Raw genomic sequence first — 69,645 nt, forward strand, 5'->3', positions numbered from 1 at the left:
GCACTTCTTCAGAAAAATCAATTAAATTTAACGATACAATGGAGGAGGTGGAGTATATGCTTCAAAAGGGAATGGAATACATGGCTGCTAAAGATAATATACCGAACACCGAAATTAAAAAGGAGCCATTAAAATCAACGAATTTGCCTAAAACGCAACCAAATTCGCCTGCAGTTAATGAAAGTAAACGCATCATTACAGCTCAATCAGAAACAAAAGGTAATATATAATTCCATTGCACTCAACATGTTTTATTCATACGTTTCTTTTATCAGCGAAAGTTCCCAAATCATCGACATTCATAAAAACGTCGAATAAAAATTCACAGCAATCTTCAAATCGATTCGCTCTCGATATGAGACCCTTTCCGAAATTGGAAATATTCGGGAAACATCAACAATCCGCAGCTAGTCACCCACGTCAGAAAGAATTGAGTAATAAACAACATTTCTCCCACATTGTAAGTCCTGTAGGGACCTACATGAAGAGTCTCGTTTATGTCAAGCAAAAATTGCATCAAACACAGTCACGAACCATAAGAACGGTGGACTCTCCTTTACCCGGGTCTTTGGGCACAAAATCAACACTACCTAAAAAGGCATATATTTCATCGGAACTCAAACATGTAAGTAGATACATATTAAAAAGAGCAAAATTTATTTTCTTGACTATTTTTTCATTATATAAGATATATCGTAATAAACCGTGTCGTTCTAATATATATATATATATACAATATTGTCATTTTTATCTGTCGTTGTAAATTTACGTGGATGTTGTGTCTACTTTAATGTGTAAAAACAAGGATTTTTATGTTTTTTGATTTGTGATTAAGCTACTCATTTCGCAGCCTTCGTGCTAAAGTAAAAATCTACAAAATGCATATACCTTAAAATGATGCTGACATTTTGAAGCTCGAATTTGAGTGTTTTTGAATTTTAATTATATTTTCAATTCGCAATCACGAATTTCCAAAAATTAATTTTTAATTTTTCCAAAAAATAATGTGTGCGATCAAATTTCTTAAAACCTTTTTCCGTCGGAATTTTTATATCTGTCATTTGATTCATATGGTTACCCGCGATCAGAAAGCTCTTTTACCTTCCGGATAAAATAAAATCTTTTTCGGGAAAATGCATCTACTGTAACGGCAGGACTTGGCCTGCCAAAACATGAAATTTTTAAAAAACTGTTTTTGAAAATAACGCGAATGCAAAAAATGAGAAGTATATCATTGAATGTACACGCGATCATTGTGTGCACAGGTTTTCCATAAAATGCACATTCAGAATAGAGTTCTGATTCTAAGATATATGCCCTACATTATTTTTCCTGAAAATAATAATAATAGTTCCATAGGATCATTGAAAAACGGGGGTAAGATCTTCAACATACCGAAAATGAAACGGGAAATATATATGACGCCTTTTTAATACATTATGTCAATTCCATGAGAAAATTCGGTCAAAATCTTTATAATACCAAAAATGGGGCGTGACCTGTATGTTCAAGCATTATCAAAACTTGGTCCTAAATAGAAATGTTTCCGCAAAAATGTATTTTACCCTTCAATATCTCGGAATGATATTGGTACTATGGCAATGGATATATTCTAATTTTTGGTAGGAAGATTTTACACCACATGACAATAGGGGATACCACTACATGGGGGCTACCCGGAAACTTGGACCAATATTTATAATTTTTGTAAAGAGGTTTTGATCATCTAAAATAAAACATTACAGCCACTTTGGTTGAAATACTGGACCAAACTGCCCAAAATATGAATATTGTGTGTACCGTTATATGGAAGCTACCTCAAAGAGTCGACCAATATTGACAATTTTAGTAGGATTCATTCTACCAAATAAAACAACCAAATACCAAATTAGAGACGGTTACATTTAAAAACGTTCTCAAATCCCCCACATCATCCGAAATGGTTAAGTACTATTATTTGGGGGATATTTGGAAGCTTGGGCGAATATGAAATTACAGCTAAATACCGAATATTGAGGGATACCTTTATATGGGGACATACGAATACTTAAATCAATATTGAAAATTTTAATTAGGGAGATTTTCTTTTCAATAAGTATCCCTAATATCAAATTAAAAACATTTGTGTTGAATATTGGGGGTATCGTTATATGGGGGATACCAAGGTATTATAAAAATCTGTACACTCCTTTTGGTGGAGGTTATAAAAACAAACCTAAAATGCCTAAAATTATATATTATATTGCTAGGCAAGGCAACGTCTGCCCGCGTCGTTCTAGTATAATATATAATTTTCGGCATTTTAGGTTTGTTTTTATAACCTCCACCATAAGGCGTGTACAGATTTTTATAATATAGATAATATATAGATATGAATGGAATTTTGAAATATTATTAAATCCTGCTCAATTTATTTACCTGTAACTTGATTTAGAATTTTGATATTAATAAAATGGTATCCATCTACCCCCGGCCGCCAGAAGATCAAAGGATATTGAAATCATCAAAGCTTCGGTGTGTTTCAGGTACACGTTTAGGTGAATTAAACCTACGTATATGCTCACCTGCAGGTGAATTATCAGCTCGAATGATAATATTATGGCTATCAGATGGCATCCTATCCTACGCTATTTTGGTCATGTTTACTAAATTTTAAATTTTAACGCCTTACAATATTTACATTTTATTTTCATTTTCCCAATTGTTACTGATTTGTCGGCACAAGTTTATATATCTATATATATAAAAGAGTTGTGTTATAAGTGACTGACTGATCATCAACGCCCAGCCGAAACGGCTAAAGCTAGAAAGTTGAAATTTGGCATGTAGGTGGGGTTTGGTGCGTAGGCGTGGGGCGGGGTTTTTGCGAAATTCGTACTAAAATGTACTAAAAACTGTATTACGCGGGAACGATGAGATGTAGAATTCTGAAATTTGGTGTGCAGCATTGCCTACGATAAGCGAAGTGGTATGTGTGAAAAAATTTGAAATTTAGTAGAGATAAATATCTCAAACTTTGTATGTAGCTTAAGCTATAAAAACAAGAACGACGTACACAAATATTTGTTGGAAATTAGTACTAAAATGGTACTAAAACTGTATTACGCCGGAACGGTTGGAAGTAGAACTCTAAAATTTGGTATACAGCTTTGTAAATAACAATCCAAAGAGCATGTATGATAAAATTGGAATTTAGTACTAAGAGGTACCACAAAGTACTAAATAATATATTTGAATGGAACAAGTAGAGATACTTATCTAAAAATTGATATGTAGCTTAAGATATTAAAAATAGAATATTGTGAAAAAATATCTTTTGGAAATTTGTACTAAAAAGTACTAAAACTATATTACACCGAAACGTTTGGAAGTAGAACTCTGAAATTTGGTATGCAGCTTTGTCAATGATAGGCGAAGGGGGATGTGTCAACAAATTTTGTGTCAACAAATGTGTCTGAAACGTGGCACGTTGATTTAACTATTACAAATACTTCAATATGCTTCATTTTTTTAATTAGTACTAAAATGGTACTAAATCTATTTTATATATCTATTTTCTTTCGTCCCTACTGTTAAAAAACGTATAGTGTCTTGCATGGAACCATGGTTAAACAGTAGACCTATAATATTTTCAAATTCATTGCAAGATATGGCCTACTGTGTATCGCACTCTTAGGAACAAAGCTAAGAGTGTTCTTAGAAATGAACGTAAGAAATATTACGTCAAATATTTTAATGGTTTAAACGCGACACAGATTTGGAGACAGTTTCGTTCCGGCGGTATCGTTGGTAGTGACACTAACTTTACAACTGATGTAGATGTTTTAAATGCATATTTTACTGAGAACAACAGTATTAGCAATGCGTATGTAGATTTACCCGATATTAATAGACAAGAATATACTTTATCATTTAATTGTGTCTTTGAAATTGATATTTTTAAAGCTTTTCAGCGGGTTAAGTCCCAGTCTGTGTGTATAGATGGTATACCTATTAAATTTTTAAAACTGATTTACCCATACATATCTAGGCATTTGACCTACTTTTTTAACACTATGTTTACTACATCGGTCTTTCCGCAAGCGTGGAAAGTCGCTAGAGTAGTCCCCATTCCCAAAGTTAAAGAAACACCTACTATAGAAAATATGAGACCAATAAGCACTTTACCCGCACTTTTAAAAGTTGCCGAGCACCTCATATTGGAGCAAATTCAAGAATTTATTGATGAGCGAAAATATATAAATGAATACCAATATGGTTTCAGACGTGGGCTCAGTACTACATCTCTCTTAGTAGACATAACTGATCTTATCAGAGAGACAATTGATGGGGGTGAAAGTGGTGTTATCGTGGCCCTGGACTTATCCAAAGCATTTGATTGTGTAGATTATTCAAGACTAATTCAAAAACTACGATCAAATTATTCTTTTGATAATACAGCATGTAATTTAATTTCTCCTATTTGTCTGGGCGTTCCCAGTATGTTTCATTAAATGGCAAGACTTCTAACAAACTTAATATGTACAGTGGTATACCCCAAGGTTCAATTTTAGGTCCCCTTCTTTTTATTTTATACGTGAATGACATTGGTAACTTTTTACATAATAGCGTATGTCGACCGTTTTTATATGCTGATGATATTCACTTATTTTTTGTCCGCAGTATCGCGTTGGTTATGTAATAATAACCTAGTAATAAATGTTACAAAGACAAAAGCAATGGGATATGGGATATATGTCGCCTCAATAGTATAGATATACGTGTTAATGGATTAATTATTGACTTCGTTGATCGCATAAAATGCTTAGGAGTTATTGTTGATAGCAAACTTGATTTTTCTTCTCATATAGATGCTCTACACCCTAGAGTAATGAATATTGTTCGAAAATTATACTCAACTGAATTATATATGCCACTATTTGTAAAGAGAAATCTTGCTTATTCAATGTTAATATCACTTATTTTTTATGGTATAGAAGTTGTATCTGGCACCACACATGAGCATTTTAACAAAATAGAAAAATTGTTCAATATGGTTGTAAGGTACGTTTATAATTTACGTCGATCAGACCACATTTCAGCTTATGCGGCTGATTTTCTAGAAGTACCGTTCTCAGTTTTCGTAAAGAAAATAGTTATTTTATTTCTATATAAATCTGTCACTTTAGATCTTCCCAGTGTCCTGCGTGATCGACTTGTTTTCTCTAGATCTACCAGGAACACTCAGTTAATTTTCCCGCGCTATTCCACTTGTTTATATGAAAGATCTTTTATTATTCGTTCGTCACGTTGAACTACGGCATAAAATACAAATAAATAAATATTAAATGGCAACTGAAACGGTATAAATTAAAATCTGAAACATAGTATGTTGTTTAATTATTTCACATATAATTAATTAATTAATATATTAATAATTAATTAATTAATTTGCCTGAGTAGTTCTCAGTATGGTTTTCAGCGTGGCTGCAGTACTACGGTACACTTATTATCCCTTACTGATGTTATTCGTGATGTTTTTGATGGTTCTGATGTAGGTCTTCTTGTTGGTCTTGATTTGTCTAAGGCCTTTGATTCAATTGACCACGCGCTGCTTATTCGCAAGCTTAGAGTCAAATTTGGATTTTCCGTTTCGGCCTGTAGACTAATTTCGTCGTATCTGGAGTGTAGATCCCAGTTTGTTGTGCACAAGGGTGTCCAATCTGATGTTGGTCTAATCCGGTGTGGAGTCCCGCAGGGTTCTGTACTGGGCCCATTACTTTTTATTATGTTCATTAATGACATCATGGATTCTGTTACTGCTAGTGATTGTAGTCTCTTCTTGTATGCGAATGACATACATGTATTCTTTAGGAGTGCTGATCTCGCCAGGTTGGAGAATCTTGCTAACACAACGTTGCAATCTCTCTCTATGTGGATCTCTTCCAATGGTCTTGATATAAACTGGGATAAGACTGAAGCTGTTTTGTTCAATTGTTGTTATGACGGTTCTATGCCTAATATTTGCGTTAGTTCCTTTACTATTAATATTGTTGGTGAAATGAAGTGCCTGGGTGTAATTATTGATGCCAAACTTAGTTTTTCGACCCACATTGATCTTCTGTTGTCCCGTGTGCGATTCCAGCTTAGGAGGCTTTATAGTGTCCAAGCATATTTGCCTCTTGGTGTTAGGGTGAAGGTAGCTATGTCGTTGTTGATGTCTCAGGTTAACTATTGTTTGGAGGTTATTTCGGGCTCTAATTCTGGTCATTTGCATCGGCTCCAAAAGGTTGTTAACTCCATTGTTCGTTATGTATATGGTTTGGGTCGTAGTCATCATGTTTCCCAATTTGTTGTTAAATTTCTTGGCCTATCCTTTTATACTTATGTTGAATATCGTATCCTTTTGTGTTATTATAGAATTATGAGAAATGTTGATTTACCACTGTGTAGTAGGTTTGTGATGTGTAGATCCTCTCGGAACCCTCAGTTGTTGTATCCGAGGTTTTCGTCTGCAATTTGTGAAAGATCATTTGTAGTTAGAGTCGTAAGATCGTGGAATCAGCTCCCTTTGAGCCTTCGTAAGTTTACCTCTTCCACTTTTGCGTATAGGAGGGAATTGTTTGGGCATTTGTCTCGTATTTGATGAAGCTGGCTTTGAAGAAATCGCTGATTACAGGTTGCATAATGGTACTTTGTCTTTTTTTTAATTTTTGGCTGGGGAGCCATTTTTATTTAAGTTCGTTAGCATTTATGTTATAGATTTATACATATGGAATTTAATGTCTGTGGTTCTGATATTGCTCTTGGGCTCGAGAGGAATATATAGTATATTTATATGTATGGTTCCTTAAGCTTCCTTTCCCCTCCACTTTTCTTAGCAACAGTTAAGTAGAGTGCAGTGGATTGGGGTTCTTGTTTGGAATCTGTTATGTTAGCGGTTTGCATTAAATTTCATTATGTAGAATTTTGTTTTTTGCTGTTATGTATTTTTAATTTATTTAGTTTATTCTTTGTTTGGGTTTTTATTTTTTTTTATATATAAGTTAATATAAGTTATTGGCCATGCTGGCTTTTTTATATTACATTGTATGAAATAAATGAAATGAAATGAAATAATGATATGCATATATCTTTTTGGAAATAAGTACTAAATTCTGTAATATAAATATACTAAATATTAGTACTAAGAGTGGGAAAAGTTTGTACGCAGAGAAAATAGTGTAGTGGTGAATTTTCTTATTAAATGAGTTCTAAAAGATCTTAAAACTACTAAAAATTTTAAAATAAAAGTATAATTACTCCCAGCGCCATCAACAAGTTAACATGATCGAAATTGGCAAAAGAAACTTAACAGTTTGCAGAATACGTCAAAATTTTGGTAAATTGTGTACTTAAAGGTACCAACAAGTTCCAAATGTTTGATAGAATGGATGAAGATAGCAACCTGTTATTAAATACTTATCTGGAACTATACGATAAACATTTATACATAAATATTGTATACGGTGGTACGGGTGGATATAGAATTTGGTACACGGCTTTTTGTATGAAAAACAATGTCGCAGTTTTGTTTGACATTAGTACTTACGATTCTAAATATTGTGTACGGCAGAACGGGTAGAGATAAAGTGCTGAGATTTTGTATGTATAACAGCTATAACAAATTAAATATAATAGGTATAGTTAACATCGGAAAAAGTAGAGACAGATATCCGATTTTAATTATTTATCTGTAACTATGACAAATAAAATGTTTTATGGAAATATTCGTGATTTTGTGAATTGTACAAATAAGTGAACACAAGGCACTGAACAACAAAAGTACTAAATTGTTGACACTTAAACGCAAATGTTTCTGAGATTTCTACCATAACAGTACTGTTATTTTTTTTCTAATAATGTTTTATACTCCACTGCCACGAATTCCGAAGTAATGAATAATGGGCGGGATCTTTATGTAGAGGTATACCAACATTTTCTCCAATAAGGATTTTGTACAAAATTTCTGCAATCTTCCCTATAAAGGCAGGACTATAATAAATGATGTAGTGTACAAAACGTTATATTACAAATTCGTCAATAATGGTACACAAATTGTAAAACGTAATACATTAATTTTAAATTACCGAAAGGAACAAAAAAGTTAAAAAATATAAAAATAAAATAAGAAGAAAAATCTGCTTTGAAACGGGATATTATGGTGTCATGGGAAATGTCGAACTTTAATACCGTTGCATTTGAGAAATAAATAGTTTGGCAACCCTGTCGTGAATTTTCACTAATTTTGTGGTGCTCTGTGCTCGTTTAAAAAATATTTAATTTCTAACAATATAATCTGTGTTTTTGTGGTAACGGTGTTTAAAAGTGTTGTGAAATAATTTTTGTGCATTTTGATATAATTGGAAGTGTGAAATATAACATATTTTTCCTAATATTAATTAATCTTTTTAATTCTTATTGGCATTTTGATTCCATTCCCAATTTGTTCCTTTGTTGCATTAGCTTATATTGTTGTTGTAACATTTCTTTTAATTTTATTTTGTTTTGTTATTTTGACATCTCAAAACAGAGTTGCCAAATTGCGTGTTTCATAAGAAATTAAAGGGATAGAAATTCCAGTAAATTCATAAATTATTTAAAAAAAAATAATAATAATAATTTATAAAAATGGTTTGTCCTTACGAGTTATGTAATATTTCCGTAGATGATGAGTTGTGTGTCACATGCTGGTTTTGCCTTAATCAATGGCACGTTAAATGTGCTCGAATTAATGCAAAAGTAGTGGACACAATTAGGGATAATGTTGGTGTCCGTTGGTGCTGTGTCCATTGTCGAAAACTTTCAGCTGACTTTTATAACTTTGTAAAAGACTTGCAGTCGGAGCTTGGTTCGATGAAAAAGGAATTTACATCGTTATCAAAACGATTTGAGAATTTTTCGAATTTGTTCGACAAGTACCAAGAGCTTGATGAATTTGTATCATCACCGTCTGTGTCTGGGCAGAAACGTAAAAGGTCTGCGAAAAAGGCTCCCAATAAAGTCGTGCCTAGTCGCAAACCCACAGTTTCTGTTGGGAATACAGTGCCACAATCACCTTCCGTCAATGTCACAGATACAACGGAAACTGATTGTGTCCAGACATATGCTAGTGTTGCGTCACATTCGGCCTCGGAAATCGTTAAGGATGTAAATGAAGTGATAAATCCAAAATCTGTGAGTATAAGTAGTGCTAGTCTGGAAAAGACTTCAAAACCTACTCACGGAAATCGGGAATCATCAGTTCAATCATCTAATGCGTCTTCCGTAGCTGGCACTAGCAATTCCCTCCAACCTGGTCAAAGACCATTATCTATGGCTCCCACCAGGAAAATGGTATTTGTATCTAGGTTTGCACCAGATACCTCGGCTGAGGATATAAATTATTATATAAAATCAAAAATCGATGGAAATTTCTTACTACGTTGTTATAAGCTCCGGTCTGCTTTCTCAGAAAGTAGATCATCTTTTAAAATCGTAGTAGAAGAAAGTATGTTTCATCGACTAATTTCGAGAGAATTTTGGCCTGCTAATGCATTTGTAAAGGAATTTCTGGAAAGATCTGAAAATTTAGCTCATTTGCCTCAGAGGGCTGAAATATTGCCAAAAAACTAAATATGTTTCTCAATGTTTGCTATCAGAATGTAAGAGGGTTAAACACAAAATTAACTCGATTATTCTCTGATAGCCTTGGGTTTAATTATGATGTTATAGTATTTTCTGAAACTTGGTTAAAACCATCCGTGTTAAATAGTGAAATTTTGTGTTCTAGATATCAAATATTTAGAAAAGATAGAGTTCTTAAAAAAGGTGGTGGCGTCCTTATTGCAGTTGATGCCAAATATTCCACTAATTTAATTGAATTAAATCCAATCCTAAATCTTTTTATGACTTTGTTAATATAAAAAGAAAAGCTACGTCAAAGCCCACCATCTTGAAATTCAATAATCAGACATTTGAGAAAAACTCTGAAATTTCAGAGTGCTTTGCAAATTTTTTCGCTACAACATATTCATATTCACCCTGTCCAAATAAAGATACATATAGTTATAAATTATCGACGATAGATCAAATATCTATGCCTTTTTTACAAAGTCAATATGTTTCTAAAAATCTACGTAATTTAAGATCAATTAAAAGTCCAGGTCCGGATGGCATTCCTAGCATAATTCTAAAGTACTGTTCAGATACATTAGCTATCCCTTTAACGCTATTGTTTAATTATTCCCTGAAATATAGTCATTTTCCGACCTTCTGGAAGAAATCCTATATAGTTCCTTTACACAAATCTGGTAGCTTAACTAATGTCTCGAATTATAGAGGAATTGCTAAATTAAGTGCAATTCCAAAATTATTCGAAAAACTGATTACTGATATAATTTCTCATAAAGTTCAGCCAATCTTAAGCCCATATCAACATGGTTTTCGTAGTGGCCTCTCAACCATTACCAATCTTATTCAATTTTCCTCAAGCGTCATAAAAGGTTTTATTCAGCGTAATCAAACCGACACGATTTACACTGACTTCAGAAAAGCTTTTGACAGGGTTAACCATGAACTTTTAATATATAAATTAAATCAAATTGGTTTCAGTATAAATTTAGTTAAATGGATATCATCTTATTTGAGAAATAGATCACAGGTAGTTTTGTTTGATGATTGTCTCTCCAAATCCATTAATGTTCCTTCCGGCGTTCCCCAAGGAAGTCATTTAGGTCCACTCCTCTTTCTTCTATTTATAAATGATTTACCAAATGCAATAATCCACTCCAAATTGCTAATGTATGCTGACGATGTCAAGTTGTTTATCACCCATAACTCCATGAAGCAAGCTGATTTACTTCAAAATGATTTAAATAACCTTTTTCAATGGTGCGAATTAAACTGTATGGATTTAAACCTAAACAAATGTAAGCATATGTGTTTTTCCAGATCTTCTACTTTAACAAGGCAATACAATATTAATAGTACTGTTTTATCAACTGTTGATTCATTTGTTGATCTTGGTATTTTAATGGATCCAAAATTAAATTTTAATAATCATGTTATTTCTATGGTAAACAAAGCCCACGGTGTCTTAGGATTTATAAAACGATGGGCTAAAGAATTCTCTGATCCCTACATTACAAAACAACTTTTTACATCTCTTGTGCGACCCATATTAGAATATGGTTCTGTTGTATGGGATCCCCAATATACAATTTATTCCGATAAAATTGAATCAGTGCAGAAACAATTTCTAATTTTTGCGCTGAGAGGTTTACATTGGAATAGTGACTTTGTGTTGCCTTCTTACACTAGCAGGTTAAAATTAATTCGATTGCCAACATTAAAAAGTAGACGTATTATGTTGAACACTATGATAGTAATTAAAATACTAAGCGGTAATATACCCTCAGACTTCCTAATTTCATCCATTAGAATAAATGTTCCTTTTCGATCAAGTAGATATTATCAACCATTATACGTAGATTTTCATCGCACAAATTATTCTATGGGAGATCCACTTAGTAAAATGTGTATTGATTTCAATTCTGTGTATTCTAACGTAGACTTTTGCATGAATATAGACCTAATAAAATCTAATATAATCATATTTTTAAATGAATAATACAACTTAATAACAAACTGGCTGTTGAAGTAGATTTCTGTAGCTGGTTTTCTATCCCTTCTCATATTCCATCATAATGCGGATTATGATGCGTACGCGATCCCTACGAAAGGGGAGGTCGCCCCCTCGGTCGGCAGGGGTGGGAAAGTGAGGGGTGGGAACGTACGATAAAAAAAAAATAAGTAAATTGTTCCCGATATAGTAGGATTCGAGCACCAACGCTTCTCAAGCCTATATTCGAAAGAAATGCGGACTAAGATCTAAGATTTTCGTTAAAAAAATAATTTATAGAACTGAGCTATCATTATTCGACGTTTTCTGATTTATACTCAATCCAAAAGTACCCAGATTGTTAAATAATTTTTAAGTGTGATATGGATGATTGTTAGCATATACTTAGAAATGCATAAATCTATATTAAGTTATATTGTGTATTGGAAAGACCCGCTAACGACGTAGCGGGCATATGCTAGTTTGCTATTTTACGAAGGAAGTCATATATCAACGTTTTTGGTCTATATAATAAACGGAGTAATTTTAAGATTTTTTCTTGTGCCCAAAATTAAAATCTCTATAATTTTTGCGCGCATCAATAAAATATTATCGCGAACGACTTCGGAGGCAGGACATTTTCCATTTTTCTCCATATGAAAATGGAATATTAAAAAATTGTCAATATTGCCCATATGTATACATATATATGGGCAATATTGCCAATTTTTTAACATAGCTGAAGCGGAGGTTCACCACTTTATAACTCGGGAACTACTTAAGTATATGAAAAAAAAGTTCATAGTTTTGGGTTAATTGATCTGTCGTTTCAAACTGTTCATGATATTGACCTCCAAACTTTATTTTGGTGGAAGCTGTGTCTACTTTAATGTAAAAAAATGTGTAAAAACAGGTTGAGGCGAACCAGTTTTTTATTGCACGGTCTTCGTGTCAAAATAGAACTAGAAGCCAACAAAATGTGGACTACGTACGCCCCTTATGTATCATTTTTCAAAATTTTAACTGCATCTACCTTTAAATGATGCTGACATTTTGAAGCTCGATTTTGAGTGTTTTTTTTTTAATTTTACTTCTAGCTTTAATACGCAAACAGGAATTTATAAAAATCGATTATAAGATTATTGTAGTCGCGAATCTGCGTAATTTGATATGTATTTTGTGTATGTAGTATGCACAGCTTCAGAGTAATATTCATAATTTCTAAAAAACCTATTTTTCGGGCCAAATTTTTAGATCTGTCAACTGAATGATATGGGTACCCGTGATCAATAAGGTTTTTTACGTTTCGGATGATATAAAATCTTCTTCGTGAAAATCCAACTACTAGAACGGCGGGAACTGGCCTTCCAAAAACACGAAATTTGGCAAAAAATGTTTTTGAAAATATCGCGGATTTATTTGCTTTTTCTGTGTATCATATCCGCTTCAATAAATGACCTCATACGGATTTTGATCTTTTTCGAAAAGAGAACTTTAAAAACATCAGCCGAAAGAGAGATATACGCAATTTATCTCAAAAATAGATTGTGCTTGCACATCCATGGTTCTTAATGGACCACATTGAAATGGTATAGATCGATGTATTTTTTTAGGGTGCACACCGAAATCGGATGCCCGTTAGTGTCATATGGAGTTTTCGGAAATTATTCGCGTTTTAAGATTTTTTGGGTACTTCAATGTAACGTGCGGCACATCTTAGCCGTCAAATGAAATTTCGCAAAATATATATGGATTGGAAGATAAACTTCAGTACTTCCTGGGAACCGCATGCGCATCAAATGATTTTGAGAATTACGCGATTTACACGCAATTTAAAATGTATATTTCATAATATTATTTTATTTTAAGATTTATTAATATTTATAGAATTCTAAGATTTATCGGAAGGGTCCTGATATAATCCGCAAGGCGTATACTTATACACAAAAAGTGATTATTATTATATATGTCAATTTTTCGGCGAAATTCGGGTAAAATAGCAGAATAACCCCAACATTTTTTTCTGAAATTTCTTGTAGACAATTAAAAAAATAAATATGATGACATTATTTTTTCGAACCAAAAACAAATATTTTTCCTCAATATCTTGTTTTGTTGTCACTTTGATTTAGAAACCGCTACACGGACTTGTGTGATTTTGATATCATTTGTTTCACCATGGTGTTTAGATTATGTAGATATTTTTATATTAATTTTTAGGTGTGTTGTATGTCATTAATATAATGAAAATATTGATGTAATCTGCAATATTTTTCTCATATTTCGCGAATATGTGCAACTTTATTGGAAGATAAACTTCAGTACTTCCTGGGAACCGCATGCGCATCAAATGATTTTGAGAATTACGCGACTTACACGCAATTTAAAATGTATATTTCATAATATTATTTTATTTTAAGATTTATTAATATTTATAGAATTCTAAGATTTATCGGAAGGGTCTTGATATAATCCGCAAGGCGTATACTTATACACAAAAAGTGATTATTATTATATATGTCAATTTTTCGGCGAAATTCGGGTAAAATAGCAGAATAACCCCAACATTTTTTCTGAAATTTCTTGTAGACAATTAAAAAAATAAATATGATGACATTATTTTTTCGAACCAAAAACAAATATTTTTCCTCAATATCTTGTTTTGTTGTCACTTTGATTTAGAAACCGCTACACGGACTTGTGTGATTTTGATATCATTTGTTTCACCATGGTGTTTAGATTATGTAGATATTTTTAAATTAATTTTTAGGTGTGTTGTATGTCATTAATATAATGAAAATATTGATGTAATCTGCTATATTTTTCTCATATTTCGCGAATATGTGCAACTTTATCGTGATTATAATATATTCATATTCTTATTTTACAGAGGAAGATATATATCAACGTTTTTGCTCAATATAATAAACGGCGTAATTTTAAGATCTTTTTCTTATGCCCAAAATTAAAACCTCGATAACTTTTGCGCGCATCAACCAAAAATTTGATCGCGAACGGTTTCGGAGTCAGAACATTTTTCCTCTATATGTGTACCAAAAATCATTGATGTGCCACAAAAACAAAAAAGGTGATTTTTTGAAAATGGAATATTAAAAAATTGGCAATATTGCCCATATATTTAAGTGCATAATTTAATTTGTGTGCCTTTACTTTGCTAGTAAACTACATTTTATTGTTTATGATTGAATTGAAGTTGAATCTGGGAGTTTGTCCCAAAAAACGAATTTCCTCATTTTTGTTAAATATCTATAAAGCATTAAGATTAATTTAAATTATCCATTTCTTTTGCATTTATTCTAGATTGTTGATGAACGAACACCTGTTACTATACCTGGCGGTAAAAAGATTCAAAAGTACCTGGAAAATGCGATGATGCCAGCGGTTCTGAGACATGACGGAAAAATAAAGATTAAAGACGGTGTGGGCAGTAAAACAAATATGCCTCCACCAATGCCAAAAAATTCGGCCACTAAATCATCAGTGTCTGAAAGTAGAATATCATCCTCTCAACAGAATAATGCAAGTTTGGCAGATCTCTCTGTAATGTCAGGCGACGTCTCACTATATACTATTATGGATGCACAGAAATTTTAAAAATGCATCTGTTATGTTAGCCATTATTTTTAAGTTTTTTATTTTGCATTTATTTTATGTAATATTTTATATGTCTTACTTTTATTAAATGGTTCTCGGAGAAATAAAAGGAATCTTGATCGGCGGTTTGGTCTTAATATTAATCATGAAGAAATGCATCGTTTTCATTTTAATCACACTTTTGGTTTGAAATGTTTTCGTAATGTAATCAGTTAGAAGATCCCTTCCAAGCACGGTTAACTTTAGATTCGGAAACTCGGCCCAGCTTTTGGCATATAAATCGACCAACAGAAATTAATTTTTCTAAATCAACTCCGGTCTGTACGCCCATTCCATGCAACATATATACAACATCTTCAGTGGCAGCGTTGCCGGAGGCACCGCGAGCATAGGGACAGCCACCCAGACCAGACACCGAGGTATCAACCACAGATATCCCATAATCTAGAGCTGTGAAAATGTTAACCAGTGCCTGGCCATAGGTATCGTGGCAGTGTACAGCTAATTTTTCAGAAGGCACAACTCGCACAACTTCATCCAACATTTTTCGCATGGTACCGGGAGTACCAACTCCAATTGTATCACCCAACGAAATCTCATAACAACCCATATCATACAGGGCCTCAACAACTTTCACAACATCTTTCGGTTTAATTGGGCCTTGGTACGGACACCCGACTACCGTTGAAACATAACCGCGGACCTTTATATCGTGCTTTTTGGCAGCTTCCAATACGGGTCTAAAACGTTCAATACTTTCAGATGCAGTACAATTAACATTTTTTTTGGAAAAGGCATCCGAGGCAGCGCCAAAAACTGCAACTTCTTGTGCTCCAGCCTTTAGTGCACTTTCGAACCCTTTCAAATTTGGAGTAAGCACCGGATATGCAATACCCGGCACTTTACGTATACCCTGTAGCACTTGCGCATTGTCGCCCATCTGCGGCACCCACTTTGGACTGACGAAACTTGTAGCTTCAATAGTTTGCAATCCCGTTTCGGAAAGTTGATCAATAAGAGATATTTTTACATCGGTGGGCAATATTTTTGGTTCATTTTGTAAGCCATCTCGGGGTCCTACTTCAACAATACGCACTTTGTTGGCTACTGAAGATTTCTTCAATGAAAATAAAAATTATTCGTAATTGAAATGGATTGGCAAGCTAATTGAGTTTACCGTGGCAAAGGACCTTAGCAATGCCTTCCTGGCGATTTGGCTATTCATACACACTGATCTTATCATGCTGCCTCTTTACTAATTCTAGTATTGCACAACACCTACAGTTGATTTATTGTTGCGAACGAACCCAAATATTGTACCGGGCATGGCACGAAAAGTATACGAATGTACAGATAATGGTACATTATCGTGTTACTTTTTCAGGTACATATGTTGTAGATTTTATTAAATCACTGTATCGATTTAACATTTTGGCTGCCAAGATTTAAAGACGGTACAGAAAACTACAAAGTATAAAGTTATTAAATAAACGTTTACAAAATAATTCAGAACATTAATTAATTTTTAGTCGGTACGATCAAACCTGACAGATATACGGATTCTGCAAAATGAACGATCGGAACCAAGTTCTATTATTAAGGTCGCCCAGAAATTTGGACTTTGTTTACGTTTTCATAATGCGAAACAATTCACAATAAGGAATTGTGACAGTAAATATGAAAATATGTGATCTGGTTACGATATAAATAGGCCTTAACCAATATCGAATCTGTCAAAAATGAAAAAATTGAAGTAAAATTATGAAAAAATTGAAGTCATATGTCTGCATGAGACTACCTTGAGTAATTATGCCATGATTTATTGGTTTAAAAAATTACTTAAAATAAGTCACTATAACATAATATATTTTAACAATATTGTTTTGAAAATGCATTTGTGTCAATGGTTATTGCATTTTGAATTACTCCTTGATCTGTTCTTTGATTTTCGATCCTTAAGTTTTCATTGAGATATTTAATTCTAAAATGCATTCGGAATTTATAATTTTTTCAGGTAAATTAATTTGTTGGCTCAGTTTTAAATGTTTAATTTGGAGATTTCGATTATGATCAATGGTTGAACCGTTAACTGCACGAAAAACTTGTTCAAGGCATCGAATCGCTAAGAATTTTTGGGACGTTTTTTTTTTTTTTTGAAGATCTACTTATGATCCAGTTTTTTAGGTCTGCTCGCATTTAATTTTTTATCACCCCTCCTTTTCAATATATTCCTGTATGACTTTCCTCACCAATCAAATGAGTCGACAGCAATTTTATATGCAGATGATTGCTTAATTTATAGTCATCATAATTCACCGAATCGAGCGCTTTGTCTTGCAGCTCTTCATCTCGAAAAGATAAGTTCATATTACAAAACCTGGGGAATAAAAATAAATCCAGCGAAATCGGAAGCAATCTGCATTAGAAACGCCTCTGGTAAGTGCCATAGGAGTGTGGTCCCAGAATCCAAATCCCTTCGCCTTTTGCTCGACGGAACAGAAATTCCGATTAAGGTTGTTGGCTCAGTTTTAAATGTTTAATTTGGAGATTTCGATTATGATCAATGGTTGAACCGTTAACTGCATGAAAAACTTGTTCAAGGCATCGAATAGCTAAGAATTTTTGGGACGTTTCTTTTTTGAAGATCTACTTATGATCCAGTTTTTTAGGTCTGCTCGCATTCAATTAAACTCATTTTTCAGATTACATATCCTGCCACATATTCAAGTGCATCTTTCTAAAGTTGTCCAAAATCATCAAATAACACTTGTTCTTGATCATCACCATAAAATTGTTTTTCATGCTCTTCAGTACACTATGGAACTTTCATTTGAATTGAACTGAAAATTGGATTCCAAATGCAGCCATTCAGTTGGTCATTGGGGGGTCATTTTCAGCGTTTTTGTTTTTTTTTCAATTGTCTGTTTTTAGTACTAAAATGTAAGCAAATATTTACAGTTGCATCGGAGGGTGTTCACGAAAACCACCTTTACTACGTTTCAACTATATCATTGGGGGCAGAACATTCACTATTCACATTTGCAGAAACATTTAATCCGCTATTAAAAAAGGCATAAATTTGTTTAACCCTACGATCAATAACCGTGGTACATTTGTACCGTCTAAATATTACACTGTAAATCATTTGTTTATAGACTAATTTAAAACAAAAAACCGCACGATATTCTCATTTTTAAATGAATTACAATGCGAAAAATGAATGAAAGGTTTTGATTTCTTTCCAATATCCAGTAGGGAATACCATGAAATATTTGTTTCATCCATAACAAAGTAATTATTGTTTAGACAATAACAGTACTGATATTTCTTTCCAATGATGTACTGATATTTGCCTCCAATGATATTATACTGAATCGACTTCCGATATAATGAAGAATGGAGCTGGATCTTTATGTCGAGGATATACATAAAATATATAATTGAGTTGTATTCGATTTAATAGGATTGAAGCATCAACGTTTCTGTTCGGAAGAAAGGCAGAGTAAGATCTGAGATTTTTTAAAAAATTAAGATATAGGACCTATAATTAAAATATTTCATTTAATCCAATTAATTAATTTTAACTATAAAAAGATCTGCTAACAACGTAGCTGGTCTATGCAAGTATTGTTATAAGGTTTAAATAATAATAAAAAGTAATAATAAAAAAAAACAATAAATAAAATATTGAATAATGGGGCAACACACATTACAATATAAATTACAATATGACAACTCGAATATTTTTTGCTTCTCCCTATTCATTCAGAATAAGGCGAGAATGTGAAAGCGAAAAATCTTTCACAAGCAAGATCTCTCCCTGGCGAATATCCAGAATAAGGTTGAATGTCTCCTTTTTAAAATCCTTTTTTGGTAATGAAACATTTAGAGATATAAAATTCAGCGATAATAATCAGTCGGACGAAAAGATACTAAACATGGGATCCTAAACATATTATGGGGTACAATAATACGAATATCTTGCTTATCAATGAAAAGTTAAACACTTTTAAACAAAATAAACTAACGAAACTACAAAAAAATATGAACATCTTCTTTACAAATTGAACGTTATCAATCAAATACCAATTTCTACTGGCATAATACAACGTATTTTCAATAGTTATATTGTCATATATACTGGATCAGTAATTTCGTGAAGCATAGATTACCAGCTTTATTCTGAATATTCGCTGGGAGATATCTCGCATGTAAAAAAAATTTCGCTTTCACATTCTCGCCTTATTCTGAATGAATAGGGAGACGCAAAAAATGGGATATGCGGATTCGAGTTTTCGAAAATGGTGGTTGAAAAAAAGTTTCGTATTGCCATATTGTAATTTAAGTTGTAATGTGTGTTGCCATATTGTAATTTAAGTTGCAATGTGTGTTGCCCCATTGTAATTTAATTGTGTAATATTTTTCAATATTTTATGGGATTCGATCTGTAGACCCCTAGTCGTCTGGTTCAATTTTTCAACGCGCTTTTAATTGTTTCTGAATTTTAATAATTTTATTGGTTTAGCAGGTATTCTATCAGATGCTAACAACTCTGATGATACCTGCAATGCATCACTCATCGATAATGGAATTAGAAAGGCAATTGCCAAATAATCAATTTACACCAATAGCCAACAGTGTCAACAACAACAACAGTAAACGCTTTAGGCAGGAAGATGGTATCCCGCCTACGGATATAGATATTTCCAGGCTAAATTACGATCCCAACAACCAAAACAGGTTTGCAATGTTCGCTGAACTAGAGATCGAAAATACGCAACATCACAACAATCCGGAAAATAACAATGAGGAACCAAAAAAGAGCCACGCTTTTTGCCCACCAATATTTATGTACAATATTAACGTAGGACGTCTAGTTGAACAGCTGGAAGCAAAGTCTCCAAAAATAAATTTTAAAATTAAAAATATTGGCCCAAATAAATGCAAATTGTATTTGACTGATCCCATTGCACATGCAGCTATGTTGGAAACCTTGCGTGAAAAATCTGTACATGCATATTCTTTCACACCGAGAGAATTAAAAAAGGTATCACTTATTTTAAGGGGTTTGTTCTATGGCATTGATATTGAAAGTGTTCAAAATGCTCTAGAAGAAGAAGCACCTGATGTAATATCCAAAGTGAGCAAATTTACAACCCCAAGATCAATAAAAAGTAAAACGGACACAGGACTGCTACTTGTGACATTACGTTCAGGCAAAACGCTAAGTGATATATCACACGTTAAATTTTTACTTAAGGGGACCCCCCCCCAAAATTTCAAGTGAAAATCTCAAGAACTCTTAAAGATATAGCCGATTTATTGTGTTAGCATCAAGTGACGGCTAAAGGGCTTCTCAAACTTTAAACGCGTTTTTCTCAAAACGAATGGCGGGCACGATAACTCAAAAACTAATAATCCAATCGGTTTCAAATTTTGACACGTTTCTCTGGGAGTGTGTAGCTCTCGTATGAACTAGGATAAAGCTAATCGGTGAAGATCTTCCTTATTTTTTAACTTAGTTTGTGGTAAAAATAGGCGATTTTCCATAAAATTTTTTTCAAAGTTCCGCCATTTTGTTAATTGTTGTGCGAAGTCAATAATCCTAGTTCATACGAGAGCCAGACATGTCCTCTTTCTAAAACAGTTGGAAATTTCGGATTCCGATGTTCCAGTGAGGAGTTATCATGCCCGCCATCGAAAATATGGACTTTTCTTTGAACCCAAAAAACAACAACAACAAATTTTGGTAAATTATTTTTCTTCCTTTTTAAATCTTCAAATACATATGTGCCAAGTTACAAACCTTAACAAGCATTGGTATTCATTTACCAGCCCATTTAAAATCTTAAAAATAAAAAATCGAGAATGGGGGGGGGGGGGGGGTTCCCTTAAGCAGACAATTTTCTGGGAAACGCCTAAAAGGAAAACATTAGAAATTCAATGCCATAGGTGTCAACGCTGGGGCCATGTAGCAAAGAATTGTGGATCACAATACAAATGTGTAAAATGTGATAAGCAACATCTTCCTGGTGAATGTCAAAGGTTAAAGACTGATACATCTGACCCATTGTGTGTTAACTGCAATTGTCTTGGACACACTGCTAACTGGAAAGGTTGCCCCGCTTATAAGAAATACGCTGCGAAACGAAAGGAACGTATTCAAAACGCAATTGAAATTAAAGCGGCTGCAAAACAAAATGTCAATCGTGTAATGGCTCCTTCCTTTATCTCTGCTAATAAAACATTTGCCAGTCTTCTCCAACCCACGACCAATTATACTACCAAACCATCAATTATCAACGAATTCTTGAAACTATCCAGGATATTCTTGCAGCCCGAGGAGCTCACTCTTGAGCAATAAATCAAACATTTTTCTCAATGAATTCAATAAGATGTCAAAAAGTGACGCTAAAAATGAATTTATGCGTCTATTAAAAAAAGTAAAAACAACATATGGACCATAAGCTATTAAAGTTCCTAACTTTCAACCTACGATCATTAATAGATCGAAGTAGACAAATTGAGCTACACAAACATCTTGTTCATAATAATATTGACGTTGCTTTTATCCAGGAGTGTCATCTACGAAGATATAAAAGGGTGAGCATAAAGGATTATACATTCATTTATGACTACTCACATATTGGTGTTGCTATTTTATTGAAAAACACAATAAGTTACAAGCGCATATCTGCAGAAAATGTAAATTTTAATAATGTCTTTATTGAAATTGAAACACACAGAAATAACATCTCGCATAAATTCCTGTTGGGATCACTATACATACCATGTAACTGTAATACTCAACAGCTAGTTGCAGGTCTAAATGGTTGTCTTTTGAATGCTGCAGAATACGACGGATTTATTTATGGAGGCGATCTTAATGCCAGAAGTACGTCGTGGGGAGATGTCATGGATAATACAAATGGGGGAACTTTAAATACCTGGCTTTTAGATAACTCGACTGATGTTTTACGGATTTGTGGAACAACCCCATCATACCCGAATGGGCCATCTTTTTTGGACCACTTTCTAGTTAGTCCTGGTTTAATAAACATGCATGATAGAAATTATAAAATATCAAGTCTTCCCACATTTTCTGATAATTTCCCATTAAAAATGGAAATAAACTTCAACGCTGGTAGCATAATCCAGAAATCTCCCCGAATGGTCACATCATATAAAGGCACAGACTGGAACGCTTGTCAGGATTTTGAGTTTGCTGTTCGTCGAATTTTGCCACCTATAACAAGAAATTTAGGAAACAATGAAATAGATGATCACATAAAAGAATTTGAAAATACTTTCCACAACTTACACAACCAACACTGCCAAAAAATTGAAATCAAGGATAACAAATTTGCACTGCCTGAAAATATTCGAAAATTTTACAAAATTAAACATCAATGGCAAAAGGAGTTGAAAAAGATTTTCCATAGGAATGGAAATAGAATGAGCAGTGAGTACAATATCTTGTCGAAACAAATAAAACTATTGAAAGTAATTATTAGAGACTTTGTTAAAAAGGAAGAGGCTGCAATTTTTAACAATAAATTGAAAGCTATAAAACCTGGACCATCTGCTTTTCAACAAATATACCAAGTTGTGGGTAAAACCAAAAACCCATTTTGTCATAAATTGCAAAAAGATAATGCAACATTTACCATTGGTCCAGAGATAGCCAACATTTTCCATGATCATTTCCTGAATATTTTTCGTGAAAATATACCTGAGCAACCTTCTCCTAATATTGAAAGTCACATCAGTAGTCATCTATCTCCCGTTCCACACCACATTTATTCCTTCAATGAAGAATTCAACTCTTTGAACAATCAAGATAATTATCATTTCACCAGCTCTTCAATTGTCAAACACCATATTGCGTGTGTGAACAACAAGAAATCTTTTGGCCTGGATGGCATATCCAACTTTGTATTGAAAAATTTTCCTGAAACGGCTGTAAATTTCCTCACCATTATTTTCAATAATTGCCTGAATAACGGCTACTTTCCAGATTTGTGGAAAGTCGCAAAAATCATTCCAGTCAAGAAAAAACCCAACAGTTTAACACCCGAAGAATTTCGACCGATCTCTCTAATATCAAATGTCGGGAAAATTTTCGAGCGAATCCTACGTGAAAAATTGGAAAATGAATTCATAATACAGCCAATTTCTCCATATCAATTTTGCTTTAAAGCAGCGCATTCAACGAATCATGCCTTACTTAAGCTACATAATGACGTAACAGTAAACTTGAGGGAGAAAAAGTGCACAGTAGCAATTTCACTGGACATTCAAAAGGCATTTGATTCCGTATATCACAAAGGGATGGTATACAAATTAATAGAGCTTGGTATTGATCCATTTTTAACTAAAATCCTGTTGAGCTTTCTGACGAACAGAAAATTTGCTGTGCTTATAAATGAGAGTCTTTCTAGATTTGGTGCTATTGGCAGCGGTGTCCCACAGGGAAGTGTTTTATCACCCCTCCTTTTCAATATATTCCTGTATGACTTTCCTCACCAATCAAATGAGTCGACAGCAATTTTATATGCAGATGATTGCTTATTTTATAGTCATCATAATTCACCGAATCGAGCGCTTGGTCTTGCAGCTCTTCATCTCGAAAAGATAAGTTCATATTACAAAACCTGGGGAATAAAAATAAATCCAGCGAAATCGGAAGCAATCTGCATTAGAAACGCCTCTGGTAAGTGTCATAGGAGTGTGGTCCCAGAATCCAAATCCCTTCGCCTTTTGCTCGACGGAACAGAAATTCCGATTAAGGACACCCTGAATTATTGAGGTATAAATATTTGTAAACTTTTTAAATTCAATAATCACGCCAGGCTTCACTGAAGAAAGCCACAAAAAAACCTGCGGGGCGCTTTTCTTATATTATGAACAACACCTATCTGTCTCAAAGCACCAACCTGTTGTTGTACAAGGTCGCCATCAGGCCAATTATTGCCTACGGATTTCCAATGTGGTTTACTGTTTCTCCAACAGTCGCCAAAGAAATTGAGATTTTCGAGAGGAACATTCTGAGAAAATGTGTTGGGAAGAATTTCCAAAATCCGACCAAACGATACTCAAATTAAAATATTTATCACAGCGCCAACGTGGTACCATTCTGCAAGCATGCATTTAATCTCCTGAAAAAATTTACAGAAAATTTGGCTGTACGTGAAAACAGCCTATTAAACGACATTTATAATGCTGAAAGTAACACCGGCTGGACAGGATCTACATACCTTTCTCCTTTAGGCATAGTAAACGAAACACTTGACAACGGTCCTGATATTTGTTCATTACCGGAATTCTACACCAAGACGACACCTGGAACACACAGGGGATAATTGAATCTAGAAACAAAATCTGTGATATATATATATACCTTACATAACAATTTTAAAACGTACCTGATTTTTAAATTATATTGTAAATTATTATACCCTTACCAAATTTATTTTTTGTAAAACTATTATTAAACTTTCCGATCGGGTTAGTTCAATTTAATCAATTTATATGTAATACTGCAACCTCATTGATTGCATTCGGAATTCTGTTTGTATATTCGTACATCAGCCACTAATTTATTAACTTCACACTTAATCTATCGTTTAAACACATCTTGTTTTTTATTTTTTATTTATTTTAGATATTAAGTGTTAATTAATTTTAAGTATTATGCAGACTATCGCTCTGTACGTTATAAAAAGGCCGCGAGCAAGCCTTCATATTCACTTTATAATTTTGTTTACATTTGAATGTTTACATATTCACACAGTAGCATGTTGAAAATTACGAATGTCATATAGCAGCAGAACAAAACGATTATAGTTCTGTGAAAACTATTGTTATCGATAAGTACAACATTGTGTAATCGAAAGAAATGAGTCTCAATAAAAGGCTTTACTTACTTACTTTCAATATTTTATTTATTGATTTTTTTATTAAAAATGTTTACTTTTTATTGCTATTTAAACATTATAAAGATATAATACAAATGTGAAATATCAATAATCCGCTGTATAAATGCTTTCTAATTAAAAGAAAATAAATTAAAGTTTGAAAATATGGCAACCTACAATATGGCATGTGAAACAGCTGTTCATTGTTTTGATGCAATTTGGTGCAACAACTACAATAGAATACATATAAAAGAACATTTTTTATGATGGCAAAACACAACGAATAATGAGAAGAAATCTGCGATTGAATTAATTAATTCATAGTTTGTTATTTCACTACGTAATTGTGTGTGTTTAAGCAAGAATCGCTGTTTAAAATAGTTAAATAGTTAGCCTTTAATTTAAAAGGCCGTAGCCGTTGAAATCTGTGTGCTGACAGATTTCAACGGACTTTTGTTAACATTTTGAGTTTGCGCCACCTTTAGGCATCTTTGTGTCAACAACATTGTTATTATTATTACTTGGTTAACTCTCGTTGTAACCTTTCAACTGGCCACACATATTGTTGTGATCGATCACCAGCGCTTAAATTGTAAGCCATCGTACATATTGTTGTACATTACAGGTAATATCGTTACCAATCAATAAATATCGGCATTGGTCGAACCCTATTACTAATAAAACTATCGTGTTTTATTTTCTATTTCTATTTCTTTTTTGCTCACGAGTACGCATTGGGCGTACGGACTCTATTGGGAGAACCACAATTGCACTGTACCTGCCAACTACCCAAGTCCCTATAGTGCGGACTTAACATTTGGTCCTTCGAGCCGGATACGGATTGGCTTCTTTTGGATAAGACCATTGGCTTGCTGCAATTACAGTCCACAGCATAAATATTATATTAATTATTGGTACGTATAGTGCAGTGAGCAAAAATAATAACAACAAAGTGTTTTGTTTGTTTGTGTGGCCGTCATTACAACGCGTCACGGATTCCCTCCTTTTGTTGACGATCGGTCAAAGTCCATTCGCGGACAGGCATACGGGAATATTAGTACCAAAACAAAAAGTAATAATTCGTCTTCATATTTGGTTACTTTTGTTTTTCTTTAAATTCGTAGAGAAAATATCGTTTACGATCTTCTATTTGTTGTTGTAAAATTAGTTGAAGATCTTGGTTATTATTTCAAATCTATTGATAGTTTTGGTTTGCATATCATCCCCTGCAAAAATACACAAAAATATATTCATACATATTCCTGTGACATACGTACGTTTACAGCCTATTCGTGGCTACCTAAAATGTCGTTTACATATAACCGGATTTGGTTAACCCAGTGGGTTTAAATTTTCAATTCCTTTGAATATATGTCAAATAAATCCTCATAAAGTAGGTTAACCCGGTAAAAAGTTCTAATGTAAATGCCGTATAATTGTTGATTTACATACGTACGTATAGTTACATACTTCAGCATCGTCGCTTTGTTGTTCTGGCTAGTTGGTCAGTCAGCCACTTACATGCGAATAGATATACACACGCATGTATTGTAATTCCCTTTTCTGTTGTGTCCATTTTATTGCACGGTCTCCGGCCAGTGTATTATTACACAGTCCCCGGCTGGTATATTAGGACAGTGACACATATTATTATATTTTATGGTAAATATAATATTTGTGTCAGGGGAATTTTGGACATTTTAAAATCCATTGCACCCTACAATCGGTCAATTGGACTATTGTATTGTGTAGGGTGCTCATTAGCATATCGTTGCTAATTTTCAATTTTAAAAATTTATTGGATTTAAATACATTTTATTGTGCATATAGTTGCATATTATTTATTTATTTGATATTTAATATTTGTTGTAGCAGTGAGTACAATATCTTGTCGAAACATATACAACTATTGAAAGTAATTATTAGAGACTTAGTTAAAAAGGAAGAGGCTGCAATTTTTAACAATAAATTGAAAGCTATAAAACCTGGACCATCTGCTTTTCAACAAATATACCAAGTTGTGGGTAAAACCAAAAACCCATTTTGTCATAAATTGCAAAAAGATAATGCAACATTTACCATTGGTCCAGAGATAGCCAACATTTTCCATGATCATTTCCTGAATATTTTTCGTGAAAATATACCTGAGCAACCTTCTCCTAATATTGAAAGTCACATCAGTAGTCATCTATCTCCCGTTCCACACCACATTTATTCCTTCAATGAAGAATTCAACTCTTTGAACAATCAAGATAATTATCATTTCACCAGCTCTTCAACTGTCAAACACCATATTGCGTGTGTGAACAACAAGAAATCTTTTGGCCTGGATGGCATATCCAACTTTGTATTGAAAAATTTTCCTGAAACGGCTGTAAATTTCCTCACCATTATTTTTAATAATTGCCTGAATAACGGCTACTTTCCAGATTTGTGGAAAGTCGCAAAAATCATTCCAGTCAAGAAAAAACCCAACAGTTTAACACCCGAAGAATTTCGACCGATCTCTCTAATATCAAATGTCGGGAAATTTTTCGAGCGAATCCTACGTGAAAAATTGGAAAATGAATTCATAATACAGCCAATTTCTCCATATCAATTTTGCTTTAAAGCAGCGCATTCAACGAATCATGCCTTACTTAAGCTACATAATGACGTAACAGTAAACTTGAGGGAGAAAAAGTGCACAGTAGCAATTTCACTGGACATTCAAAAGGCATTTGATTCCGTATATCACAAAGGGATGGTATACAAATTAATAGAGCTTGGTATTGATCCATTTTTAACTAAAATCCTGTTGAGCTTTCTGACGAACAGAAAATTTGCTGTGCTTATAAATGAGAGTCTGTCTAGATTTGGTGCTATTGGCAGCGGTGTCCCACAGGGAAGTGTTTTATCACCCCTCCTTTTCAATATATTCCTGTATGACTTTCCTCACCAATCAAATGAGTCGACAGCAATTTTATATGCAGATGATTGCTTATTTTATAGTCATCATAATTCACCGAATCGAGCGCTTGGTCTTGCAGCTCTTCATCTCGAAAAGATAAGTTCATATTACAAAACCTGGGGAATAAAAATAAATCCAGCGAAATCGGAAGCAATCTGCATTAGAAACGCCTCTGGTAAGTGTCATAGGAGTGTGGTCCCAGAATCCAAATCCCTTCGCCTTTTGCTCGACGGAACAGAAATTCCGATTAAGGACACCCTGAATTATTTAGGTATAAATATTTGTAAACTTTTTAAATTCAATAATCACGCCAGGCTTCACTGAAGAAAGCCAAAAAAAAAAACTGCGGGGCGCTTTTCTTATATTATGAACAACACCTATCTGTCTCAAAGCACCAAGCTGTTGTTGTACAAGGTCGCCATCAGGCCAATTATTGCCTACGGATTTCCAATGTGGTTTACTGTTTCTCCAACAGTCGCCAAAGAAATTGAGATTTTCGAGAGGAACATTCTGAGAAAATGTGTTGGGAAGAATTTCCAAAATCCGACCAAACGATACTCAAATCAAAATATTTAATCAGCGCCAACGTGGTACCATTCTGCAAGCATGCATTTAATCTCCTGAAAAAATTTACAGAAAATTTGGCTGTACATGAAAACAGCCTATTAAACGACATTTATAATGCTGAAAGTAACACCGGCTGGACAGGATCTACATACCTTTCTCCTTTAGGCATAGTAAACGAAACACTTGACAACGGTCCTGATATTTGTTCATTACCGGAATTCTGCACCAAGACGACACCTGGAACACACAGGGGATAATTGAATCTAGAAACAAAATCTGTGATATATATATATATATACTGTTACGTTCTTGGATTTTACTGAATCCCCAAATAAAACGCGGGTTCTTTCGGATTACGATTATTACAATGATTTTATTCACACAACTTTACTTTGCACTTTACTTTACTCGACGGTTTCAATTCGCGACCTGATTCACAACTGACTCACTGCCTTTCCATTTCCCCTATTTATATGAGCCTCGCTTGTCGCTCCAGAAGTTTCTAGACGATCTGGTAACGCCTAGATTACGAACAATCTACCAATGCAACAAAAACACATACAAACTTACATTGAGTAAACAATAACAACAACACATACAAACTTACATTGAGTAAACAATAACAACAACACATATACAGGCGAGGGGGTAACAAAGAAAGAGGAATTAAGCGATCATCAATGATGACGTTTAACAAGAATTGTACGACAATAACAAAAATAGAAAATGAAAGAGGAAATGGAAGGATGTAGAAAAATCTATACAGTAGTTGTTGTTGTGAAGTTATTCAAATAAACTGCGTAGTACAATTTTACGTTACAATTCAAATTCTTAAATTAACGGACTTCATCTAAATTTATATTCGTAACATTGCCCCCCGCTTAAGCCTGTTCGTCCCGAATAGGCACAGTTCCCGTTCCGTAGGGGGTCAGCCGCTCCAAATGTACAACTTTCATCTTCGACCTGGGACTGTCGCTCCTCTGGATGCGATAAACGACGTCATTTATTATTGTGACAATCTTGTAGGGTCCTTCCCAGTGCGTTTGCAATTTGGGGCATAGTCCTTTCTTTCGTTGTGGGTTGAACAATAGTACCAGTTGCCCTTCTCGGAACCCATCGGTATTTGCCGCTCGATCGTACCTTGCCTTCATGCGGTTGCTGAAGTAATCCATGACCAATAAGACATACCGGTTCCCAGAGTCGCTTGTTGGGAACGGTCCAGCTACATCCATTGCGATTCTTTCAAAAGGGGCTCCTGAATTATACTGCTGCATGTAGCCTCGACTCTTCCGTGTTGGACCTTTAGCTCTTATGCACCTTTCACAATTGGCGATCCAGTCGGCAATGGATTTTTGACAGCCGACCCAGTAGAATCTCTGCTTTACCTTTTCAGCGGTCTTTGCTATGCCAAGATGTCCTCCACTTGGCCCATCGTGAAACTCCGACAAGACATCTCTTATTTTGGAGTCTGGGACGACGATCAAGTTCCGGTGAGATTTACCGTCCTCACTTTCCCATTTGTGATATAAGCAACCATCTATTATCAGTAGACTGTCCCACTGGGCCCAATATGATTTTAAAAGAGAACTTTCGGAGGTAATTTCTTTGCGACTAGGTCGCTTGCCCGCTTCTATGGCCGAAATTATTTTGCCCAGAATGGGATCTCTTCGTTGTTCCGTCGACCAATCTTCACCCGACTCAAACTGCAATAGTCGGACATCAACGATATTCTCTTTATTCTCAGCCTTTGAGCAGTGCCTGCATTCTACTTTGCATGGCCGACGAGACAGGGCATCAGCATTACCGTGTTTTCCGCCTTTTCTGTGCTCGATTCTGAAGTCATAACTCTGGAGCCTCTCGATCCAACGGGCTAGTTGACCTTCCGGATTCTTAAACTGCAGCAACCATTCGAGAGCAGCGTGGTCGGTCCTCAGCAGGAAATGCTGGCCATATAGGTATTTGTGGAAGTGTTTAACGCACTCAAGGACAGCAAGCAGCTCTCTCCTCGTCACACAGTAATTCCTCTCAGGTTTCGACAATGTCCGGCTGTAGTACCCGATGACTTTTTCCTGTCCGTCGATTTCCTGGGAAAGGACGCCACCGATGCCGCACGCACTTGCGTCTGTGTCCAGAACAAACTTGCCGCCAGGTATAGGGTATGCCAAAATGGGGGCTCTGCATAGCATGTCTTTGAGCTTTCTGAATGCCTCCTCCTGGTCGTTGCCCCACTGAAACCTCTGGCCTTTTTGCGTCAAGCGGTGTAGACATGCGGCGATGTTGGCAAAATTTTGGACAAATCGACGGTAGTATGTGCAGAGACCCAGAAAGCTTCGCAGCTCATGGAGATTTCGGGGCTGCGGCCAATCTCTGACGGCTTGAATTTTCTCCTTATCCGTCGATATGCCATCCGGTGTCACGTGGTGCCCCAGGAACTTCACCTCTCGTTGGAAGAGACTGCACTTCTTTGGGTTCAGCTTGAGGCCTGAAGACGAAAGCTGCTGTAGAACATCCTTTAAGTTCTTGATGTGTTCGTCGAAGTTGCGTCCCATGACTATGATGTCATCCAGGTATATGAGGCACGACTTCCACTGCAGCCCTTTTAACACACGCTCCATCAGCCTTTCAAATGTAGCCGGGGCGTTGCAGAGTCCGAAGGGCATGACATTGAACTGCCAGAGACCCCCATTAACGCCAAACGCTGTTTTCTCTTTATCATTCTCGGCGATCTCTACTTGCCAGTACCCACTCTGCAGGTCGAGGGTGGAGAACCATGACGTCCCGGCTAATGTGTCCAATGTGTCGTCGATTCTTGGGAGCGGATAGCTGTCTTTCTTGGTGACATCATTCAACTTCCGGTAGTCCACACAAAATCGGGTGCTTCCGTCTTTCTTCTTGACCAATACCACTGGGGAGCACCATGGACTTGACGATGGTTCTATTACACCACTCTTTTCCATTTCACTTATCGGCTTCTGGACCTCGTCTCTTTTCGCCAGGGGGACACTTCTTGGAGACTGTTTAATGGATCTCGCGTCTGCTGTATGGATTTCATGCTTCACCACTGATGTTCTTCCCTGGTGCTCTTTTGTCAACGCAAAGGTAGAGGCATATTTCCATAATAGCTGCTTAGCCTTGTTCCTCTCGGAAGGTGATAATTGGTGTGTCCACTCTTTTATGTAGCCTTCGAGGTGCTTCTTCTCCATGGCTGCTGGCTTTTCGGTGCTAGTTTCCAAATTAATTACAGCTTCAGCTGGTGTGCATTGTCCAACATCGGAAAATTGGCAAATTTGCTCTTGCTTGTTTGACAGGTTCAAAACTCTAACAGGAATCAATCCGTCCTTGTTGCTTTTCACCAGGGCATTTGCTATTAGGATGTTATTGTTTATGTTTTCTGCTGGTTCCACCACCCACAACTTCTCGGCTCCACAATCTCCATTCATTGGTACCCATATTATTGCTTCGGCACAGGGCGGTATTATCTCTGGATGGTCCGTAGTCAGACGTCTAATGGGTGTACTTTCATCGTAGCCCACGTTTAACGGAATTTCGACGTTAGACCAGGTCATCACACGCTCTTTCATATCCAGATTGATACCGAAGGCAATCATAAAATCTGCGCCTATTATCACTTCGTCTACGATATCGGCAACTATAAACTCGTAATTCACCGATTTATTGGCAATAGTTAGTCTCAGGGTAATCTTGCCGTGTACTGCCGCGGGCTCCCCCGTTGCTGTGCGCAGTCTGACTCCATTAAGTTGCGTTATGTTTCCCTTTACCAGATCTGATCTTATGATGGACTTTGATGCGCCAGTATCTAACGTCAGAACTCGCTTGTCACCATTGATGTACCCAGTTGTTGTTAGGTTGTGACTTTTCTGTTGTACTATTGCTATGGAGATTGTGGGGCCATCGTCGATGGGAGCCAGTTCATGCCCCGCTGGACTGGCTCGATTTAGTTTAACGGTTGCTCATTGGTGGACTGTTGAGCCATTCGTCTACCATCTTTCGTTGGAGGTGGTGACGATGACCTGGATCGTTTGCGCTTAGCTCTGCATTCGCGCGCAATATGACCTGCTTTATCGCAGTTGTAGCATCTAACCCTGGGCTTAGTCATCCCTACTAACTTTGTTTCTTCTATTACCTGCCTCATGGCGTCCTTGATCGAGTTAACGAGAGATTTGGGTTCGCAACCTTCGGTCTCCAGTTGGCGAATCTTGTGGGTCTGGGGCTTAACAATTATTCTTGCCGTCTCTTGGGCAAGGGCAAACGACACAATTTCGGCAAACGACGCTTTTGGTGACGCATATGTTGCACATTTAATCTCAGGGTCACGTATGCCATTCACAAAGGTTTCGATTTTCATACGGTCCAGCAATGGGTGATTCTCTCCTGGATACGCCATTAGCACCAAACGTTCCACCTCAGCTGCAAAGTCTTGTAACTTCTCGTTTGCCCTCTGTACTCTTCCCCTTAATTCCATAAGGTAGATGTTTTGTTTATGTTCGCCACCGTACTTACGTTCCAGTGCAACAATAACATCTTCATAGTTGTTTCTAGAAGCGACAGGAATACTCTGTATAACATCAGCAGCACTGCCCTTCAATGCTAGAAGTAGTGCAACCGCTTTGTCGCTGTCGTTCCACGAATTTCTAGAAGCCACTGTCTCGAACTGTAACTTGAAAACATTGAATGATGTAGAGCCGTCGAATACAGGAGGTTTGATTTTTAGTGTGTTATCAGGAACTCGCACCGGACCACCTTTGATTTCCAGTTCCGACATTTTCTTCTCCAGATTCGTAAACCTTTGGTCGTGGGCCAGAAATTTCTCATCCACAGAGAGAATCTTCTCGTCAACCGACTGCAGTTTCTTATCCAACTCTTTAATTTGGACCTCCACGGTTTCCACTCTCCTTCCAATAAATTCTGTAATGTTCTCGAGTTTCTCGTTCATTATTCTCGAATTTTCTTCTAACTTTCTGAAATTCTCTTCGCTCCTTCTGGAATTTTCCTCAAACATTTTTGCCAGCATTTCTCTTAAATCGTCACTCCTGGCAGCTACTGACGAGACTTCCCCACCGTTGGATTCGCCCATTTCCGATAAATCCACTTCATCCTTACTGTCAAACTCGTATGTATCGATGTTCATACCACGGCGCTCGAACTCATCCAACAGATGTTTTTGTAGTTCAGCCTTGTTGCCAGTAGAGGACAATTCCAATTTATTGAGCTCCTTCTTCAAGTCTTCCACTCGTAGATCCTTAAACTTCATCGTAGTATTATCGTAATCTCACTTCCGACACCAATTGTTACGTTCTTGGATTTTACTGAATCCCCAAATAAAACGCGGGTTCTTTCGGATTACGATTATTACAATGATTTTATTCACACAACTTTACTTTGCACTTTACTTTACTCGACGGTTTCAATTCGCGACCTGATTCACAACTGACTCACTGCCTTTCCATTTCCCCTATTTATATGAGCCTCGCTTGTCGCTCCAGAAGTTTCTAGACGATCTGGTAACGCCTAGATTACGAACAATCTACCAATGCAACAAAAACACATACAAACTTACATTGAGTAAACAATAACAACAACACATACAAACTTACATTGAGTAAACAATAACAACAACACATACAAACTTACATTGAGTAAACAATAACAACAACACATATACAGGCGAGGGGGTAACAAAGAAAGAGGAATTAAGCGATCATCAATGATGACGTTTAACAAGAATTGTACGACAATAACAAAAATAGAAAATGAAAGAGGAAATGGAAGGATGTAGAAAAATCTATACAGTAGTTGTTGTTGTGAAGTTATTCAAATAAACTGCGTAGTACAAATTTACGTTACAATTCAAATTCTTAAATTAACGGACTTCATCTAAATTTATATTCGTAACAATACCTTACATAACAATTTTAAAACGAACCTGATTTTTAAATTATATTGTAAATTATTATACCCTTACCAAATTTATTTTTTGTAAAACTATTATTAAACTTTCCGATCGGGTTAGTTCAATTTAATCAATTTATATGTAATACTGCAACCTCATTGATTGCATTCGGAATTCTGTTTGTATATTCGTACATCAGCCACTAATTTATTAACTTCACACTTAATCTATCGTTTAAACACATCTTGTTTTTTATTTTTTATTTATTTTAGATATTAAGTGTTAATTAATTTTAAGTATTATGCAGACTATCGCTTTGTACGTTATAAAAAGGCCGCGAGCAAGCCTTCATATTCACTTTATAATTTTGTTTACATTTGAATGTTTACATATTCACACAGTAGCATGTTGAAAATTACGAATGTCATATAGCAGCAGAACAAAACGATTATAGTTCTGTGAAAACTATTGTTATCGATAAGTACAACATTGTGTAATCGAAAGAAATGAGTCTCAATAAAAGGTTTTACTTACTTACTTACTTTCAATATTTTATTTATTGATTTTTTTATTAAAAATGTTTACTTTTTATTGCTATTTAAACATTATAAAGATATATTACAAATGTGAAATATCAAAAATCCGCTGTATAAATGCTTTCTAATTTAAAGAAAATAAATTAAAGTTTGAAAATATGGCAACCTACAATATGGCATGTGAAACAGCTGTTCATTGTTTTGATGCAATTTGGTGCAACAACTACAATAGAATACATATAAAAGAACATTTTTTATGATGGCAAAACACAACGAATAATGAGAAGAAATCTGCGATTGAATTAATTAATTCATAGTTTGTTATTTCACTACGTAATTGTGTGTGTTTAAGCAAGAATCGCTGTTTAAAATAGTTAAATAGTTAACCTTTAATTTAAAAGGCCGTAGCCGTTGAAATCTGTGTGCTGACAGATTTCAACGGACTTTTGTTAACATTTTGAGTTTGCGCCACCTTTAGGCATCTTTGTGTAAACAACATTGTTATTATTATTACTTGGTTAACTCTCGTTGTAACCTTTCAACTGGCCACACATATTGTTGTGATCGATCACCAGCGCTTAAATTGTAAGCCATCGTACATATTGTTGTACATTACAGGTAATATCGTTACCAATCAATAAATATCGGCATTGGTCGACTACCCAAGTCCCTATAGTGCGGACTTAACATTTGGTCCTTCGAACCGGATACGGATTGGCTTCTTTTGGATAAGACCATTGGCTTGCTGCAATTACAGTCCACAGCATAAATATTATATTAATTATTGGTACGTATAGTGCAGTGAGCAAAAATAATAACAACAAAGTGTTTCGTTTGTTTGTGTGGCCGTCATTACAACGCGTCACGGATTCCCTCCTTTTGTTGACGATCGGTCAAAGTCCATTCGCGGACAGGCATACGGGAATATTAGTACCAAAACAAAAAGTAATAATTCGTCTTCATATTTGGTTACTTTTGTTTTTCTTTAAATTCGTAGAGAAAATATCGTTTACGATCTTCTATTTGTTGTTGTAAAATTAGTTGAAGATCTTGGTTATTATTTCAAATCTATTGATAGTTTTGGTTTGCATATCATCCCCTGCAAAAATACACAAAAATATATTCATACATATTCCTGTGACATACGTACGTTTACAGCCTATTCGTGGCTACCTAATTGTTGATTTACATACGTACGTATAGTTACATACTTCAGCATCGTCGCTTTGTTGTTCTGGCTAGTTGGTCAGTCAGCCACTTACATGCGAATAGATATACACACGCATGTATTGTAATTCCCTTTTCTGTTGTGTCCGTTTTATTGCACGGTCTCCGGCCAGTGTATTATTACACAGTCCCCGGCTGGTATATTAGGACAGTGACACATATTATTATATTTTATGGTAAATATAATATTTGTGTCAGGGAATATTATTTACATAATGTTGGACATTTTAAAATCCATTGCACCCTACAATCGGTCAATTGGACTATTGTATTGTGTAGGGTGCTCATTAGCATATCGTTGCTAATTTTCAATTTTAAAAATTTATTGGATTTAAATACATTTTATTGTGCATATAGTTGCATATTATTTATTTATTTGATATTTAATATTTGTTGTAAATATTTTTATGCCCTACAATCGGTCGTTTGGACTTTTGAATTGTCTAGGGTGTATATTTGGCAGATATTTGCATATCGATTTTGTGTAAATATTAATAATTTTTTGCATTTTATAGCATTTTTAATTATAAAAACGCTACACTCGGTAGCTTCTTTATTTGATTAAATAATTTATACTCTACAATTGGTAGTTGGTTTGTTGATTGTCCGCTATAATTGATAGTTTATTTTTGTGGATTTTCTCCAAAGATATACTTGATTTTTGAATATTTTCACCATTATACGGTAATTCAAATATCCCATATTTCACTTTTGAATTATTTATCGTGATCATTTATTGATAGCTAGTGGGGTTAGATTAAAACCTTTGTTATCTAATTCGTTTAAAAATTATTTTTTTTCTTTATCGTTCGTATAAATTGTAATATCCTCTTTGCTTGGTTTTAGCTATCGTGCAAATTGATTCGATTTTTATATATCACTTGGATAATCTTTTTAAATCCCTTGTTTTGAATATAGATTTCTTCATATTTTGGTTAAATTTATAAAATGGCTTCCACTCCCTTGAATTTATTCATTCGTGCTTCCAACTCTATGGTGAGATTCGCTGCACACTTCGGTGCATTGAAGGAAGACGAATTAGATATTTATGATCTTGAGGTTAGGAGTGAGGAAATTAAAAAAATGTGGAAATCAGTCTCTCCCACGTAGAAAATCCTGAAGATCTCGATTCATTGTATAGGCAGTATGCGGTCTCGTCAAAAGAATACATGGTTTGCATATCCACTATAAAAAGATTGCTATCAAAGATTAGAAGTTCTGATAGATCGACCCTGAATTCTCCTAGCAATTCAGTTGTTTCAGTAACGGAGCATCCCGATAATATTCTTGCGGGAAAGCCGTCAGTCGATGCCTCCGTTAATAATTTGAGCTCATCGTCCCGCACTTCTTGTGATGGGGGAATGCAGACATCTAGCTCCACAATATTGAATATTGGGAATTCTAGAATAGATCACAACTTTATTGTTGATTCTTCTAATGTCGATAACTTTCATAACCTTGCGATTCCTCCATGCAATATCGATATTTTCAGTGGAGATGTTCTATCTTGGCCCACATTCAAAGATTTGTTTAGTGCGGTTTATATTAAGAACTCCAGATTGACAGACATTGAGCGTTTATGTCATCTGGTGAGTAAAACTAGTGGTGAGGCTCGAGAGATCGTCTCGAAATTTCCTCTAACTCATCGGAGTTTTGAACCTGCGTGGAATGCCTTGAATTCCACTTATAATAATCCACGTCTTATTGTCCATAGACATTTGAAAATGTTGTTTGGCCTTCCTGTGCTGGATCAGGAAAGTAGTTCGGGACTAAAATCTATTCAACGCGGAATTAATAGTTGTCTTTCCGCAATGGCAATCTATAACATACCAACGGATAATTGGGATCCGATCGTGGTATTCATTTGTTTACAAAAATTGCCCAAATTGACACACGCTTTATGGGAGCAAAGTGTTAAATCCAAATCGTCTCTTTCATCTTGGAAAGAGTTAGATGCATTCTTGACAGAGAGAATTCGTACTCTTCTGTGTTTGCATGAGATGAGAAATGGTAATACTGTGTCAAACTCAAATAATAGAAAGAGTTCCGTATCTCGTAAATGTATAGCTTCCAATCCTCGTTCGTCGCCTGATTCATGTTGCGTTCTTTGTGCAGAGCAACATACAATACATTATTGATTTAAATTGGTCAAAAAGCATCGACTGTGTGGTTATTGTCTTCGTAGGGGACACGAAGTCAAAAATTGTAATAGTCGTTGTTGTCGAAAGTGCAATCAGAGACATCACACTCTATTGCACAGATATAGCTCTATTGTGAGCTCTCCGAGTCAGATGGTGACTCCTGTAAATTCTAATTTATCGTCTTCGGCACCAGCTTTTCGACCACGCAATTTAAATGTTAATGGTAGTCATTCGTCCTCTTCCACTGTGATCGGTCCACCCGCATCGGCGGTCACTGCTATTCGACAGACCTTTCACGCCACGCAGAACAAAACAGTTCTATTGGGAACAGCCATGGTCAATATTGTTCACCATGGTGCTTGTTTTCCTGCTCGGGCGTTAATAGATCGGGCTTCTGAGTCGTCTTTCATTTCTGAACGGCTTCAGAAGAAATTGAAATTGCCGGTTAAACCCACAATTTCGACAATTCGTGGAGTAAATAGTACTGTTGCCACAACTTGTCGAAAAATATGTTCATTTAAACTGGGTAGTTGTCGTAATAGGTCTCACAGTTTGGAAACGTCAGCATTGGTAGTAGATTCCATATCGGGAAATCTTCCATCCATTTCGATTACTTCGGATCTTAAATCTGATTTGTCAAATATAGTTTTGGCAGATCCCGATTTCCTTGAATCTCGTCCAGTAGATATTTTGATAGGAGCAGACTTATATCCACAAATCGTAAAAAATCATTGTTTTCGACTTTCGTCTGCATCGCTGCTCGCTCAAAATACTAAATTTGGCTGGATAATTACTGGTCCTCTAACATAAATTGTTTTCGTAAATCTTACGAAATCGTTGTAAGGCGGCCCTCAACAAACATAACACAATTTGGCTCACATATCTCGGGGTCCCTAATGGCCCTTTCGTTTCGCGGGGTCCCTAATGACTCTTTCGTTTCGCGGGGTCCTTCATGGCTCTATCGTTTCGCGGGGTCCCTAATGGCCCTTTCGTACCACAGGTCCTTTCTGGCCTCACACAACCGCGGGGTCCCTAATGGCCCTTTCGTACAATAGATCCTTCATGATCTATGTAATCGCGGGGTCCCTAATGGCCCTTTCGTTAGCAAGTAAGATTGTTATTTGAAAAAAGTAAAAAAAAGAATGATGAAAAAATATATTGAAAAAATGTAAAAGGTTTTGCTTACCATGCACTATGCCGTTATTTATAATTTATTGTATTTGTTAAAACATATGGATGTTTCAAGGGAGGCGGCAAATGTTTAAGCAAGAATCGCTGTTTAAAATAGTTAAATAGTTAGCCTTTAATTTAAAAGGCCGTAGCCGTTGAAATCTGTCTACTCCCTTTTATTACACCCTTGTAATAGTATGAGGCTGACAGATTTCAACGGACTTTTGTTAACATTTTGAGTTTGCGCCACCTTTAGGCATCTTTGTGTCAACAACATTGTTATTATTATTACTTGGTTAACTCTCGTTGTAACCTTTCAACTGGCCACACATATTGTTGTGATCGATCACCAGCGCTTAAATTGTAAGCCATCGTACATATTGTTGTACATTACAAGTAATATCGTTACCAATCAATAAATATCGGCATTGGTCGACAAACCTTTTAATAAAACTATTGCTCACGAGTACGCATTGGGCGTACGGACTCTATTGGGAGAACCACAATTGCACTGTACCTGCCAACTACCCAAGTCCCTATAGTGCGGACTTAACAGTGTGTTTTTATTTAATTTCGATATTTTATCTCACCAAATTCTTAAAGTGGCCAGTTATTATTTGCTCATACTCCTATATTTCTTCCTTCAAATCATGCACACGATAATTTTGAAAAAAAAAAAAATATTTTTTGTAACTTTATTTTGTTCTTTCATAATAGTTTTTCCCTGTTAAGCGGCTCATTAGGCAAATTTGGTTTTTCCATAATTTTTAAAAATTTTTTTCTTGAGAGACAAATTCTCACCCAAAATGTCTGTATTTCGCCTCCAAAATGCATCAAACTCGACTTAAATATTCCTTATTACCTTTATAGAGTAATTTCGGGTAATGTGGACCAGGCGTCTAATGTGGACCACCCCCTATATCTAAGAAAATGTTTGAAATATGTCAATGCCGCCTTGATTAATGTTTTCCTAAGTAATGAAAACAATCATCAAACTTGGTTTTTAATAAATAATTGCAATGTTGAAAATTTAGTAGTAGAAAATGTAGCTCTGATTATAAAACTTTTTAGCACAATAGTCGAACGTTTTTCCAAAATAGTCGAACACTTGGTTTTTCTCGAATATAAAGAAGTTATGTGGTTTTCTGGTTTTCTTTAACAAAAATAATTATAATCGGTGACTTTTAATTTTTATTCATTTTTGAAGCCGATAATTATTTTTGAATAAAAATATTCAATGTCGGGTAATGTCGACCACTATAAAAAAGTGGGCCTTTTCATGAGGACGAGTTCGAAACATGGGCGCGTTTAATATGCAAGGGTAATGTGGATCACTATAAAAAAGTGGGCCTTTTCATGAGGACGAGTTCGAAACATGGGCGCATTTAATATGCAAGGGGGTATTCTATCCTCTGAAAACTCGATATGCTAAATTACAGGTGCCTCGGTTGGATAATGAAGCAAGGGGCGGTACCCTTAAATGCGGGCTATTCCAAAACATTAACCCATATATTTTTGCATTCATTTTTATCCAAGAGTGTAACAAATGGAAATTTATCACAACCAATCCACAACCTACCTTTAACTTACTGATCCTCATTACCCACACATACTGGTCCGCATTACCCGCCAAGTTATTTTTATTCGCAGTTTAGAGTTTTTTGAAATATAATGCAATAACATTTTTATAGACAAAAATAAATAATATTCGACCTGGAATATATTTAGCCAACAGATCTACTATGTTGTGAAAACAATTTGTTTTTATTTTTTTTACCGTTGTTACGCCCACAATATCAAAAAAAGAAAATGTTGGTCCACATTACCCGAAGTTACTCTACATTCCTTGGCAATATTTGGTTCAGCGTGCATAGGATTTCCAATGGCATTGTATTTGTTGTTTTCCAATTAAAAATTAGCTTACTATAATTTATAATATTCTAAATCGTCATAGAATAAGTATTGTATAAATATTTTTCATAAAAATATTTATAACTTATGTTTTTGTAGTCAGTTCCCTTTGAATTTATTAGCAAAAATTTTCGCATAAAATTTCATCTCATTCTCCTACTCCTAAGTCGAAAGGGAAGAGCGAGTAAATTCAAGTGGAATTGACATGTAGAATAAGGCTGTACATTTATTTTCAGGTTGGTGTGAGTGATGCCGTTCTGGTTCGAATAATAATATTTTTAGTTTATTTATTCTTCAATTCATGGCCTATTAAATAAGGTCAAGTCTTAGACTTCTCTTGCTGTCAACATTTTAATCGGGAAATGTCAACCAGCACAGTATAAAAACTCAAAATATCTTTCAAAAATAGTAATGTGTACATATGTATTGGTTTGTTCCCGTATTGCAAGAATCTACTACTTTTTACTACGATAACGAGGTTAATCTTATGAATAAGCTTCGATCAGTACATTTTGACAGTCAATGAAAACTTCAGCTGGCCTTGCCGGTTAACCTTATGAAGAAACCTTGATATCAAATGATGAAATGAACCACGCACTGGTTAACTCTGTAAAGAATCGCCTTCGTGACAATCTAATGAAAAAAGGTTTCATGTCTTCCAATGGTAAATTTTGAGTTTTCGGAATAGTGTACGTATAACCTTTACTTAAAATTTGTTTCCATCCTATTTTTATGACTTAATTATTAGCTAGTGTAGTTTGTGTTAAGTGCTTTTCTGTAACAAATACCACTTTTTTTTATAATTTGTATTTCAAAGGGATAAGAAAACTCTTCTCGAGTGGAAGAGCATTTCTAGAAAATTTGCCAAAGTCTGTATTTACGTTTATATTTACATTTTTACCATATGATTGTATTTACATACTAAAATATATGTACCATATTTGTTTACCTATACATATACATAAACATATAATAACATATTACATAATATAAAAAACAACAACTTATTGCAATACCCCAGGATTTCGCAAAACCAACATTCACTAAACTACGGAAAATTTACGATACATGTATATTAGCTAGTTTATTATTGATCATTATTGACGTTCGGTCCAGATTTACGTTTATCTGCTAACCATTTTTCAATTTCCTGCTTTAGTTCCACATTTGGTGTTACTTTGTCCATTGTTAGCGGTGCTCTATTAAATGGATCTGTTTGATCACTAAGTAAGTGACGTGCTATTGTTGACCTATCTACTGTGACTTTTGAACTTGGCAATATAACCGGATCTGTCATCAAAGTTGACATTATTGGGTCTAAATATTCGTCAGGGGCATCGGCCATATATTCCAGTTCTTGTTTATATTGTTTTTCTAATCTCTGTACTTTTTCTGAAAACTCCGCCATTTCGCCAATTAACTGCCCTCCTCCTATGCGTATAAGAATATTTTCCGCATATGAAAACAACTGCGAACTATAAGAACGTCCATCCTGGGATACTGCCAAGCAAAAGCTATCGCTGCAGCTCAAATTGACATATATATGACAAATTTCTATTACTGTTTTCGCCGGATCAAATTCGAATTCTTTCTTATCCTTCACTTTGAACTTTTCCTTTTGGGGTCCGACCAAGTTCAACAGGAAATAATTCAGCATCGATGTTATGCGATCCACCATGCTATTATGACAGAAAATGCTCTTGATTTCCGTTGTGATTAGTTTAAGAATATTAATGGTGTCACGTCCCAGAATGTTATCGAAACGGGCCAACATGCCCAAGTGATGAAGATTGGATAGGTTTTGTTGGCGTTCATTTTGTGGCAAATTATTCCACTCTCCACTGGCCTGCGCCTCTTGTAGTTGTCGTATTTGTTGTAGGTTATTAAGTGATTCATCTATAAATAATAACAAGATCAAAAAAAAAATTACACAAATGTGTCACTATACATAGAAATGCCGTGTCATGAGTTACTTACCCAATAGAAATATAGCATCATTAATTAACAAATTTATAAAACGTAGGAAAAGTGGAGGTTCAATTGCCTCCATGTTACCCTCGGCTTCAGCTGCTAAGTCGCGAAAGTTTTGCACATATTCCTCTTTGGTCCATAAGTATTCAATTATGGCGTACATAGGCCGTCTATAGTTAAATTTTTGTTCGAATTGCACAGACTGCCCAGTCATTTCAATGGAAACAAAAACATTTAGCAGACTGGCTACTACCTTAGAGCGATCGGGGTGATTATCGAAGACATGTGCAAGGAATGTGGTACCAACGGCCGATTGTTTTTTAAGGAACAGCTCTAATGCTTCCGCCAATTTCGCACGTAAATGTGGATTTTTTATAAACTCTGGTGCGCCCATGAACAGTACTATCATTTTAAAGAAAGCATCGTGAGACGATGGGTAGAATTCAATAAAATGTCCTGGGGCAAAATGACGATTGAAGTTGAGATACGATATGATGTTGTCGACAATATTTTCTGGAATGCATCGCAGCGTATGTGGTGTAAATTCGATTTTCTGTGGCAATTTTTTATTCCGCCTCTTAAGTGGGGCAAACTCATGCATACTTTCCAGTTCTTCGGGCGAAATAAGTGCTACCTCCACAAGCCAAATTGCAGACGCTTCGAAGAACTTTATTAACGCCGTATCGTTTTCCGGCTCCATTAGACAGTTCCTCAGGCACAAATACTTTTGCAAGTGCTGTTTGAGCATACGCATCAAGTTTTTGGCCATTTCATTATTGGGATCTGCGCTTGCAACATCTTGATAAGATGACTGTAAATTCTGCAGTTCTCGAGACATTTTAGCAAATCGTTCAATACAAGCCCTGTAGCTTAGTTCGTAGGCTTTGTGTGTCAGAAAGAACAGTTCCGTAATGAAATTGAATTTGGCGGCTGTTGTTCGTTTGGTATTTTCTTCTGTTGGCAGTAAAGCAGTCTCCTCGAAGGCTTTTAACATATTGACACCTTTTTCTTCCCTTTCATCGTCTGGTACACCGCAATATGTCGGATCTACTAACAGCACCTTAAAATATAGTTTAATTATGTACAAAAAAAAGATACAATAGACCGATGTAAATAGACAGCGTAGAAGAATACGTGGCCGAGTGGTGATGTTCTAAATAAGAAATTTCATAATCACGTAGACATGACAGAGGGGTCTAAGTATTTTTGCAAATACATATTAATTTATTGAAACAAAAAAATGGTTTTATTCGAACTTGCAAAAAAAAAATTTAAATTTAAAATTTAAAAAATTTGTATTTCAAAGAGATTTAGTTGGAAGATGGCATGTCTTTTTGTGAAAAAACATAAAGTTTGAAGTGGACTCGTAATTGAAACATCGTGCGATTTTTTACATTACTGCTGCTTATTTACAAATATTTAAAAAACAACTTCGATTTAGTAAAATAAAAAACTTTACAAATAAAAAATCAGAAAAAAAAATTGTGAAATTCATCTAACTTGGAAACAATTTGTACAGCACACCTAACATTTTTGCCAGATATTTTAGTGAGTCTTTACAAATTCACATTGGAAAATGTTCTTACTAAAATCTTCAATTTTAGCCGAAGATATTGAATAATTTTTATAGGAAAATCTTAGATCCTTAACTAATATATGTATAGTATTATATGTCAATACCATGGAAACACAAGGCCTGACATTTTCATATAAAATTTCCATTGAATAAGTAAATGTCCCAAAAAATAGATAGAAGATAATTTAACTTTTGAGAATGAAATACAAACAAAAGATAATATATGCAAATCTCTTTCATGCATCCTAATCGATATACGAAAATGGGTAGTAGGTAAGCCCAAAATGGGTAGGTCACACCAATCAAATATCAAATATTTAAAATCCTTCCCGGCGGAGTCTTTTGTCCCTGTTATTAATTATGTGTTAGCATGTGACTGATGCAGGCTATGATTGTCTGGTCAACTTTAAAGGTATTTAAGGATTTGATAAGTGTTTCAGTGCCTACACTATTAAAAGTTCCCCCAATATCAATGCATACAGCTAAAGTAAACATTTTCTTCTGGAAGGTGCTTTCAAAGTGGTGTACCACCTCGTGCAGAGAGGTTTCCATTGATGTAAACGTTTTCATATTAGTCGGTAGGGCAAACATTTCTAAAAAGTCGGAGCTGAGACCCTGAACTCAATACAACAATATTGTATTGTGCACTATATAAACATATGAAATATTGTATTTCGTCAATCCCTTACCTTCATTGTCGGTTCACATAAAGGAGCACACAGTCTTAATAACACAGACGTTAGACCAAGCATAAATGCATCACTTGCGTTCTGATGAACAACATTTTCAATGCCAGCATTGAGATTATTCCACAAATGGCCACGGGATACATTGGCAGAAAGGCACTTGGCGACCCATTGTAACATCTTTTGCTTTGTTGTTGGACTTTGAACCAGTAGTTGTTTTATAAGACAGAATACATCATTTTGATATCTGGACATAATTTGCCAAAGCGCCGGATCTGAACCTTTTGACTCTAAACTTATATCATTGAAAAACTCATACGGCCCGTTCGTATTTTTAGGTAATATTGATAGCGAAAACAAACTACCGAATAAGGTATCCATGTACGCACCTCCTAAAATATGAAAATTGAACACATAAAGATCTGAATTGTATAAAGATTTTGTAGACTTGCCTGTAGTGTTAGGATTTGGAATTGTAAAGTCGATCAGTACTTCGCCCATTTGTGGTATACGTTTATCGCGTACGAAAAAGCTCAAAAGCCAGAAGATATCACTTTTAATGGTAAGTATATTGGATTGACTGATGATTGTTTCGATTTTACTAAGCAATGGATAAAAGTTAGACTTCAACGCTCCCAATGCCTCCAGAGGTTCATCTTCGGCGTATATTTTTTGGATGCATTCAACTATGAAATCCATAGTTTCCGACGTATTTGTGTCCACAGACGTCAACATTATTTTTTTCCATTGCTTCCAGATTGGTTGGCCAGGAAATAAATCGGGTTGACGCATACAAGTGCTGCCATTCGTAATAATTAGCGAACGTATCTTTTCATAGTCTGTTGCTCCATTGGGTTGGGTTGATTTAAGCCTTTCACAAGACAAAAAAGCCCGATGTAAATAGATCATCGGGTCAACTTGCAAAGCATCATCTTCGCCCTCTCCATGTACCAAATATTCCTTGGTGTCAATTAACATTAATCGTTCGAATATAGCATGGGACAGCAACTCTTCGCCCATTACGCCATCTTCGCCACTATCGCACACAATAACATCAGCTAAACATAAAAGAGCCTTCCTAGATTTTGATGAATTTGGAGACGATTGCTCCCTCTTCAATGTGAATAAAAATATGTCTTCGATTAATTGTTTATCTATTCCCGATTTGGATTCACTCAGCAAGGCAGCGAAGGGATTATCTGTGCTTGCCATTTTTGTTTTTAAAATTGTTAATTATTAATTTAGATATGATTTGTGGTTCTTTTTCGACTTTTTCGATATTACTTTGGGCCTTGGATCGATTTTCAGCAAACTGACAAACTGTCTTTTTGGGCCTTCAGTACTTCCAGAAGAGTCACTCTGTCTGTGTGTTCAGTAAATAAAGATATGTAATCTTCTAGTTGTCTTGTTTTTGTAGTAAAAAATTAATTAATTCTTCTTTCTCGCGTTGTCTCGCCTCGCGTTAGTAAGGGTACTCTGCAGAAAAGAAATAATGAAAAACGTTCCACCTTTACGAATGGGATGGGATAAGACAAAATGCTCGGTAAAGAAGAAGTCAAAAAAGAAGACGGAAAGTTACGAATGAGGTGGGATGGAGACTAAAAAGGAGTTGGATTATTTACGAATGAGGTTTAAGGAAAGGATGAGAGTAGCAAGGGCAGCTCACATTCAGAGTTTGCTAATTACAACCCTGTAAACCTGAGATGAAAGCAAGGATTTAACTAAAATGATTTAATTAAATATTATAATAAGTAATAAACTTAGTGTGAAATTGGAAAATTTTGAAAATTGTGCCACTTGTTTAGTAGGGGAACATAATTACATAAAATCACACATATTGATATTTTTAATATATTAAAATTAAAATATTAAATTAAATTAGTTGCAATAATCAGGTTCGTGCACCTTTTTAATTTTAATTTACGCTGTTATAAAAACGATGATTTGTATATATTCTGAATGATTTACATATAATAGATATAATAGCCCCAATTTTACTTGTGGCAAGTAAAATTGGGGCTTTTTTCATACTGTGGCTTGTTATGCAAAAGACATATACAAAATATCCAACCGAGTAAAATTTATTTTTCTAGAAAGTTAATGCCAATGATTTTTTTTTTGAAAATCGTCAAAATGACGATATCAAAAATTGTCAAACCAATTCGTCAAGAATTTAAATACGCACATTTAGATATATTTATATTTAAATTATTATAAAAATGGAGCAAGAAAAATGTATACTAACGCATCAATTGAGAACGGCTGGACCGATTTGACTCAAAATTTCTTTCAGTTGTCGGTAATTACAGTGGGAAGGTTTTTATGAAAGAAAATTTTGAGAAAAATCCGCGGAAATCTTGCAAAAATTATTTTAAAGAAACGGTTGGACCGATTTGACTTACAATTTTTGTTAGTAGTCTGTAATTGAAGTGGGAAGGTTTTAATAAAAGAAGATTTTGAGAAAAATCCGCGAAAATGTTGAATAATATATTTTGAAAGATATTAGAATTTCCACACATTTTATATCGAACCCTTATGGTTTCATTTCTTCATAGTTCTTTTTGGACATATTTTCGGCGAAAATTGGCAGCGTATATCTTTAAGTAATTGTCAATTATAGAAAATTCTCAAAATATTTCAATTTTCTACAATTAATTGCACTTAAATAATTTGCATACAACCGCTCAACAGATTTTAGTGCGAATTTTACAGCACCTCATGCTACCTGATAGACAAATCATAGGCGGAGTTATAGCATCAAAAGTAATCACAAATCTGAAATGACATAGGTATTCTATGTTTATATCCTAAAGGGCTTTACAAATTCCCACTTTAAAATTTGATTGAGTAATTTGGTTACAATTACGCATCATGCATATGATTGGGGCGATACAATGGACGGAATTTACTCACAATTGAATTTAATATATCTATACATGGACACAAAAATCGCTGAATAGACTTTGTAGAAATTTTCGCAGTCAGAAATGCCATCCCATGGAAGTAAAATATGCAAAATAAACTTTCAAAATTCCGCGATGACGAAGAGTTATAGCATCAACCGTAATCATACCTCTGAACTAATATTAATTGTCTATGCATATATCTGAATATCTTCAATAATATGTTCATAAAAGTATGTATGTAAAAGTAAGTATCTGAGTATCATGATAAGTACACATCCAATCTTAAATGACCAGGAAGTAAAATATGGTCAAATCAGAAATTTTCGACTCATAATTTTTTGTCCTATTATCAGTAATTTTTTGTCCTATTATCAGTAATAATTTTACTACCATTTGAGAAAACTAACATGAATTCAATAAAAGTATGCATCAGCAATAATTGGGAGGTATCCACAAGCGAAATGCGGATGATGATTGAAAATCCGTAAAGGAAAAAGACTTTTTTGTTGGAAAAACACAAATGTATATGTAACGAGCACCGTTTAAGGGAACCCCCCCCCCCCCCCCCATTCCCGATTTTAATTTTTCAAGATTTTCAATGGGCTGGTAAATCAATACCAATGCTTGTTAAGGTTTGTAACTTTGCTCATATATATTTGAAGATTTAAAAGAGAAGAAAAATAATTTACAAAAAAATTTTGATATTGTTTTTTGTAATTAAAGAAAAGTCGTTATTTTCGATGGCGGGCATGATAACTCCTCACTGGAACATCGGAATCCGAAAATTCCAACGGTGTTAGAAAGAGTACATGTCTGGCTCTCGTGTGAACTAGGATTATTGACTTCGCTTTAAAATTAACCAAATGGTGGACCTTTAAAAAATATTTTTGGAAAATCGCCGATTTTTTACCAAAACCCAAGTCAAAAAATAAGGAAGATCTTCACCGATTGGCTTTATCCTAGTTCATACGATAGCTACACACTCACAGAGAAACGTGTAAAAATTTGAAGTCGATTGGGTTATTAGTTTTTGAGTTATCGTGCCCGCCATTCGCAAAAAAATGTTTAGAGAAAAACGCGTTTAAAGTTTGAAAAGCCTTTAGCCGTCACTTGATGCTGACACAATAAATCGGCTATATCTTCAAGACTTCTTGAGATTTTCATTTGAAATTTTGTAGGGACATTCTTTAATTAGTGTAGATTCGAATTATATCAACAAAATTTTTGACCCCGAGAATGGGGGGGGGTCCCCTTAAGAGAAAAATTGGCATTTTTGTAACAGCGACGAAATTCATTATATTTTTATATGTGCAATTTCTAAAATGAATGTGCACATTTTTCCAACCATACAAACAAAATGTCTGTTCTTACTCAATTCATTTCAATATTTATTTATTTCACGTTTTTTCATATCGCTAGCTAAAATGCAAAAAGGCGTAACTAACAAAAAATTTAAAATTGACTTTTTGAATGAATATTGTGAATGTCAATAAACTACATGACATTCAAAAAGTCAATTTTCAATTTTTTGTTAGTTACGCCTTTTTGCATTTTAGCTAACGATATATATTCATTGAAAACTTCGTTTAAGCGCAACGAGTTTCACATACCCGAAGTCCCCTCTAATTGAAAATTCTGCATAAGAGAAAAAAATTACTGAAATTACCCGTTTCGACTGTATAGGAAAAACATATGAACCATCACCATCGTTTTGATTCCAAAAACGAAATAAATCCCGTTTCATAATTTTCACAAATGTTATCAAAATCAAACAACCTTAGTTCGCGAAATTCTGAATCCAATTTTTGTTTTTCATCTTCGTTCACAAAATGTGGAAGTTCTTTAATGCCATGTACAGACGAGCGTTGTTCGCTCTCTCATTCGTTGTTCGACCCTTAATTATGAAGTAATTACTTAGTTCCCCATACAAAATTGTCTGAGCGAACACCGACTTTTGTACGTTGTTCAATTCGAATCACTCTCTGAATCACCAAGAATTTTGTCCCATCTCTAACAATTGAGAGAATCTATCGAAAATAAATTAATTTTGACAGCATGAAAAAATTTTTAAATTTTTCAAACTTTTTCAGTAAAATTGAAAATGATGAATGAAAAGTAACCAAAATTCTAGTTTTTATATATGCAGAGGAATGTAAATTTTGTCGTCTACATAATGCAATATGCATTTCTTTCCCCTTGGTTGTAATTAGCGTACAAAACGAGAAACAAAAGTGGGGAAACCCAAACAAAAATTCTCCAATTTTTTAAATGTGACATTTGAGTTGAGAAAATATAAAAATGTATTGAAAACAACAATATTTTCAGAAAAAATGGAAAACATGAATTAAAAGTAAAGAGATAGGGGTTGATATTATAGTCAGGAGAAAGAGAATCATTTTTTCTATTTAGATCCATATGTGATTCACGCAAATATGTTACAATTTTGGTGTAAAACAAGAAACAAAAAGTTTGAAATAAAAAAAACTCTGATGACATGAATTAAGAATAGTGTTGTATGAACGGGTTAATTCATGTACGTAATTCTGAGAGTGAATTACGTTGTTCGAATGCCCGTCAGAACATGGCGTAAGGATATCGAAAAATTAATTATTCTTTTCATTTCTAATATACGTGGGACTTATCGTAGATAACACTTTAAAAATGCTTTAAAATCGAATCTTTTTAAAATTGTAATAACTTTGTGTAAATTGAAACTTAAATTTAATATAACAACTTTTCCGTTTACCAATTTTTCATTTGCCCGTGTCAAAAAACAACAACAACAACGGCACAGCTGATCGGTGCTTTTTCATCTATCTGGGTAAACGTAAACAGTTGTTGGCTTTGTAACAATACAAAGTATACCTCACACACAAACACACATATGCCAAATATTCATCTTCTTTTTAGTTTTTCTTTCGCTTTTCTACACTTTTGATGTTGCCATAATAAAAAGAATCCAAATATTGCCATATTAGTAAAATGACCAAAAATCTTAATTTTTAGGGCAAAAATCAAATCGTCATTTTTCAATTTTTGACCAAAATACCGTCAAAATGAAGATAAATCGTCAAATCTGATCAGAATAGCTGTTAGCGGAAATACGTTATTGTGGTTTGAAAGATAAATAATAATAGCTTCGTTCCCGTACATTTTGATAGCAAAGTTAAAAAAACTCGAACTTTGAAAAGGTATGTTCGTTTATAGTATGTTTACATTTAAGCGGGTTTCGTTAACCCAGTGGGTTTCAATTGTCAATTCCTTTCCATATATGTCACATAAACCCTCATAAAGTAGGTTAACCCGGTGAAAAAGTTCTAGAGTACATGTCGTTTAACTCAATGATTTCATTTGATTTCATTTTTTAACTCAAAGTTAAAAAAACTCGAACTTTCAAAGGTATGTTCGTTTACTCAATGATTTCTACAAATTGTTACTGATTGTTGTTTGTTTAGGCAAATTTTCAGTAAACGAGAACGAGAGATAATTTGAGCGAATTGTGAGAGAAAATTTGAATTTGTGTTACTGAGCATTTGCAAATTATTACTGGTAAAATTTACCCAGTAAAGATTTTCCAGTAACATCAGGTGTTTGGTTATAATTTAACAATTTGTTTGCAAACACATATGCTGGTAACATTTATTTTAGTTTTTATAAAAAAGGCAAATATAAATAAAAATAAATAATACAAATAACAGATTTTCTCTTGCTATTTATTTTTAATTAAAATGATGGTACCTGATGATTAAAATGTTTTCTTTTGTATGCGAACAAACCATTGCACAATAACAAATGGTAACTGCTGAATTTTTTCTTTTGTGTGCGTAAATTTTGACGTGTAAATTTGTTTGTAATCTTTTAAAAAATATAATAAATAAAATATTTTGAAATTCAGTTGTAATTAAAGGTCAACATTACAGATGCAAATTTTCGTGGGGGCCACAAGGCGTGTACAGTACTCCCATATGTACATTTTAACAGTACATGCAATATTGATGGCAAGTGTGACAAAGATTCAAGGAATTACTATGGATGATAAAATTGACAGCGCATATGTAAATAACATATTGTGTAAATGGGCGTTAAACAATAATTATATAATCAATTTCTTCCATGGTATAATAATAGAAGGTAACAGCCATGGCACAATGAATAGGTAGTCCATTTAGCGCAGCTGATGTCTTGATTAACTGTCAAAGTGGGTAATTTCTACTTGAATTCGATGTGCAGTGTTGACAACCATTTGAAATATTATATGGAAAAATTTGACAGATAATCGAGACAAAAACAAAGATTTTTGTTTTGATACATCACCTTATTATCGCATCATGGTAACAGCTAGTGTTGTTGTACAACAAACGATACAACAACCACATGGAAAGTCATTCATCATAAAAATATTTATTTGAAAAATGTAATTTGTTCGAAAAATGTAATATTTTCGAAGCTGTTGATACAATTAACTGCCAAATATGTGTTGTAATTTGAAAAAAAAAACAATATTACCTGTGTCTGGTTACTTTTCCAGTAAAATTTACTCATTAATGGTCTGCTCCCGTACAGCAAGAATCTACTAGATTTTACAACTTTCATCGCTATCATAAAGGAAAAATTGTTATCGTAGTAAAAAATTGCACATTCTTGCAGGTTCTGGAACAGACTACTACTCTACTACTAATAATTTAGACGCAAACACAGGGCATAGATTCATTATTAGTATTATTAAAAATCACAGCTTTGGTTTTACTCCACATTTTAAAACTAAGTGCGTTTACGTTTAAAAACTAAAACGACATGTACACTAGAACTTTTTTGCATTTTTAACCTTCTTTATGAGGATTTACTTGACAAATATGTAATGGAATTGACAATTAAAACCCACTAGGTTAACGAAATCCGGTTAAATGTAAACGTACTGTTAGTTCCAGTCAAAAAAAGTGATGTGTTATAGTACGTTTACATTTAACCGGATTTCGTTAACCCAGTGGTTTTAATTGTCAATTCCTTTGCATATATGTTAAATAAATCCTCATAAAGAAGGTTAATAATCCTTTTTAGCATTTTTATTTATTAATCACATCATATGTGTTTGCAGATATCAGCTAACACCAACACAGGATATATTTTTTGTTTGTAAGTATTCTTACTTTAATTTGTGTGTACCTATACTGGACTCGTCGATATGTCTTTGGCATAGCCTTGGCCATTGTCCAGTATGTTTCCCGTATAGTTCCAAAATATGCTCCCATACTTTCCTTTCATCAGCATCTTTAGGAAAGCCAAAACTTTTTTCAATATTGGCACAACCAAATATGCAACTTATACTTATTTTATATAATTAATTTTGACAAATTTTCACAATTGCCAATTTCAACACGGGTCGTGTTGAAATCTACTAATTTTACAAGTTTTGCAACCTTTTACTCAAAAACCGTTCCTGAGCCCCCAAAACTAAATTTAAGAGAACACAAAACAAAATGGCGTTCTCTTTTTAAACTTTTTACTCGAAACATTTGTCCGATTAAAAATGGCAAACAGAAATGCCAAATTCTTATTGGCTGTTATGTTGATTTTGAAGTATTGCCATCTAATTTTGGCATATTTACTAGATTTGCGTTCCCGAACGTTTCAAATTATTTTGTACTCTGAGAGCGATTTCGAAATGTTTCTCTTTTATTACTATTAAAAAAGTACTGGAACAGACCAAATATGAATTCAATGAACATGATGGTGTCATATATGCCATGAAATTGACATTTGAAATCGTGTGGATTTAGTAGTTAAAACATGGAGTTCACCTATGTGCACTGTGCAACTCATTTTATGAGTACAGTTACAATTTTTAGTACTTTATGTTTATTATTATGCTGTTTTCATTCGTTGTTACGAATTATTTTGGATCTTTTAGGGTATAAATTAAATAAATCCTGATTTTCAATTGTATGATTTCCATTGCATTAATCCAGAGGGTTTAAATTGTCAATTCCATTACAAAAATGTCAAGTAAATCATCATAGAGTTGGTTAACCTGGTAAAAATTTCTAAGGTACATGCCGTTTTATAGTACGTTTACATTATACCGGATTTCGTTAACCCAGTGGGTTTCAATTTTCAATTCCATTGTATACATGTCAAATAAATCCTCATAAAGTAGGTTAACCCGGTAAAAAGTTCTAATGTAAATGCCGTATAACTTATTCTGAGAAACTTTTCTTTGAAAGATTCAAATGGCAATGACATTTTTGTGCCATTGCCATATTAATTTGAAAACTACAATAAATACAACTTTCAAGGAACTCCTTCGCCATATTCATTTTTTTTAAACTGAACTAAACAAACTTGATAAATGAGCCAGCTGCAAATAGTTCGACTCTACATTTCACAAAGTCGTCCCAGATTTTTCAACTTCTTCTCAAATAAAGCAAAATTATTTTATTAACCATATTTTTTTTGGTAACCATATTTTTCAAAATAATTAACATTGCTGTTAAGTATTTCCTCGTGAGAGAACTTCAAAAAGTGAATTTTCCAGTCAAATTTGTAGCCCTCTATAGCACAAATTTGACGCTAATATTGAAAAATACATCTTGTCAAGTCCATGACACAATAAATAGGTGTCCATTTAGCGCAGCTGATGTCTCGATTAACTGTCAAAGTGGGTAATTTCTACTTGAATTCGATGTGCAATGTGAATTATTATAAGGAAAAATCGCTTCCACATTTTTCCTAAAATTGAGCCGAATTTCGAAGAGCTTGTTTGGCAGTTCTTTTATTAACATATTCTACAACAGTTAATCGAGACATCAGCTGCGCTAAATGGACTACCTATTTATTGTGCCATGCCAAGATCTATTAATAAGGTCACCAAGATAGCAATCGAAATCGAAAAACAGCTGTTTTTTCTCAAGTCTAATGTCAAAAATTTAGACTTTGTTTACGTTTTCATAATGGAAGTCAATTCACAATAATGCATTTTGACAGCAAACTTGAGAGGTATCGATAATCAGCTGGTCTCCCTTGGTGACCTTATTTATAGGCCATGTGCCATGCCTTGTACCATGGTCTTTGACATTGGTTTTCCGCCGTCATTGTGGTTGGCTCTTCAATACAAGTCGATTAATCGATTAGTCGAAAGTCGACTTACCTATCCCTATTCAGTACATTGGTTTTCCGCCGTCATTGTGGTTGGTCGTCGGAAGAATATAAGTGTTTTCGGAGAGAGTTCGACATTTTTGTTGGAATGTCCGCAGTCAGTTCACATTTTTGATTGAATATATTTATTTAAAAAGATACAAATTCATAAAACGTGCCTGTAATTGCTGATATTCTTGAAAGTCCTACGGGAAATGTAAAGTGTTTGGCCCAAAAGTTAATGCACAATCGGGAAAAACATTTTCCTAACGAATTGTCTTTGAAATTGTGTAACCATAGAATAGAGCGTTCTGCCAAAACATCAAACGTAGTTAATATTGAAAAAAAAAAGAAAATATCCAGCTGTGGAAAAGTGGCTGCTATAGGTGATAGATCAACTCCAAGCCTACCAAATACACAGTTTAAGTGAATTTGAAGGGCTATATAAATTTATTGATAAAAAGAAAATAAGAGCGTGTGTTTTTCTCAAGTCATACAGATATGTGTGCGTTCATTTGTTCAAGTGTGAGTGATTGAATGCTAATCAACAGAGTACTCAGGTGATAAAACAAAAAAATAAAAAAGAAATAAATTACAAATTAATTTTCAATCGGTGAATGGAGACTGTCGTTTAGCTCTCGCAAGTAATGGCATAAAATATATACAAAGAAAATGCGAACAACAACAAAAAGGAAAATAAGAAAATTTACTAGAAAAAAAATTATAATGATAATAATAATTAAAACCAAAGAAATGCACTTTTTTCAAAACAAACAAGCGTCTTTCCCTCATACATATATATTTATGAATATACAAACATATATATACATATGTATGTTTGTATACACACACATTCACCTCAGTCTCCAGATTTCAAATTAAACTAAAAAAAGAAGATATTCGACTAGGCAAGACGTACATACATGTGCTGAACATACGAACATGTTAGCAATCGCGCGCATGCTATTAGTTCTCTCAAGAGTTTGAACGTCGAACAGAACTATCAACATCACTCAAAAAACAAAATACGCGCAAATAAAAAAAAAAAATAATCAAATCAAGATCCATAAACACGAGTGCAAATAGAACAGCAGCAGAGTATTTATTTATTTTTTTTTGTATTTTCCCCATTTTGTTGAATTCCAACGCGAAGTGTGCGACACAAGCGAAAAGTAAATAAACAACATCATCAGCAACAGCACCAAAATTATTATTTTAATTTGCACATTCTAACAAGACAAATACATGCCAGACGAACAATCAAAATAAGTCGCGCACAACTACAATAACAACACCATCAGTAATATTTAAACAAACACTACTGATGTGATGACCACAAACAGCCAAGTCACCCAATCGAAGTGTTTGAAGCACTGTCCCCCCACCAATTGGACGTTTCTGTTTCATTGTTCTTCTTCTTCTATTTTTACATGGCCCTAACGTTTGTTTTGATTCCTCTTTCTTGTTGTGTTCTCTGTTTCATTCGCTAAGCGTACAAATAATTGGTTGGCCTCGGCATGGAGAGTTGAGGTGGGAACAGACAACTAACAACAAAAACATTGCACGTTAGGTAATTGTCTGTCTTGTTGTGTTTCAAAAAATGTTCTCTTCGTGTGTCTTATTGCTGTGGTTTGTTGTCATCTGTGCATCTTTGAAATCATCACAATTCCCAGTAATTTAGATAGAGTTCCTGCATTGTGTTTTCTGCTCTTTATCTTTTGCCATGCGCGAACTGGCCACATGATGATGTGTGTTATTGGTTGGTCTGCTTCATGTCAGTATATCTGTGTATAGTAAATTGTATACCTGATGATGCATGCAGTTATATATATATATATATATATATGTTTTATTTACTGATTGTGCTACATCATCATGCCTTGTAATTTTAATTGGACAACGTATTTTACGCAGTACTTTCCAACCTTTTTTGACTCCGAAAATAGGATTTATAGGTCCACTAATTTTAGTACCACCCTTATAAAGGATCACAGGAAAATGCAGCCGATGGAAATGCAGCCGATGGTCCACTCGTTCTGATACCTCCCCCAAAGGATTTAAAAGTTCAAAACTTGTATCAATTGATATATGAATCCACTCCCTTTGGTACCTCCTCCAGTATTTCTTCTTTATAAAAATAAAAATTTGCTTTCAATTTTTATTTCACTGAGAACAATAGTATTTATGAAGGTTTAAAAAAATCATTTATTGTAGTTAGCATATGTGGAACTTCCACGCATTGGCATATAGCTTCTTCTTGAAGTTGTTTTAAAACTCTCTATTTCGAAAAATCAATATTATTCTGGTCGCACCATTTTACACTCTCTTCGAAATGTTGTATGACATCCGAATTCTTTACTTTCGAGTATTGTTCATCCGAGATGTTTTCCGATTAATTACTTCGGATACTCTCGTTATCCTATGAAGAATTTTCATTCAGGGGAAATTTCATTCTAAAAACAAACCTATTTTACAAATTATATAGTATTGAGCATTTAAATTCCCTTTCTGGTTCCAGTAAGTCGTTCGATATTAAATATTGATAAAGATTTATCAACGACCCTTTTTTACAAGACATTAAATTAGTAGTAGTGTTTGTAAAGACTATACAGATTCACCTTAACGATGATTTTCATTGATCTTCAATTTTTCACCTATCAACAATCTCTTTCATGCAGGCATATTAATGTTTACTGCACTACGATGTAACATGAAATGGCAAGCAAAATTAATTCGAAGACAAACCGAAAAACGAACAATAAAGATGAAAGATGTAACGATTTTTTTTTGGTTCTTTGTGTTTTTTGCCGAACCAAGAGTGCACTTGAAAACCGTTTTTTGTGTGAGACCGTTGTACATATTAAGTACAGGAGTTTACATTGTGTTCATTATATAACGATGGTGTACACTATGTAATGGGATTGATCCATCGTTAAATAGCATAATCGTTAAACCGGAATTATATAACGGTGGTGTACACTATGTAATGGGATTGATCCATCGTTAAATAGCATAATCGTTAAACCGGAATTCTATTTTATTTATTTTTACACTCTTCATTCGATGTTATAACCCGCGTATAGTCTGTGAGATATTGTTTACTGTCATTGAAAATCATTTCAGATTCCCTACTATGTTATTTATATTTTTATTCATTCATTTCTATTCCTTATCGGTGAAAAGTTTTCGAATTATCGTAAAAAAGAAACGAAACATTTATAACAAATCCTAGTTAAAAATAAGTTTGGTGACAGATCGATCATCCACCAAAGATAGCTGCATCCATTGTTCCATATAGTATTGATGAGCACTTTTTGCGCAATCAACTGAAAAAAGTTCACCGGTCTTGACAATTTGCATTCTTTGTGCTAATTAAACGATCAGAATTCTGCTTCCGTTTTTATAGATTTTAGACTGATGAAAGCAAAGCGAAATTGTACGAAGTGAACAGTGTGAAAAGATATTATTTTAAAGAGAAAACGTGAATATGAGTAGTTTTGCATATGATAATGTAAGCGAAAGCAAAAAACAAAGCCCACAAGGAACACAACAACTATCAACAGAGCAAGAATATAAAAGCAACAACAATGCAAAGACGCCAACTACTACTGAAACAAAAGCAACAGCAACAACTAACATTACAATAGACGATAATAGTGTTAAAAAGACAAACGAAAACGAGAACAAAATTGCAACAATAAGCAAATTGACAACAACAGCAAGCCATTTTATTGAGAACTATGAAAAACACAATGTACACCAAGCCGAAACTGCAATTCCACAATCTTCGAAGTCATCACCGACATCAGCGTTGTTAACTTCTGGCTCAGTTATGACACCAGGTGATACCGAACTGCCATTGCAACAGCAGGATCGAAAACCAGAAAACACAACAACTGCATCAGATGAGAAAAATCCATCATTACAGCCACTCATATCCGAAATCCCAACGGATGATACATTGGACACAAGGAGTCGGCAGCGAATTGAGTATGAGGATGTTAATGAAATGTTGCCGTCAATTGTTTCATCGGGATTATCAACACCTTCGAGAACAACAGTAGCATTACCATCGTCACCATTAGCGTCTCTACCTTTGGATTTAAGTCCTAAGTTGGAAACTCATTTGCCGCATATCTCCAGTGAGCCGACTTTTGGAGTACAATTGCGTAAAAAGCAACTGCAACAAGTGGAAGAAGAACAAGATAAAAAAGAGCCGGCGGCAGACAACACTGTGCCATACTATAGCAGTGCAATTAAATCGGGTACTGTGAGTGCCACCGCCTCGCCGAACATGGTGCGAAAATCATCGGATGGTTCTGTTTCTCTTCCACGTCGTGTATCATTTCCTAAAAGCGACAACGAATTAGTTACCGGATATTTAGAGCCAGCGAATCCTTGGGAACATGGTAAGTCCATAATTAAAAATGATAAATGAAAATAATAATTCACTAGACATTTAAATAGAGATATATAGAATTAGAATTTTAATCAACTATCTAGAAACTCTTAAAACAATGCTCTAGAAACACCCTGCTAGTTTTGATTTTGAAGAATTGACATACATATATGTACGTGACGTTCATATATTAACTCTTTTCCCGTTCCCGTACTTTTTTGTGTGTACATTGTAATCTCATAGCTCATTTTAACAATTAACTATTAAATGTTGTCGATATATACGCTCATCATATGCCCTATACATTGATCTTGGTATTTGTCCACTGCTTCTGATTTGGTATTAATATTACGATTGGATAAAATCTAAAATTCCATCTATAAGAAAAAAATGAGATTGACAAATTTTCGTATTTTAAAATGGAAAAGTGGATCGATATTCCTCATCTTCGGACTTAATCTATGTTTGAGATAAAATGTTATGATGGTTTAAGTTTGGATAGAATGACTTACTTCATGTATGTTTCAGTAGTCGTCACTTAAAGGATTTTTGAATTTTCCTCCATTTCCAGTGCATTTTTCAATATTTTGTCGAAACTGAAAGAGTTGTACATTAGAACTTCTTGCCGGGCCTCATAAAGAAGGAATTTACTTGACTTTCTATATCCAATGAAAACTTGACAATTTAAATCCATTGAATTTACTATATCCTTTACAATGTATTTGTGTCTTCGATGCTATATTTTTTTTTAAATTATTTTATATTAACGTTGTGTAATTTGAAAAAAATAGCTCTTTTTACAATAGTCGGCACAAGTTTCTAATATTTGGTATGACATCTTACAAAACTTATAACTATTGTATATGTGCTATTAGTTTATAAAAGGAAGCGCAAAGGCCTGATATATATTTTAATAAATAGATGAAAACAAATGATTTTGTGTTGGGTTGCCCTGCAATTTAGTATGTAAAGAAAAAAAATTAATTTTACTTGGTGAACAAAATAAAAATGCACCTGCACTGCATACTGCATCATTATTTTATCTACATAGTCAGTCTGTCATCCCCTTTGGGTTTTGTTATTTCGATTAAAATTTGACACAGATAGCTGATAATATCGTTCAAGATTATCAAAGCCTATTTTATTTTTATAGATAGCATATTTCAGTTATTTTAAACAGACCCTTTGTCGTTGAAACGAATATCACAATGTGATATTTCCTATTAGCTAAAAATGTAAGGGTTACTGTCCTTTGCTAATTTATTTTGTAAAGTGTCGCTAACCTTTTACAGTGATAGTTTTTAGGCAGATTAGCAGGCAAATCTACATTTTCGGTACAAATTTGCAGCCGACGAAGAGTTATTTCTAAAAAATTTCCGCAAATTATATATATTTCGAATTCTCTTCTCAAGGCCCAGAATTGAAAACTAATTATAAAACAGCTAAAGGGTAAGTGCTCCTAATGTCGACATGTACCAGTACTCTGTTGTATATGATTTCAAATAACTAAAAAATCCTTCCACTAAATCCATCTATCTCTGTGCAAAAATTCCTCGTGCATTTATTATGCAGTAATTTAGGCTTTTCTCAATGTGGTTCTTTTACCAATAGTAAAAAAAAGTAGTGAGCATGCCGATTTTAAAATACTCGTAAATATTTTTTTTATTTATTTATAATATCAATACAAAGGAAGCCTTAGAGGCCTATTATACATGTATTGATAGAAAATATATAAAAGTTATATATTTTTCATCCGGATTTTCCATAATTGTTAAGAACATACAAAGTCATATTTTAGCACGTAAAGTTATTAAGAAATATTTGTAACAATGATATTTTTATTAAACAAAAAAAAAAAAAAAAAAAAAAATGACGATTTTCCTATAGTCAGCATATGGAAGAAAAATAAGCACATTTTCATTTTGGCCAAAAATTAAGGAACAATTTAAATAAGTGCTCTAAAGGCCGATTCATTTATAAAAAAATCAGTTTTAAGTGGTTTCACAATAACATGCATGGTTTTAATCTCAAACATTTTTACCCTTGAAAGTGAGTGTATTAGCCATGCCTAGTATTGGATAACTGTTTCATAAAGTCGGCAGCAAAATTTATAATTTAAGTTCGTTAGCATTTATGTTATAGATTTATACATATGGAATTTAATGTCTGTGGTTCTGATATTGCTCTTGGGCTCGAGAGGAATATATAGTATATTTATATGTATGATTCCTTAAGCTTCCTTTCCCCTCCACTTTTCTTAGCAACAGTTAAGTAGAGTGCAGTGGATTGGGGTTCTTTTTTGGAATCTGTTATGTTAGGGGTTTGCATTAAATTTCATTATGTAGATTGTTTTTTTGTACTGTGATGTATTTATATTTATTTATATTGGATTTTTATATATATATATATATATATAAGTTAATATAAGTTATTGGCCATGCTGGCTTTTTTATATTACATTGTATGAAATAAATGAAATGAAACATTTTCATAAAATAAATCAATGAAATCTATAATTTTAATAGCCATATGTTAATGAAAATAATAAAAAATCAGTCAAATATACAAATTTTTTTCAATTACAATACGACATGCCGACTATTGGAACATACCATGCCGGCAATAGGAAACTAATGCCGACTATAGGCAAAAAAAAAAAACAATATTTTACCAAATTTTGAATTTACTTAACTTTAGTACAAACTACTTAAACATGAGTTACTGTCATCGGGAAATAAACATTTCGAAACAAATGAACATTAATACAATATAGAGGAATAAATGCCCCTGGAATGTCGAAAAATTTAAAATACGTATTTCTTTAAAGTTACCCTATAAATTGAACTGATCTTAAATATATAACGAAGAACTAATGTGTGTCAAGAAAGTTATGACTTTACCAGCTATTCTATCTATGTATCCTATGAAGCTGCATTTATTTATTTTCTTTTTATCAATATTATTTTATTTGAAGTGTGTCATTTTGTTTCTTGCTGCTTCCCTCTGTACTATTGTGATTGTTTTGAGCGCTGTGATATGAATGAACAGCGATGACGTATTCGTTTATGACAGACAGACTGTCTCCTGTTGTTGCTGTAGCCATAGATAACGCGCATGGTGGACACACACTGCTAATGTGGGAGCGTACATAGAAAATTTGCACTTTTAAATTGGCACACACATGTATATACATGCAAATATTTATGGGCATATATTTAGACATGTCTTCATGACGAACCTTTCATATAGCAGGCAGAGATCTTTTTATTGTTGGTCATTACGAGTGCGCTTTTTCACACAAAATGTTTAGTTGGTTTAAGAAGCCTCCTTGTGAGTTTGAGTGCCATGCCAATAAACCTACATATGTATGTATGCATGAACAATATTTGTATATATGGTGTGGCATGATTCATATTCAACATTCAATGTCATTGAAAGAATAACATACATATATTCATTTTGGGTATCATTTGAAGATAATTTTTGATTAGTTCATTACATTTTGTCATATATATATATATATATTTAAATCAAATATACATAAAAATTAAGATAAAATTATGTTATATTTTGCAAAATACAACCACGTAGTTCCAACTTAAATCAAAATAAAAGCTTTTAGCATATATAATGTTTTAATTAAAACTTAATCATTATTGAGGACCCTATATAAATATTAAGACCGATAAGACATTTCGCCATGTGGTAATTAGTTTATGGTTAAAAAAATAAGGCGAAAGATGAAATGTTTAACGGATAGGTTAGATTAAGTTAAAGGATGTACAAAACCAGCATTAGCAGCCTTATCACTCGGAGACATTTATGCATTTTGCTCATCCTAGGTTCCATAGGAAAAAATGAATCGAAAAAGCGGAATTGGTGGATAGTAGAAGTTGGTAGATTGTATAGTTGTTGGTTAATTTAGACGTGTCAAGATTTTAACAAAATTCATATCCTCTAAATGTTTCATTTTGTTTTAATATGCGACTCAAAGTTTGACATTTTTTCTATCGCATTTTCGTCAATACAAGCACGCGGTCTTATATATGTAATTTCGAACCATATTAAAGGATTATTTTTAAAGACAAACCAAAAAACATTTTAAGGAAATAATATAGCACTATCTATATATGGCCGAATGTGCCCCAATTTCCAAAGCCGAATCTACCCCGAAGGCACTTTTAATAGTTTTTTTTTATTTTTTCTGTCAATCTTCTTACAACATTATAATTTTAATTTTTTTATAAGAATATACATTGTGATGAATTACTTTTTTATTTTTTGTTAAATAATACAGCCTTAAAATTTAAAAAAGTTGTATACACGAAATACTTACGAAATGGAATGGAAATATTACCAAAACATTTGTAAAAATACAAAAAAAACGTGCATCTAAATATGATTCAAGATTTCAAACTTTGCGAAAGTTATTTATTTTGATATTCGATACCTATGGATCGAAGCTAGTGATGTACAGTGAGAGCTGCCGAAGCTGCCCTATATATTCAATAGTTTCCAGCCCTAATGCTATCAAAGTCATTATGGAAGGGATCATAGTCACTGATATGTGAGCTCCTATCTAGCGTGGCCAAAACGCAACGACAACCACGTGTCTTTTTCCCGGAGTCTCAGGACACATCTTGCAGTCTGGAATTTAACAGAAATAAAAATCATCGATATAGTATGATATATTACAACAATGCGCCCAGACTCCTACCAAGGTTGACTTGCACATGTTTGCTTTATCGGTTGTCCATCACATATCGCTGGCTTAACGTGAAAAGGCAATAAGTACACTTTTTCTAGAAATTGAGATCTTAGCCCGCTAAGGCTAAGATTTCGAAATTCCGAAAATCGAGTGAACGTTTGTTACCCACTGGAAACAATAAAAAACAATTTACTGCCAACTTGAAAATAGTCAGATAGCTTTGTATCGATGTTTGTATTTGTTTACCTACAAGCATGTCCGTGTCTCTTATTTCTTTGGCTTTAGGTTTTATTATATTTTTTTGTTATTTTGTATTTTATTTTTTTTATTTGTCTGGAATTTTATTTTGACCGACCGCACATATCACGCTTGAGATTGTGATGTCATCGACGATAATTTCAATGAAAGCAAAGTGTTAAACACACGCTCGAACAAATGAAAAAGTGGCAAATAAAAGAAATGTGCAAACAAATAGTATTTAGTAAATATAAAACAACAACAATACCAAATAACTAATCATATTTATGACAAACAAAAAGAGAACACAACGTGCTGTTGTTGTGTCATATGTGTTTACATTTTGTAGGGAGGATGATGGATGGATATTTATACATAGCATGTAAATGTGTACTACACATGCGGTTGTAAATATATATATATACAGAGTCTCAAAGCTACAGGTTTTAATGATGCCATATATTTTGACATTTTTCTGATTTTAGCACCGAAATGATGTCTTATTATAATGTCATGTGATGGGAAAACAGTTGGGAGGAAAAACGTGCAAAATATCACTCAGTGCATTTGAAGCATGTACATATGTATACAATTTATATATGTATGTGAATCAATTTGAATCATTTAGATATTTCATCCAGGTGACTCGTTTCCGTATCCTTCACTTCTAACAGTTGTCATCAATTGAAGCTGTAAAAATTTGCAAAAACCAGTTACGTTAGTAAATTTTCAAATGAAAACGATATTATTCAGTAGCAAATCATAATTTTCAAACTTAAATGGTTCAGTGTTTTAGTTTTGTCCTCTTAAATTCGTAATTTAAAATTTTTCTGAGTTTTAAAAATGTTGTTTTTAGTTATGTACTCTTTCTGTTTGAATTTTCAATAATAAAAATATAAATATAGAATAAGAATAATAAAAACAAATTGTATAACTTGATTTTCATAAAAAACCAAATTAATAGATGTACTGAAGGGTTACTTAGGTTTTTTTCCGATACTGTATGCGTGCTATGTATCCAAGTTTTCCTATTCTAAACGAGTGCGTACATTTTTTTTTTTTCCTTGCAGTTTGTTTGGTCAAAAGCATTTCGGAAATTGCTGAACTGTATATGACATCATGCCACAAGCACAATACAAAGCCATTACCATGTATATTGGATCATTTGAAGGCGGTGGATCTGACGAAACAATTGAGACAACCATTACTATCTCTCAAGTCAACACAATTGGCGCCAAGTGATTGCGAAGCATTGGAAGAAGTTCTCAAAAGGGTAAGTAGCAAACACCTGTGACCTAATTAGAAATGTTGCTTTAATTACCTAAAAACTTAAGGAATAGTGATATTACGCCCCAAGTTTGTAAATTACATATGCTCATACAGAGTATAAATCGATTAACTTAATTTTTTGAAAAATTTCATATTTAAGTGTCAAAGGTTTTGTTAGTTGAATTTTTATTATTTTAAAGGCAACATATATTTCATCAACGCATTTTCTGTTCACAGATTTAATGCAACTATCAAAGTAGGATATAAACAAAATTTAAATCCATTATATTCATTAGTTTGGGAGCTACAGTACATTTTTTCTGAAAACTGAAAAGTCCAACATCAAGAAAAATATATGTAAATCGACTATAAAATCACTTTAAATTATTATTTATGATTTTTTTACAAGAACTTTTGTTGCATCTGATCCTTTTTTGGAAGAATCAAAAATAAATCTGAGGGTTCAATTCGTTTAATTCGACTACGACGCGTTTTTGATAATTTAGGCGGTATACAAAAAAATTGGTACTGTACACATTTTTTCCATCATCTATATATTGAAAAGCCCATAACTTCACCAACAATTTATTTTTTTTTAGATTTTTCTTTTGATATGTGTCGTCGTCTGTTAATCTCTTTCGTTCTATAAAAATTAATAAAATATCGACTAAACGATTAATCGATTATTGTTTGCATTCACTTTTTTGAAGTAACCCCTGTAATATATTCAATTTTATTTTAGGTCCAATACAAATCCATAGATGTTTCCGATTGTAAGCTAAATGAAACGGCAGCCAGTGCACTCTTTGAAATTATTGAATACTATGAGGCTACTAATGAACTAGATATATCATCGAATGCCGCCGGAATGACACATAGAGGTTGGCAGTCGTGCACATACATGATTAGTCACAGTCAGGAACTGCAGGTGCTGAATGCTGAGGGTAATCCCATTACAAAAATCAGTGCTGACCACTTGGGCAATGCGCTCAACACATCAAATTTGCATACATTGAAATTGGAACACTGTGGTCTAAAAGGAGCGCCGTTAAGCAGTTTGTGTAAGATTGAATTAAACAAAATATATGAAATGGGGAGGTTTGATGAGACTATTTTTATATCTATCTTTTGTAGGTTTCAAACTTTGGCATAATAGAACTTTAAAGGAGCTGTGGATAGCCTACAATGACTTGGATTGTAATGATGCCGATACCATAGCAGAGATGTTGAAGGTTAATCATTACTTGGAATTAATTGATATAAGCAACAACAATATTGGGGACGACGGTTTGCGCCACATAGTTCTGTCGTTGATTATGCAGTCGAAAGAATTGGAAAGACGAACGACATTTCAGCGGGCCGCTGCCATTGACGACGACGAAAGTATGTCACCGTTTGATACATCTGCACCGGTTGATCTGTGCGATGGAAAGGAAATGGGCGATTGGGACACCAAAATTGAGAATCAGCCTATATTGAAGACTGAATGCGACGTTGACACTGAGGCGAAGTTTAAAAATCAACTAACTAAAATTGATGAACAACATAGTGTTATCGGTAGTTGTGAACAAAGTGACATTGAGGTAAAACATGAAATCGAACCTAGACCAGTGTCATCATTTAAGCCGCCTTTGATATCAACGGTGGGTTCAACGATTGAAGAAATTGATCCGGACGAGGATACAGATGATACTGTGCGGACAAGTACACTCAAAGGCAATTCGCAGGCGTCAGTTGGCGGCCAATCCATGCTTGACAAACTACTTTCAATGAATAGTGAAAGTAGTAGTGAAGATGGGGTTTCCAACATTTCCACCGACACACTGGCTGCATGCTGTTCCGAAGATGCTAGTCTTATGAGTGATGATGTGTTTGACATTGCAGCTACAGTATCTGCAAAAACGACTATAACAACATCAAACACATTTGTTAAGTGTCCAAACGACACGGATTCGGAAATAAGCGAGGGAACTACGGAGATTTCAAGTCTTCTCTCAAATCCTGCAGCGAATAAAGTGTCCATAGAATCATCACCGAAAGATGCAGAAGCTGACAGAAGAGGTCTCATTACATCACCTTCGACGAATGTTTCGAGTTCGGGCCTAATTGAACCATCTGTCATTCCCATTTGCAATGTCAAGTTAGATGCACAAACATCAACTCAGTCCCCCCTTGTAAATAATTATGTAAGCATTAATAACAACAATGACATCAGCAGCGATAACAACAATTTAAATGTGACTTCGGTACCTGTACAAAATACATCGTCCACAATCTTCTCGGGCAGTTCGCTGGAGAAGATATCATCACCGACTTCGGTAACAGCAAATGTCGATATTTACGAAGTGAAGGCGGAAGAAAGGAACTGCAGGCAAAGTGACGCCGGCAGTGTTGTGTGCATTTTAAGTGGAGAAGCGCAGGGAAATTCTGAACCTGCCAATTCAATGCAACATCATGCTGCTACCAAAGCGTTAGATGTAAATAAGAACACCAAGTTTGGAGAAGACTTCGACGACACTCACAGTACAGATTCAGCGTTCGAAAGTGCCTCGGAAGGTGATATAAGTCGTCATCTGCCTGAAGAGTTTACCCGCCTGTCAGCATCCCTAGAAAGTACCCGTCTGGATGATCTAGCCAAAGAATTTTCCATAGAGACAGCAACTATAGCTTCAGAGTCTAATGAATGTTTAATTGCAGCCGCAGCCAGTGTGACGCCATCTTCTACGCCAACTCCACAAAAAACGCAGTTTAGTCAGATCTCAACGCCCGTTTCGGAGAGGGAGCGTCCAGTAGCTGAAGCAGTCAAGTCGGACACCTGTCTTTCTACCTCCCTGCCCGTTTCCGAAACTGTTCTACCACCTACGATACAAGTGGAATTTGGTGCTTTGGGTGAGCCCACGGCATCGCCAATAGTACATGAGTTTCGGGACAAAATACCAAAGGTGACAATTGCCCAAGACAGTATATCACAGAAAAGCAAAGCGACTAGCTTAATTAGTACAAGTCCAAGTCAAACTCCTCCACCACCGTCAACATCTCCCGGAGGAGTTAGTAGCGGCTTAAGGCGCACTGAATCAACATGCGCCTTCTTGACACAATCCACACGGAATCGCTCCCAGAGCACTGACAGCTTGTGCAGTGACAATTCTTTAGATGGAAGTATTGGTAGTGGTGATCTGAACTTCTCATCTTCGGTT

At 34.4% G+C, this 69,645-nt stretch overlaps 4 protein-coding genes across 4 annotated transcripts; 2 read left to right on the plus strand and 2 right to left on the minus strand.

Moving 5' to 3' along the window:
* Positions 1–5: 5 nt before the first annotated feature.
* Positions 6–15,235, plus strand: LOC133332840 (uncharacterized; the record flags this gene model as incomplete). The annotated part of the gene is made up of 3 exons (XM_061541211.1): positions 6–219; positions 276–625; positions 14,942–15,235. Coding segments are annotated over 3 exons (858 nt in total), but the record flags the coding sequence as incomplete, so codon positions are not given.
* Positions 15,236–15,443: 208 nt separating this feature from the next.
* Positions 15,444–16,478, minus strand: LOC133332841 (hydroxymethylglutaryl-CoA lyase, mitochondrial). Its single transcript, XM_061541212.1, has 2 exons — positions 16,413–16,478; positions 15,444–16,352 (listed from the first exon to the last, which is right to left on the minus strand). The coding sequence occupies exons 1-2, from the start codon at positions 16,476–16,478 to the stop codon at positions 15,444–15,446; spliced, it is 975 nt and encodes a 324-aa protein (XP_061397196.1).
* Positions 16,479–42,652: 26,174 nt separating this feature from the next.
* On the minus strand, positions 42,653–47,010 carry LOC133332842 (ubiquitin conjugation factor E4 A). Its single transcript, XM_061541213.1, has 4 exons — positions 46,251–47,010; positions 45,802–46,190; positions 43,543–44,596; positions 42,653–43,461 (listed from the first exon to the last, which is right to left on the minus strand). The coding sequence occupies exons 1-4, from the start codon at positions 47,008–47,010 to the stop codon at positions 42,653–42,655; spliced, it is 3,012 nt and encodes a 1,003-aa protein (XP_061397197.1).
* Positions 47,011–59,322: 12,312 nt separating this feature from the next.
* On the plus strand, positions 59,323–69,642 carry LOC133332843 (uncharacterized; the record flags this gene model as incomplete). Its single annotated transcript, XM_061541214.1, has 4 exons — positions 59,323–60,244; positions 66,250–66,452; positions 67,191–67,509; positions 67,583–69,642. Coding segments are annotated over exons 1-4 (3,504 nt in total), but the record flags the coding sequence as incomplete, so codon positions are not given.
* Between the last annotated feature and the right edge of the window lie 3 nt (positions 69,643–69,645).

The sequence above is a fragment of the Musca vetustissima genome, unplaced genomic scaffold, assembly GCF_032173495.1.
Source record: "Musca vetustissima isolate MV318-11 ecotype Yass unplaced genomic scaffold, APGP_CSIRO_Mvet_v1 utg6658, whole genome shotgun sequence".
Taxonomy (NCBI): Eukaryota; Metazoa; Arthropoda; class Insecta; order Diptera; family Muscidae; genus Musca; species Musca vetustissima.

Coding starts and splice junctions, on each gene's coding strand:
- LOC133332841 (XM_061541212.1), bottom strand. CDS start 16,478: ATGATAAGATCAGTGTGTATGAATAGCCAAATCGCCAGGAAGGCATTG. Junction 16,353..16,412: donor TGCTAAGGTCCTTTGCCACG/GTAAACTCAATT, acceptor TTTTCATTGAAG/AAATCTTCAGTAGCCAACAA.
- LOC133332842 (XM_061541213.1), bottom strand. CDS start 47,010: ATGGCAAGCACAGATAATCCCTTCGCTGCCTTGCTGAGTGAATCCAAA. Junction 46,191..46,250: donor TCCAAATCCTAACACTACAG/GCAAGTCTACAA, acceptor TTCATATTTTAG/GAGGTGCGTACATGGATACC. Junction 44,597..45,801: donor TATGTGAACCGACAATGAAG/GTAAGGGATTGA, acceptor CTATATTTTAAG/GTGCTGTTAGTAGATCCGAC.